A 72089-nucleotide genomic window follows, 5' to 3' on the forward strand; every position below is an offset into this window, starting at 1 on the left:
AGTGTGCTGCTAAAGAAGCTACATTTTCATACCACACTGCTAGACACCAACTCTGTTTCAAAAGACCAGACTGCACATCTAAACTGGTTAAAAAGTTATATGACCCAAAATTTTCATCTGCTAAAATTAAAACTAAGGCACTTATTATTGTTAACGTTATTTCACAATTTATATTTGATAATTTGTTGCATTTCTTTGAAAAGCATTAATTATGTAAAAGTAACGATGGATAAGCATGAGCTTGGCAATGCAAGAAAGACCAACATGTGTATAGAACATTATTTGCTAATGTGAACAGGAGTATCCTCGCTCATGATATAATTGCAAGAGTCGTCGTCGAGAGAGGAGTTGATTTCCTTGCAGCTGCCGAGCCGAATAGATACGGGGCAGCCAAGTCATGCTGGATCGCTGATACTCAGGGGGATGTTGCTATTATGGTCATAAATCATAATATTCACTGGAGACTCAGGTTTAGGGGTAGGGGCGTGGTGGCATTGGAGAATGAGACTGTCATGAGAGTGGGTGTGTATGTGTCACCCAACATAGAGCTTGCGGAATTTACTCGCTTCGTAGATATCCTACAGGGATTAATTACTAATTCACCGAAGAAATTAGTTATGTTGGGTGACTTTAATAGTAAAATGGTGATGGCTGGTAGTCGTTATACGAACAGGAGAGGACAGATCCTGGCGGACCTGCTTGAGACTACTGGCTGTCATTGTATAAACGACGGCACACCCACTTATGTAGCAAGAGGCCACCAGTCGGTGCTGGATTTGACCATCCTGGATAATAGATGAAAAAGTGAATAATATGACTCGATGGTCCTCCTTGACGATATAGCTAGTGATCACCGCGCAACGATACTAGACCTGAGAGATGCGAATTTTGAGTGAGTGGAGTATCCTCCCCTACCAAGATTTCAGTGGAACAAATTGAACTAATAGTCAATAGAACAGCTGATAGACTAAAAGACAGGCAGCAGCAGACTCCTGAAGCTTTATCAAATATAATTAAACAAGAGATAGATAGAGTGGCAAGTAATGCTGCAAGGTGACGTAATGTATATTGGTGGACGACCGAGATCAGGAATATGAGACAAGAGCCATCTGTAGGATTTCAGACTGGGATAATGAAGTAAGAAGAGGCACATGGCGCACAAGTTGCATTCCATTAATGATTTCACTTGATATAAAGAATGCCTTTGGCTCAATCAGTTGGAGTCACATAAACAGGGCAATGGCCACAAAGGGATTGAGCCCTTATATATGTAGGCAAATCGAGGACTATCTTTCCGATAGAAGGTGTTTGATTGAAGCCCAGGAAGGAAGAATTCATTTTGAGATGCACGGTGGGGTACCACAGGGATTGGTCCTGGGGCCGCTGCTAAGGTTGCTAGTTATAGATGATCTCCTGCACAGAATGTTCCCTGCTGGAGTTGAGGTTTTGGTAGGCCACTCATATCATTAATGAGTGGATGATTTCTAGGGGTCTGCAGTTGTCATTGGAAAAATATAGGTGTATCGCCTTCTCTGGAAGAAGAGTACTGGATCCTATTACTATTTTCATCAATGGTAAAGTTATAGAAGAGGTGCATAGTTTGAAATACTTAGGAATTACCTTCCGGAGGAATTGTAGATACACTGACCATATAAGTAACATAAGTAGGAAGGCTGAAGCAATGGTAAAGAGTCTTAACATTATAATGACAACGCAGAATGCCCCTACAGCATCAAAACGCATATTGTTGGTGTCAACGATAGTATCCTTGCTGATGTATGCTGTTCCCGCATGGAGTCACGCTATAGATATTAAGCGTAACAAGGAGAAGTTAGCGAGGGTGCATAGGAGAGGGCTCCTAGGTGTGGTGGCCGCATATAGGACAGTGTCCTATGAAGCCCTTTGTGTTCTCGCCGGAGTACCGCCGATAGATCTCATCGCAAGATATAGAGTCGAAAGATCGAGGGGCAGAGCAGATCAAGAGGCCAAAGATGAAGTCAATACTACCTGGCAGGAGAGGTGGACTAATAGCGGTGTGGGTCGCTGGACAAGACAACCCATCCTGGAGATCAAACCATGGATAAGAAGAGGTTTTGCCGAGATGGATCACTTTTTAACGCAATTTTTCACCGGGCATGGGTTATTTAATAATTACTTAAATAAAGTACGAAGGAGAACAGAGGCAATCTGCATGTATTGCGAAGAGATCGACAATGCAGAACATACTTTCTTCATACGTGAAAGATGGGCCGCCCTCAGATTTGACATGGCGATCGACAGGATGACTCCCGAAGCTATAGTACCTTTTATGACTAGTTGGGAATCTAACTGAAAGAAAATAGCGTGTTACACCAGACAGATCTTATCGCAGAAAAACATTGACGAAAGGAGACAGGGTTTTTGAGTTAGGTTAGGGAAGGGAGGACAGCCTCAGCAGGGAGGGCCGGCATGCCGAGGTGTGTCGGTTCCAATGAGCCGCTGGGGACTCCTGGGGATATAGTTTAGGGAATAATAAAACACAAGATATAGAGAAAAGACCTTGATACCACGTCACGACACTCCAGGTATGGCGTGGTGTCTGAAAGGTGCATATAAAATAAGAGATTACTCTCAAAAAGAGCTACCGGTAGGCCGACCTGCCATGCCAGTATGTAGCTGCCAGGCGGGAAGGCCTATTTGAGTATAAAGAGACTCCCCTGGTTGGCATAATACCAACAAGTTGGTCTGGCCCATGGGAGCTGAGAAAATAAAAATGTTTACTGCAACAGGAATACAAATTTTTGAAATTGTGTAATGACAGAACAATGAACGTGTTTATTGCACACTATGTACTGAAGAATTTTCTGTTGCACATAAAGGAAAGTGTGATGTTGAAAACAGCTAAACATAGGAGGGCTATTGATGCTACTGCTTCAGCAAACACAAGAGATCTTTTTAAAACCAAAGATGGGAATAACAATAACAGTGTGCTGCTAAAGAAGCTACATTTTCATACCACACTGCTAGACACCAACTCTGTTTCAAAAGACCAGACTGCACATCTAAACTGGTTAAAAAGTTATATGACCCAAAATTTTCATCTGCTAAAATTAAAACTAAGGCACTTATTATTGTTAACGTTATTTCACAATTTATATTTGATAATTTGTTGCATTTCTTTGAAAAGCATTAATTATGTAAAAGTAACGATGGATAAGCATGAGCTTGGCAATGCAAGAAAGACCAACATGTGTATAGAACATTATTTGCTAATGTGAACAGGAGTATCCTCGCTCATGATATAATTGCAAGAGTCGTCGTCGAGAGAGGAGTTGATTTCCTTGCAGCTGCCGAGCCGAATAGATACGGGGCAGCCAAGTCATGCTGGATCGCTGATACTCAGGGGGATGTTGCTATTATGGTCATAAATCATAATATTCACTGGAGACTCAGGTTTAGGGGTAGGGGCGTGGTGGCATTGGAGAATGAGACTGTCATGAGAGTGGGTGTGTATGTGTCACCCAACATAGAGCTTGCGGAATTTACTCGCTTCGTAGATATCCTACAGGGATTAATTACTAATTCACCGAAGAAATTAGTTATGTTGGGTGACTTTAATAGTAAAATGGTGATGGCTGGTAGTCGTTATACGAACAGGAGAGGACAGATCCTGGCGGACCTGCTTGAGACTACTGGCTGTCATTGTATAAACGACGGCACACCCACTTATGTAGCAAGAGGCCACCAGTCGGTGCTGGATTTGACCATCCTGGATAATAGATGAAAAAGTGAATAATATGACTCGATGGTCCTCCTTGACGATATAGCTAGTGATCACCGCGCAACGATACTAGACCTGAGAGATGCGAATTTTGAGTGAGTGGAGTATCCTCCCCTACCAAGATTTCAGTGGAACAAATTGAACTAATAGTCAATAGAACAGCTGATAGACTAAAAGACAGGCAGCAGCAGACTCCTGAAGCTTTATCAAATATAATTAAACAAGAGATAGATAGAGTGGCAAGTAATGCTGCAAGGTGACGTAATGTATATTGGTGGACGACCGAGATCGGGAATATGAGACAAGAGCCATCTGTAGGATTTCAGACTGGGCTAATGAAGTAAGAAGAGGCACATGGCGCACAAGTTGCATTCCATTAATGATTTCACTTGATATAAAGAATGCCTTTGGCTCAATCAGTTGGAGTCACATAAACAGGGCAATGGCCACAAAGGGATTGAGCCCTTATATATGTAGGCAAATCGAGGACTATCTTTCCGATAGAAGGTGTTTGATTGAAGCCCAGGAAGGAAGAATTCATTTTGAGATGCACGGTGGGGTACCACAGGGATTGGTCCTGGGGCCGCTGCTATGGTTGCTAGTTATAGATGATCTCCTGCACAGAATGTTCCCTGCTGGAGTTGAGGTTTTGGTAAATGCAGATGATCTCGCGGTACTAGTTGAGGGCAGGACGGTAATTGAGGTCCAACAGAGGGTGAACGCGGCCACTCATATCATTAATGAGTGGATGATTTCTAGGGGTCTGCAGTTGTCATTGGAAAAATATAGGTGTATCGTCTTCTCTGGAAGAAGAGTACTGGATCCTATTACTATTTTCATCAATGGTAAAGTTATAGAAGAGGTGCATAGTTTGAAATACTTAGGAATTACCTTCCAGAGGAATTGTAGATACATTGACCATATAAGTAACATAAGTAGGAAGGCTGAAGCAATGGTAAAGAGTCTTAACATTATAATGACAACGCAGAATGCCCCTACAGCATCAAAACGCATATTGTTGGTGTCAACGATAGTATCCTTGCTGATGTATGCTGTTCCCGCATGGAGTCACGCTATAGATATTAAGCGTAACAAGGAGAAGTTAGCGAGGGTGCATAGGAGAGGGCTCCTAGGTGTGGTGGCCGCATACAGGACAGTGTCCTATGAAGCCCTTTGTGTTCTCGCCGGAGTACCGCCGATAGATCTCATCGCAAGATATAGAGTCGAAAGATCGAGGGGCAGAGCAGATCAAGAGGCCAAAGATGAAGTCAATACTACCTGGCAGGAGAGGTGGACTAATAGCGGTGTGGGTCGCTGGACAAGACAACTCATCCTGGAGATCAAACCATGGATAAGAAGAGGTTTTGGCGAGATGGATCACTTTTTAACGCAATTTTTCACCGGGCATGGGTTATTTAATAATTACTTAAATAAAGTAGGAAGGAGAACAGAGGCAATCTGCATGTATTGCGAAGAGATCGACAATGCAGAACATACTTTCTTCATACGTGAAAGATGGGCCGCCCTCAGATTTGACATGGCGATCGACGGGATGACTCCCGAAGCTATAGTACCTTTTATGACTAGTTGGGAATCTAACTGAAAGAAAATAGCGTGTTACACCAGACAGATCTTATCGCAGAAAAACATTGACGAAAGGAGACAGGGTTTTTGATTTAGGTTAGGGAAGGGAGGACAGCCTCAGCAGGGAGGGCCAGCATGCCGAGGTGTGTCGGTTCCAATGAGCCACTGGGGACTCCTGGGAATATAGTTTAGGGAATAATACAACACAAGATATAGAGAAAAGACCTTGATACCACGTCACGACACTCCAGGTATGGCATGGTGTCTGATAGGTGCATATAAAATAAAAGATTACTCTCAAAAAGAGCTACCGGTAGGCCTACCTGCCATGCCAGTATGTAGCTGGTAGGCGGGAAGGCCTATTTGGGTATAAAGAGACTCCCCTGGGGGGCATAATACCAACAAGTTGGTCTGGCCCATGGGAGCTGAGAAAAAAAAAATGTTTACTGCAACAGGAATACAAATTTTTGAAATTGTGTAATGACAGAACAATGAACGTGTTTATTGCACACTATGTACTGAAGAATTTTCTGTTGCACATAAAGGAAAGTGTGATGTTGAAAACCATGTGAAAACAGCTAAACATAGGAGGGCTACTGATGCTACTGCTTCAGCAAACACAAGAGATCTTTTTAAAACCAAAGATGGGAATAACAATAACAGTGTGCTGCTAAAGAAGCTACCTTTTCATACCACAGACTAGACACCAACTCTGTTTCAAAAGACCAGACTGCACATCTAAACTGGTTAAAAAGTTATATGACCCAAAATTTTCATCTGCTAAAATTAAAACTAAGGCACTTTATTATTGTTAACGTTATTTCACAATTTATATTTGATAATTTGTTGCATTTCTTTGAAAAGCATTAATTATGTAAAAGTAACGATGGATAACTCAAACAGAAGAGAAGTAAAACGTTTTCCAATTGTTGCAAGATATTTCAGTCTGGAGGAGAGAATTCAAGTTAAACTTTTAAATTTTGATTGTCAGGTGAAACTGCCCAAATTTTGACTCTGTTTCTTTTGCAGTGTGTGAAAAAATACAAACTTGAAGAAAAGGTGGTTTGTTATACAGTGCAGTGTGAAGAGAAAGGGGAATGAAAATGTGTTCAGAAAAGTTCAAAGTGGTTTAGATAGGCCTATTTTAGGAACTGGTTGTTCAGCCTACATTGTACACAATTCAATACAAACAGCATGTGATTCTCTACCCCTGTACATAGAAGTTATTGTTATAAAAAATTATAAATATTTTCACATAGCATATAAGAGAAAATATTACTGCATAAGTAAATAAACTCTTACTGCATAAGTAAGAGTAACGAAACTTAGAGTTCTGTGAATTTGTGAAAATAGACACAAAAAAGTATTATCTCATAGCAGCTCAAGATTCTTTAGTTTTTTACCTGCAATAGAACGAATTTTTTCCATTTTTGATGGCCTAAAATCATACTTCTTATCTTGTGACAAATGCCCAAAATTATTATTTGATATTTTTGAAAATCTCTAGAAAGTGAACTGTTTTTGAAATTTTTATATGGTACTCTACAGTTATTTAATAATGTAGTTCTGAAATTGGAAGTTAATTCTATAACAGCAACAGAAACATTTCAGGCATATTATGAATTAATTTGTCAACTTAAAGAAAGAAAAACCCACAAATTTATACCATCTTCTGCCAAAGATTTGCTATGCACTTATTATTTAAGAAAATAATGATGTTCAGGAACAAAAATTCTTCTCAAGTGCAGACAATTTTTATAATTCTAGTATGCAGTACTTAGAATTGTGGAGAACCAGTTTTGATAAAGTTAGTAAGTTTCAGTGGATAAATTTACAAACTGAAATTGCCTGGTCTGATTTAGAAGTGCACATGTTGTTAATGAAATTATAAAAGATTCCATAAATATTGATGAAAATACATTGTTGAATCAGGTAATTCAAAATCAAAGGGTAGGTAGTGGTTCAAGTTCTGAAAAAGTACCAGATACTATTTAAGAGAAGTGGAAAGAAATTTTTAACGTGTTTCAAAAGACTGATATTTCATGTTACAATATTTCTAAAATGGTTGAGTTTTGTGATGTCTTTGCCTGGGACATCTGCTCCAGTTGAGAGTTTTTTCAATTATGAGGAACATTTGGTCTGCAGAAAGGGTAGACTTTCAGTATCTTCTGTTAAACATCTGCTAAATGTTAAAATTACTTCAGAACCTTCTTGTTGTAAATTTTATGATGTGATTAAAACAAACAAACCATTTCTGAAAAAAGTCATGTCCAGTGAAAAATACAACTCGATAAATAAAGTTTAATGTTTCAGTAAACTGTTAAGACTTAAGTAATTTCAAAAATATGTCCTGGGTTGGACCCAAAAAAATATGGTAAGCTTAGATATAATTGGGGACCATTTAAAAGACAGTGGGGACAGTTAAAAGGACCATTTATTTTTCATAATCGCCTTTCTGGTATTGTGCACAAAGATTTTTTACAAAATCAATTGCTAGTTCTGCTAGGAGAACCTTTTGAAAAAGGCAGCATATGTTATTCCAATATGACAGTGTACTACCTCATTATTAACAAGACATTAGACAGCATTTAAACGTAAGTTTTCTGGGCAGATATATTGGTCGAGGTGGGCCAATTAATTGGCCTCCTAGGTCTCCTGATTTAAATCCCTTGACTATTACCTTTGGGGTCATTTAAAGGAACTTATTTACGCAGAAAATGTTAATTCCAAAGAAGAATTATTGAACTGAATTTTAAACGCTTTGAATGACTATAATACTACTAGAAAAGCTTCCTTTGATGTTTTACGTAACACTAGATTTTGTATAAACTATCAAGATCATTTTTTGAACAGTATCTGTAAGGTATTAAAAAAATTTAAAAAAAATAATACAAAATTAAAAACAATATTTTTTTAAGTATTTTGTTTATTTTTTTTTGTTTTTCCTTCAGTAAAATTTGATTTTTTAAACCGTCTATTTGATCCTTATTGGACTTATTTATATCACTATTTTTAGAATTAAATTCTATACAGATCTTGTTAATAAATTTTACACATTTATTAGAAATTTAACAAAGTTATTGTATTGCTAACCTAAAAAAACGGTTTTCAGACATCAAATTTTTCAGTTTTATTTCTCTCTCTTTTTCCTGTTTAGCCTCCGGTAACTACCGTTTAGATAATACTTCAGAGGATGAATGAGGATGATATGTATGAGTGTAAATGAAGTGTAGTCTTGTACATTCTCAGTTCGACTATTCCTGGGATGTGTGGTTAATTGAAACCCAACCACCAAAGAACACCGGTATCCACGATCTAGTATTCAAATCCGTGTAAAAATAACTGGCTTTACTAGGACTTGAACGCTGGAACTCTCAGCTTCCAAATCAGCTGATTTGGGAAGACGCGTTCACCACTAGACCAACCCGGTGGGTTCAGTTTTATTTCTGATATCATGAAAAGTTACAGTTCTGGAACCTATTTTATTCAATTTGTTAGGTCAAAAACGATAGAAAACATTAATTTCACCCCTCAATTAATGTCCTAAAAATTTCAGTATGACCTCATTTCGCTAGGGGAGCTGAATTCTGGGGGAAGTCTTTCACTAGCTGTAACTCTGTAACAAAGCGTTTCCAGACCTATGTTTATTGTACTTTTTTCATTATTTTGATGAGAGGAATGTACCTGTGAAGTATGTTGGTTTGCTTGTGGGGCACTCTAAATATATATATATATATATATTTTTTTCTTTTTACAGTAAAACTCTGATTTGTAGTTAGATCTATTACTACTACAAGTATTCACTTAATTTCTAACTGAAATAAAGCGATTGATTTATTAAAACTGGATAAAAACTACACTACACTACACTTACGAGTAGGTCTTCATTCTTAATTTATAATTATTTGAAATGGATGAAAAAGTGAAATATTTAATAGATTTGTGATTTGAAGACAACATAAGAAATTCATTAAAAAAAAATTAGATTTCTCTGTCTTCATATTTGACAATATTGAATAATAATAATATGGTCATATTTGACAATATTTGAAAATAATATTTTTCAGTTTTAACCAATATAAAATTTTATGTAACTTTCTAAATGATTATGGTTAGATTCATAATGAAATTCTTTTTATGTAAATTATCTATTATACGCTAAATAATCTATTTACTGGCCCAATGAATAATAATAAATTTTGTAGTATTAAAAAAAGGACAAGTCTGTCTTTGATTAAATTCAAAACTTTCTCAACGAAAGGCAATAATAAAGCTCTGCTGCAGCAGTTAGAGTTTTTATGAAAAGGTTAAGAATGTACATAAACAAAAATCTAGATTACTATTTTGTAATGAGTATTCTATATAAAAATGTCTCATTTTACAGTATGTTAAACTGTTTTTTGTCATTTAAAAATATGTTTTCTTTACTTTTTAGTCAGTTTTATGTAATATTATTTCAGCGTGTGATACATAAAAACGATATTCATAACCTCCTTTTATTAAGAAATGCAGTATGATCTGTGCACCACATATTCCAAGTTTTACTGTAATAGGAGTACATATACCATAAATAATTTCTATTTAATTATAATTTATATAAGAAAATATTCTGGTCCCACCCAACTACCACAACGTGGGAAGTTTTCTGGTATTGGAGGTAGATCATTTGTGTTACCAACATGTAATATTACATCAAGTCCTTGAGACCAATGAGCTGCTTTCTGGTCATGTAATAACCAATACCCTATAAATGAAAATCAGAATAGATAATTAATTTTTTTTTAACAAATCACTTCATAGTTGTACTATGCAAGTCTTAAAAATTAATACTAAACAATTTATTTAATAAAATTTAGTGATTGTGAAAAACTCTGATGGTGATAAAGTGAAGTGCTCAAACTATTCATCAAGTGATTGAAATTATAATTGGTATAATTGTAATATCACATTTTTAATGAAGTATAGTATTTTAAAAATTAAAGTAATATTTATTTTAAAAAATTGATTAGTGTAATATTTTTATTAGAAATTAATACAAGGATGTCAAAATAAATGCATTTAAGTGTATTAGTAATTAAAAATTCAGATATAAAAATTTATCAAATTGAAAAAAATGTTAAAAAATTATTTATTTCCATAAATTTCCTTATCAAGTAACATTAAATTTAACTTCTTAAAAAAATAAAAATTTTTTAAATTTAATTTAAAAAAATATGATTAACATGAGTATTTTATTATTATACAGTATGACAATAACCAATATTGTCTTTATGTAAGAACGGACACTCTTCTAAAATTGATTTCTGCTTGGCTAATAAATTGGTTGCTATAGTCACCAGCAATCTGTAATTTTATCACACACCCATATGTTGTGTAGCATGTTCATCGGTGGTAAAGAAGTGGGTGAAGGTACATGAAAAGATTCATTGTTGCTCCTGCCAACTGTGTGTCATGTTGTGCGATTAGTTTTTTGCCTTTGTGGGACAGTGTCGCATAGATTTTTAGAAGACTGTTTTATGCTTGTTGTAATGTTATGAGTGACAGTATTGTGAGAAATTGGTGCCGAACGTTTGTGAGGGGCACATGAATGTGAATGAGGAATCATGAAATAATGGCTATGAAATCATTTAAAAATTTGAACAAATTGTATATGGAATTTTTTTCATTCTCAAATGAATTTTTTTTTTAAAGAAGTAGGCTCTATGACAAGAATCCAGGCCCTTTCCCTAAATTGTGTACCAATACAGGAATGTCATTTGTGGCATCCTGACTGAGGCAGTTAAGAGGACCTCCGTTAGATACAGTGGGAATGGATTGGTTACCGCAACCACCATGTAGGGTTCTTACCCTTTGGGTTCAGGATGTACACATATTTTGATTTAAAAGATATTCTTTAAAAATAAAATTCACACAAAAGACAATAGAGACTAAGTATGGAAAGATAAAAGTCACAGACCACCTTAAATTCTTTTATAAGCAAGACAGAAATAGATAAAAAATCAATAGAAGATAGAACATCAAAACTGGAGAAGCTTAGATTTATTACCAAAGACATCTATAAGAAGAAGAATCTCTCAAAGGCTGCGAAACAGACATTATACAACTGTAGTAAGACCAGTAATCCTGTATGGAACTAAACATTACACCTAACCAATCTCGAAAAATTGCTCAGGATTGAAAGAAACATATTAAGACACATCCATAGAGCAAGAGAAACAAAGGAAGGATACAGACTGAAATCTAACAAGAAGACCTAGAAACAGCGGTAAGGGAGAGGGAAGATTAAATTTCTTGGGACATATGATCAGGATGAATCCAGACAGGCTAAATAAACAAATTTTTGACAAACTGTGGAACATGAAAAGTAAGTTCAACTACCTTTAACAGATGGAAGAGGACCTCCTAAGGACTGGCTTGAAAGAAAAGGACTGTTATGATAGAAATAACTTTCGAAGAATAATTTATAATGCAATGTGTCGTTTGTGTCCCAAGACCCTATACATAAGCCCACAGTGCAGCTTATCTAGTTTTCATTTAACATCACTTTAGCCTTTGTCATCAAATTTTATATTTCTTAGAAAATATAAAAGAAATCTTTTGTAATCGACATAACTATCAACAAAATATTTTTACACTTTTGTATGTTAATCTCTTTCTTTCTCTGTTGATTACACTGAATCTGTTAAAAACAAATGTAAAATAAATAAAAAAAGAAATGAAGAGCATTGAAAAGTACATGCATGTTCAGCATTTTATAGAATATCAGTTCATGGTAGAATATCACAAACTGCATTAAGATTCTTTCTATTCTAATTGCAAGAAACAAATTATCAAATGATTAACACAACACTAAACAACATAAAAGTTTTTGCTAAGAAAAATACTAAAGAGAGTAGAAAGTTTACATGCCAGCATTCACATAATATTTCTAAAATATTTATGTGGTGGGGTATACTATAGACTAACAGGGCTGCTCAAAGGATAATTAATTTCTTACATACTATAAATTCTATTAAGTTAATTTAATAACGCAAACATTACCTGGGTTATCAGCCCTAAATCGTACAACAACAATACCAGAAGGTGGGATAGGTATTGTGTCTTTTATAAGTGGATCTTTAAAATTTTTTTTTATTAATCTATCCTGGGAATTTAATTTTCTAATAGTATCAATGTTATGTACACCTATGCCTGGTTTGGAACCAATAACATAGAAGCTGCCACCATGTAGATGAAATACATGCTGCGTATTAGTATCACCACCTGAAGAAATAAAAAAATTAAATAAGGTAAGGTTAAAGTGGCTATTTAAAATTCATATTAAGTTAAATTATTTTTTGTAGTGAACATAGTTGATCAAAGGTATGAGATTTTTATAACCACTAGCAAATATTTATTAGTTTGTGTAATTTACTTCTAGTAAAATCTGATTTATTTTCTTTCACGAATGTGAAATGAATGAAATGATTAACAATATAATGAAATGATTGTGAAATGAAGATATTAAAGTATTTTATAATCTAAAAAACAAAAATCTAATGAAGAATATTTTGACATTTGATTTATATATATATATATATATCACATTATTCATTAAACCTGCTTGTTGAAATATTTGTGTGGAGAAAGGTCAGCATAAATCGTTATACCATAAAAGTTCAAGAAATTAAAATTATTCATATGTTTTGATTGCAATAACCATAACGATTGCAGGCGACCAGACAGACATGAGAGACCATTTAATTAAAAGAATTGGCTCAGTTTATTCCAAGAAGCATATCATGACAGGATTACTAAGGAATGTGAGCAATGAAGTACTTTCTTTACAGAGCTGTATATACAGCATCATAACAACATGTAACCTACATTTCAGAGGGCTTGCCATTAAGGCCTGCAAGTGGATGCATGCTTAACTCTGTGTCACTTCTTGGCTGTTCAAGAAACATTATTACTGTTAATGAAAGTAACTATGAGTAGTGTTGCTTGTATCTTAAATTCTTTGTGTATCACAATAAAAAAAAAAAAAAAAAAAAAAATGCATATGTAATGTAAAGGAACAATTTAACGAATATAATGCTTTCTATGAGAAATAATGTGTGTATATATATATATATATATATATATATATATATATATATATATATATATATATACAGGATTATCATAAAAGAATGGTGCGGTTTTGAACATGGTTTAAATTAAAACAGAATTACTTACAGTTTATGTTTTTTATTTTTCAATTTTGTTGTCTCAAAATTTTTTTACATAATTAATAAATTTCAATATGTGCGCTCTTAGTCTCGACAAATGTCCAAACGATACTCAACTTTTCTCCAAACATTGGTTAACATTTCTTCGTTAATGGTTGTCATTGCTTCATTAATCCTGTTTTTTAAGTGATTTAGTTCGCGAATTTTTTGTGTATAAACAACGCTTTTGATGTACCCCCACAAGAAAAAGTGGGTGTCAGGTCTGGGCTCCTTGGAGGCGAAAGTATGGGTCCTTGCCGGCCTATCCATCTATCTCCAAATTTTTCGTTCAAAGCGTCCGTGACCAATGCATTGAAGTGCGGGGTAGCACCGTCTTGTTGAAAATAAAGTTGATGAATGTTTTCGAGTTCATCCAGCTGAGGAAAGCAATAATCGGTTAACATGTCAAGATACGCAACTCCATTAATTGTTTATTCAGCGAAGAAGAAAGGCCCTATTACACCATTTTTCATCACACCACACCAAACATTAACTTTAGGCGAATCGCGTTGTTTCTCAATAATTGCGTGTGGATTTTCAGAGCCCCATATTCGTGAATTGTGTCTGTTAACGCATCCATTCACATGGAATGTAGCTTTGTCTGTAAAAATTATATCATCTAAAAATGATTCGTTTTCACTTATTCTGTTCAACATTTCAACAGCGAAATTGTAACGTTTTACACCATCATCGGGTTTCAATTCCTGCAGTATCTGGATTTTATAAGCGTGTAATTTCAGTTTTTTATGTAAAACTTTGTGAACTGTTGATTTTGGAATACCTAATTCGACGCTTCGACGGAAGATGGACTTCCCAGGACTTCTAATTGCCGATTGTCTAATTAGTTCAACCGTTTCGTCTGGTACACTTGGTCTGCCGGTTGATTTCTGTTTCTTAACTGATCCAGTTTCTTCGAATTGTTTGAACCAACGTGTTATATTATTTTTGTGTGGTGGATCTCTTCCGAATTCACGTCGGAACGCACGTTGAACTAAAATTACGGATTTTAATTCAGATATCATTAAAACACACTTTGCTTTGTCTTTATCCGAGAACATAGTAACTCACTAAACTCACCGCAACAACAATACAAGAACTGACGTTGTGGTTACAACTGCTGATAAACAAACTTTTGGGTTGGAGGCTTTCAGGGATACCAATATAACACCTAGAAATTTCCCTACACTCTTCCTATGAATTACTGAAACCGCACCATTATTTTATGATAAACCTGTATAAATATATATACACACTGTCACTGTCAAATGTTTCGCATATTATATATATATATATATATATATATATATATATATATATATATATATACACTGTCACTGCCTAGCAGAAGAGATCGATCATTCAAGTATAACATTTAAAAAAACTTTATAAAAATGTACAATTCAGCATAAAACACACAAAATTCTGCAAGTTAAATATATAAAGTCTTATAATTAAAACTTGATTTGTTACAAACAGTAGAAAAATACAAACAAAATTCATCTTCTAAGAATTCAACTTTTTCATCTTTACATTTATATCTGTCATTAATGACCCAAAATAAAGCTAGAAAAAAATATTATTTCATTGAAACTGTTTAACTCAGCAAATTTTGGAAGCTTTATAAATTTTTTTTCTCCAGACCTAAAATTTACTTAGTATTAACTTATTAAATACAACAAAAATTTGTTAAAAGTTAACATAAGTGAGAAATTTCAAAAGAATTGAACTCTGAATGGTGCCTCATTTACCTACACACAGGTGTCACAAAAAAAGTCTGGAACAGATAGTGTGAAGCAGAAAGTTAATATACCATGTTTAATATGTAAGAATGCATTATATAAATTATTTCAACTACAGCAGGGAGAAAAACTCTTGCCTGTAAATGAATTCAAAATTGCAGAAAAATGATAACATTAAATTAAAACTAACAAAGTAGCTAAATTTGTGTAACAACATACAAAAGTATAAAATAATAACTAATTACAATTATCTAATAAAGTACACCAATAGTTGTGTACTTGGAGTGCAACTGGTGTGCTTTTCTATCACTTAACCAATCTACACACAAATTTAAAAGTTTTTACATAAATTCTCAAACTAAAAAGTTTTTTGTTATGCTGTAGTAATGCTCAAAAAGATTTATTTAACTTGTCTAAAATTAAAAATTTTAATAAGTTTTCAGTTACTTTTTATCTCCACAAGGGTGAAACTAAAACTTTTTTCCAGGCTATTAATATCCACAGTATTACATAACTTTCAAAATTATATGTATGTCTTAAAATGGAAATCTTGTTTGTTATGATGAACTTTTATTTATTATTTTTCATTGTTTTTTCATATGATAAGACAAATCATAAAAGGCTTCTCTATGTATTATCAGATGACTGGATAAATTAAAAAAGAATTCAGTCCCTAGAAATTGAATACAAAACCAGTTAATTTTGAAACCAGAAGAATACTAAAGACTATCTATACTAAACTACCTAGCTAGTGTTAACATGATTAAACAAATGAGAAATACAATTTTTTACCTTTATCAATGAGTAAAAGTTCTACTCTTGAATGTAGAGGAATATCTATTACATGAACACATTCACAGATTGCCTCACTATCTGAACAATAAGATGGACGTTTACCAGCGTTACATAATATATTTGAATGTTCTAAGTCACTATATTGACTTACAAGAGGTGAAGATGGAAACATAAATGTTATATTATTTAAACGTGGTTTTATTGCATCTTCTAAAAAAAAAATATTGAATTTAAAAAAAAAATTATACAATAAAAGTTATACAAATAATTACAGTATTAAAATATGACATACTTTTTAACATATAAAACTAATGAATACAGATACATAATTTAGAGTACATGTTATAAATGTAAAATAAAGATTATAAGAAATTTAGACAACCTATTTACCAGTTTAAACTATTTCAGCACTTCATTTAAGCAATTATTTCTACAGCAAAAATTTTTTTAACAATTTGTATAATAACTCAACCCCAGCGTAAAATCAATATTTAAATTTTTTATGAAAAATTTAAGGACTGCTGAGTCACTAGTTGCAACTTAAGTTGTCTGTATTCAGTAGTTTTCTAAATGTTATGCATTTTATAATTTAATAAACTGTTAACTATAACTAATTTATGAGGTTTGTATCACTCAATTTTGATTTTTGTTTTTACTTTACTGGCTATGTAGCTCTACAGTATACTATATAAAGGAAGAAACTTTTGAGGCAAATTTTTTGAAGTCAGGCTTATTGCAGATCGTGGCATTTCATGATGCCCTCTCAATAAAAAACACAAATTTTAGCATTGAACAATTGTAGAAGGATATTTGTAAGTTTCTTTTTTGCTTAATATATCCAGACAGGATGGACTGATTTGGATGAAATTTGGCACAACGATTTCTGTACATGTGGGACATTTAATTTTTGGATCTCATAACTCAAAATTTTATTCGAAGGTTAGGTCAACTTTTTTCACATAATAGGGATGATAGTTTCTGATGGTGTTGGTCTTATTCAAAGCCCCATAAAGGGATGACAGTTTATTTTTGGATTTGGGCAGTTTCTTTTCCATTAAATTGGTATGTCCATTTGCTTATGATTTTGGGGTAATTTTATTCAGGATGTGGAATAATAAGCCTAATTTTTGCTTTTTTCATCCGTTATCATTTTGCTTAATACTTTCAGACAGGATGAAATGATCTTTATTTAATTTTGTATGATGACAACTGTATATGGGTTACTGATGTTATTTAATTTTGTTTACAAATGGTCAAGAGGTGAAGATATATATATATATATATATATATATATGGTCACTGTGGGTTGCATACCTCAAAATCTTATTCAAAGAGCTGAGTATACTTTTTTCTCTTTGGATTCATTAAGTTATTAAGGCTAGGCTTATTTGTATTAATAAGTTTTAACTTATATATTTTCTGATGCGAGTGTATAAATAATTCAGTTATTTTTTCTTTGTTAATGATTTATAGATCAATAAAGATGATTTTATCCTAAAATTACTGAGCAAAATATTGCTAATTTTGTAATCATATAAAAATAGGTACAAAAAAGAAAAAACATACCTGGAAAATCCTTTGTACCTTGTATATGAACAAAATCAAATGGTAAATACAATGTTAAGTCAAGTTTATCAGCGGCGAGATCAGATGGTAATTTATTTAACGATTTAATTTTTGATACACATAAATAATCATGTGGTTTTAACAAACAATCACTTTCTGGAACAGTTGTTAACACCTGTAAAAAAAGTAATAACATTTATATATTTGAATACTTTAGTTGATTAATACTTAAGAGAAATATTTTTTTTTAATAGCTTCATTATTTAGATAATAGTCTCTATATGAATTCATTCAGAATACAGTGTGTGTAAACTAAAATATAATGGGGTGTACTTAGTGGGCTGTTTTCCATAAAACAGCAGTCTAATTTAGGAAAATTACAGAAAAACTATACTGCAGAAGTAAGATTTTAATTCCAATTTTTATGATAATGTTCTTGGGCATGTGTTAAATATATACTGCATGTATATTTTAATTAAAAAGAAGAGATATGTAAATGATAAGTGAAAAAAATAAATCTGTCTCAGATTATTTATTTTACTGTTATTCTATTATACTGCTTTAGTTTATATTATATAATAAAAAATAGAAAAATATTTATTTAATATACACAATGTACATTAAGTCTTCAGCCACTCTTGAAAACAACATAGTCATGGCAATTATTGTTCTCAAGATAAATTTCCATGCTAAGTTTAGCAGGAAAGATGAGAATTGAAGCTGTTTCCTGTTGCGCATTGTTAACTTTGCTGAATATTATGTGGTATATCAGTATGCCAAGGTCACTGAAATGCAGATTACTGAGCCCTACATGCAATGGATGCCTTTATTTTGTTCATCAGAGGGACTGATTGCATAGTAAACATAATTATTAAGAAGAAACTGTGACTGGTTCTTCTAGTACCTCAGGTAGTTTATATGTATCATTCCCAGTAAAAAGACAGGGATGATTAATGTAAAATAACAAATTAATGTATCTCTTTCAGTTATGAAATAATGAGTTAGTTACATGCATGTTATAACATGCTAAATCACATGTAGAAAAAATGCTTTACATGTAATGCTTTTGCTTTTATTAATTTTTTTTTTATCATAAAAAAAAAATATTAATTTTAATAAGTAAAGAAAATATTTAAGATTATTTATTTAAAAAAATATAAAAATTCTTTTTACTTTATGTTTTTCTGTGTATTCATTATTTGAAACTTTTGTGATTGGTGGAGTTACTGAATGAATAGGTGGAACATAAGTAAACAAAGCATATGCAGTTGCTTGCTTAAGACAACTAGGACGAGTTTTAACTTCCAACCAATAAGATCCCTCTTTCTGATCAGCTTTCAAAACGCAGTCTACTCTTTCACCTGTAAATAATTAATTAATGTTAAATTATACATTACAAAAATATAAAGATAGAGCTATGATAAACAATTACTGAAATAATTGGAAAAATAAGAAAATGCTCAAAAGCAGTTTATAAGAACGTTTAGTTATAATTTAATTCTAGATGCCTTTAATACCTTTTTTGATTTTAATTATTTATTTATTTTCATTTAAGTAATAGAAGCAATTATTTTTATTTATATAAGAATAATTAAATAAATTAAAATACTAATTATTAATAATGTACAATTTTCCATCATTTTACACAATTTGCTTGTAAATGCGATTAAGTATGTCATTATTAGGAAAACAAGCGAGTGTAATAAACAGATGTAAATAGAATGTAAAAAAAATATAAAACGTAATAGAATGTAATATAACAAATGCAATCTCTGTTTATTGTAATAAACAGAGATTTATTTAAATTCAAATAAATAAACATTAAATAGATATAAATATTTGCAATTTCCCATTTTTATTTTAAATTCTAGAGCAGATGTTCACAGTAGCTTCCGTTGGTAGAAATACACCATAGTGTAGCCGATGATTTAATGACTATCTTACTTTTACAAAAGTCCCTGGTGTAGCTCTAATACTCAAATGTCTTCTTCAATTTTCTGCTCCAAATTTTCAAAACTGAGCATTGAGCATTAGTGTACAATAAACCAAACATTTTAGGTGTGACCAAAGGTAGAAATCTATTGGGTTTAAATCCGGTGATCTTGAAAGCCTACGTCCTAAAATTGTAAACGTGAAATATTTGTGAAAAAGGGTAAAATTTTTCTAATTTTTTGCTGAAATTGAGTACTGTTTGGGCTATATTCTTTGCTAAGAAAGGTTTTCTAAACCTTTTTTTTCTAAAATATTTAAGTAGAAAAATTGCAATTTTCCCCTCAGAAGTTTAACATGGTATTAGCTGCATATGTATAGAAAGATACTTACTGCACAAAATCAGTTCATCCTATCAGAAGATATTTAGCAAAAAGCAATGTGAAGTACATTTCTTATAATGAGATTTTTGAGAAAGTAGTCAACAAAGATAAAAATAGAAAGAACAGTAATATTAATTTACTCATTTTAATGATATATATATATATATATATATATATATATATATGGATACTTTAAATGGGTAAGAAGTAAGGAGAAAAAAAATGTTACATTGCAGTTTTCATTTTCACCAACAATTAAATTTGGCACATCAAAAAAAAATTACTAATATAATTTCAGTATATATATATATATATATATATATAAATGTTCGTTTGTGTACGGCTTCAAAAACTCAAAATTTTCTGCACCGATTGAGCTTAAATTTTAGCACGATAATAAACCGCATCAAAGATTGTTTTCATCTATTTTTAATAAATCTATCTATCTATTTTTAATTTGTACAGTTTTTTAATAAATAAGAGGCTAATAAATCAGATGGTAATGCAAACAAAGGAAAACCAATCAGATCAATGCAAGATGGCCGCTGTCAAACACAACGACCAATCACAAAGAGCCCGTATGGCCGTTGCCAATGTAAACAAAATCACAACTAATTAAGTAACAAATTTCTTTGAATTATATTTAACAGCTAAAAAATCTGTATTTTATTAAAAAAAAACACCAAAACAAAAAGAAAAGCCAACAAGAAGGATGACTTACAGTAAATAAATTAAAACACCCAACTTTCTTATAGCCCAGATAGACTTAAGACTATGCAAACAAAAAAAGTCGAAATAACCAAATACACAGAAAATAATATTCCTACATAATTACCAAAAATCCTTTCTTATGTTATTTTTTTACATATATATATGACCAAACCATCGTTTTTGGTCATTTAGCGTTCTTTGCTATGTAAAAGCAAAGAACAAAATTCACAAATAGTAACACTGAAACCACCCAACTAAGTATTCGTTTTTGTTTTGTTTTTTCTAACCTCCGAAACCACCATTATGCATTGCTTCAGATGATGATATGAATGATCTATAGCGTATGAAAATGCCATGCCTTATCGGGATTCCAACTCGGAACCACCGGATTAAAGTCCGAGACGTTACCACTCGCGCCACGGAGGCCGGCAAACATATTCGTTAGGAGCCGAATAAAAACACGACTTACCAATATGGCGTTGTGTGTCAAACCAATTTTATACGGACTATAATTACTTTTAATACGCGAAACCCTTTGCAATGATTGAACATTAACTTAAACCTCTTCAAAAATTATTCCTTTTCAACTAAGCCACATTTTGATATCATTGTTTTTCTATAACACAGCTGGAATTCTTTTCGTTTAATGATAAGAAGCTTTGTCGAAGACAACCGAATTCTCTTCCAAAGGACATAATACACCGCTAAACTATTTCTAAATAATTCAAATTCGTGTAATTTTTTTACGAATCGCATTTTTATCAAAATCTCACCTTTTTCTCAATTGACCTGCGGGGTTTTGTTTTCTTTGGAGACCGTAATTCATTAGTAGATTCATACTCGAGAATCACGTTGTACACGGAAGCAGCACAGCTTCTACTTACGTTAGCAGTTTATTAACATCTTAAATCAACGCCGTTTGATTATTCTGTAATTTGTAAGCATTACTCTGCTTTTGTAAGCATTTAAAATGATGAGTTTTTTCGCACGACTAAGGGCTTTTTTCGCAGCCCACAAATCTTTATATATAAAAATGTTAAGTTCGTTTGTGAACGCTTCAAAAAATCAAAATGTTCTGTTACTGATTGAGCTCAAATTTTAGCACGATATATAACCCGCATCAAAGATTGTTTTTATCTATTTTTCGCATCAGTCACATACCCGCGACCGCGAGAAAACAGTTTTTTTAAACTGTGGTCAGCTGTGTACCAGTGACCGCGCCATCTGCCGGAAGCGAGGGGAACACTCGCCATACTAGCTAACGACAACCGCAGTCACATGTGAAACAATACCTCCTGTTCCCAATTACATTGTTTATTAATAAAAAAAAAAAAAAAAAAAAAAAAAAAAAACGTATCCACTTGCATCTGATTCGGATTATTATACAATCTGAATTAAATATTCAGTTTAATCGAGGTACTTTTGTGTGATCGTGTCGTGATTGAGCTGCGCCTTTCACCAAGCTCTGAATTTATTAGAAAACGACCAACAGTGGGATATATGTATTAATGACGCGTGCAACACTGCATATCCAAACCAAATTCGCGCATTATTCGCAATTATATTGACCGCTTGCTTCCCTTCATCTCCCACAGAGTTATGGGAAAGATATCGATCGCATATGGCTGAGGATATTTTGCATAGAGTACGCCTAGAAAATACCAATATGACCATGGAATTTACAGAAGGCATTTACAACGAAGCATTGATAAATATTGAAGAAAAGTGCTTAGCTATTGCAAATAAAGTTCTTAGTCAATTGGGAATGCCAGCACCCACCCGAGCTGCGATTGCTTCATTTGATGTGGATTTACGCCGTGAACAGAGTTACAACATTGGTGATCTTCAGTCATATGTCCAATCAAACATTCCCAAATTAACGGGTGAACAGAAAGGCATTTATGATCGCATAATGCAAATGATAAATGACGGAGATGGGGGGACCTTCTTCTTGGGTGCGCCAGGAGGAACTGGGAAAACATTCCTCATTAGATTGATTCTAGCAACGGTTCGATCAAAAAATGACAATTATCCTGTTGCGGAATATTAATCAGCCAAAACTCTGCAACGGCACGCGACTTGCAGTTAAGAAATTGATGAATAACGTAGTGGAAGCAACGATTTTAACGGGGCCTTTCAAAGGTGAAGATGTCCTCATTTCTGGAATACCCATAATCCCGACCGACACACCATTTTAATTTAAAAGATTGCAATTCCCAATTCGATTGGCATTTGCAATCACAATCAAGAAAGCTCAACATCAATCTTTAGAATTAGGTAGTTTAGATTTAGATGCGGATTGCTTCTCACATGGGCAACTGTATGTTGAGTGTTCCCGAGTCGGCAAACCAGATAGCCTTTATATCTACCCAGACAGTGGAAAAACAAAAAAATATTGTATATCCACAGGTATTGCAAAATTAAACTTCTATGAAACGTATGCTTTGTTTTGTTTCTCATTTCTCATTCATGCAACCACAATGTGCCACAGCGAAGCGTGGCGGGTAGAGCTAGTATATATATATATATATATATATCCTATTTATATAAAAGAACATATCTTGACTGACTGATTCATCAACACCCAGCAAAAAGTACTGAAGATAAATTGATGAAATATGAATACATTTGTATAAATGTTCTTCTAATGATGTGTAGTGCATACTAAAAAATGATTTTTTGAAATTCTGAGTTAAGGGTTAAAATGGAGTAACATTGAAATTGTATGTTTTTTTTTAATTTCTTGGTAACAAATGAAGATAACTTGATATTTGATATGCGTAAACTTCAAGTAAATATCTAAAAAAATTCTAGATTTTTCAAAATTCACCTTGAAATGGGTGAAGAAAGGTAAAAAAATTTGGACAATGCTTACAAATTTTCCCCATACTGACTGTACTAAATGAGATACACACTAGATTGGGGCTTGCAAATACTCTTTAGATAAGTATTTAAAAGCCATTTCCGGGTTTTTTATAATTTTGATTTTTTAAGGGGTGTGGCGGTGTACGGCTCAACCAACACAGCCACTGTTGTTGTATGTACGTGACTGTCTGCATCTGTCTCTGGTACTCAACTAAAAAACATAAAAACGAGAAACCAAGTACGGTCACCTCCTAGTGGTGTTTGTCAGGTAACGATAAGAATTGGGCAAAATACATTCTTACCCATACGAAGTACAGGTAACCAATTATAACTAATGTTTTTACAATGGAGGCCAACTGTTTTGAAATTCACATTATTAGATCACTCAAAGTTTCTGGTTCTGTGCTGACCAAACTGTTGCTCTGAAGAAGTTACAATACACTGATACTTTTTATAAATTGCACAGGCTTTAATTTTTATTTATCATTATTATTCTCACAAGCATGCGTTTAATGAATATTGCAGGGTCCAAGTGTCAGAGCCCTCTGGCTAGACGGAAAGGGTGTGCGAAGCGAGCCGTAACCGGGTAAATATTTCCTGATCGCGACAGGAAATGAAAGTAACCATATAGAGCAGGTGAAGCCGTGACGGGGATGCTAGTGTATTATATATATATATATATATATATATATATATATATATAATAACTGTAATTGCTGTAATATATAATAATCACTGTATATGTAATAGCTGTAATCGTGTTTGTTATCCTCATGGTTGTAAAAATAATACTGATAAATAACAATTAAACCTGAGAAGCTTTTTTTTTTCCAATGTTTCGCTCATTCTTGACACAGAAGCTCTGATACACTCCTGCTGTAAGCCAACATAACCTTTTTGGTTCGCCTTTCCATTAACCTAGAATACCTTATATCTTGGGAAGGGGTCAGAGCTGAAAATCGGATATGTTATAAAATGCATAGTCTATTATCTTTACGTCAAAAAAAAAATCAAAAATGGTATTAGGTCATTATCCAAGAGGAAAATTCACAACTTCATCCCCAAGGGAGCTAGGGCCTTGATCTATAGTTTAATACCTTCTGTGGGAAAACAAAAATATATCCTGAAAATTTGAAAGCAATCAGTTCTCATGTGATGCTGTTGCAAATGGACAGAACCACCACAAACTTTTGTATTTGTATATTCGATGTGTACTACAATATATGTGTATTTGTATGTATCTAATATGTATTAATACACATACATACATTCATCCAGAAATATTTTGTTTTTTGATCATAATAAACTCCTTAAGGAGTAAATGTCAAGATTTTTCAAAGCAAAGGTTTTCCGACAACCATTCTTTTCTAACTATAATAGTAAAATGTGTTATTGCTGTCTTAAGGTAGTTTTCAGCTAGTTATTGAAGTTCTAAATCCCAGTGTTGAAACGAGGAAATTCCTGCAACCATTACAGTTTGTCACAGTTGTGGTTCCATAACCATTTCAACAGGACTAGAGGATTTATTTTATCCCATCTTTAGAACATAATTGTATTAGTAGCAAGCGAAACTGTTCCCAAATGGGAATTAAACACGTAAAAGGAGATGAAAATTTAATAATAGTTGGAGATTGGAATGCAAGCATTGGAAAGGGCAAGGAAGGAAATATAGTAGGTGAATACGTGCTGGGGAAAAGGAATGAAAGAGGGGACAGACTTATAGAGTTTTGCACAAAGTATAATTTAGTAATTGCCAACACCCAGTTTAAAAATCGTAATAGAAGAATATGCACATGGAAAAAGCCAGGTGATACTGCAAGGTATCAGATAGATTATATCATGGTTAAGCAAAGATTTAGAAATCAACTTATCGACTGCAAAACTTACCCTGGAGCAGACATTGATAGTGATCATAATTTAGTGTTAATGAAATGTAGATTGGGATTTATAAACCTGAAGAAAAAGTGTTAGATGAATCTGTGGAATTTAGAGAAGCTTGAGGAAGAGGAGCTAAGGAAGATTTTTGAAGAGGACATCGCAAGAGTTCTGAGTTAAAAAGATAAGGTAAACAAAAATTTTAAAAGTTTTTTTAGATTTTTGGACACTTTTGGTCCAATCGATTGCAATCAAAAGAGGAGGTGCACAACTAGATATTACAATAGTTCTAAATCCAAAATTTCAACATCCCACGACTAATCGTTTTTGACTTATGCGAGTTACATACGCATACGCATATACGTACGTACTAACAGACGTCACGCCGAAACTAGTCAAAATGGATTCAGGTTTGGATGGTCAAAATGGATATTTCCGTTGAAATCTGAAAACCGAAATTTTTTGCGATCACAATACTTCCTTTACTACGTACAAGGAAGTAATAAATCTATTTTATAGAATATGCAGATTAAAAACACAATTTTGGATTATTTCAATTATGTGCCGAAGGATATTTTCCAAATCAAGATCAATGCTCAAATTTTAAGATCTAATCATTTTCTTGTCACAAAAACAGAAAATATAGAGATAAAAATTTAGATAAATGTTTTTCTTTTTGAGGAGGACATTGCAAGAGGTCTGAGTAAAAAAGATAAGGTAGAAAATGTAGAACACAAATGTAGAAAATGTAGGTATATAAATTAAAATCGAATAATGTGTTAAACAAAGATGGTACACCAATATATAATACGAAAGGTAAAGTTGATAGATGGGTGGAATATATTGAAGAGTTATACGGAGGAAATGAATTAGAAAATGGTGTTATAGAGGAAGAAGAGGATGTTGAGGAGGATGAAATGGGAGAAACAATACTGAGATCTGAATTTAAAAGAGCATTAAAAGATTTAAATGGAAGAAAGGCTCCTGGAATAGACGGCATACATGTAGAATTACTGCGCAGTGCAGGTGAGGAAGCGATTGATAGATTATACAAACTGGTGTGTAATATTTATGAAAAAGGGGAAGTGCCATCAGACTTCAAAAAAAGTGTTATAGTCATGATACCAAAGAAAGCAGGGGCAGATAAATGTGAAGAATACAGAACAATTAGTTTAACTAGTCATGCATCAAAAATCTTAACTAGAATTCTATACAGAAGAATTGAGAGGAGAGTGGAAGAAGTGTTAGGAGAAGACCAATTTGGTTTCAGGAAAAGTATAGGGACAAGGGAAGCAATTTTAGGCCTCAGATTAATAGTAGAAGAAAGATTAAAGAAAAACAAACCAACATACTTGGCATTTATAGACCTAGAAAAGGCATTCGATAACGTAGACTGGAATAAAATGTACAGCATTTTAAAAAGATTAGGGTTCAAATACAGAGATAGAAGAACAATTGCTAACATGTACAGGAACCAAACAGCAACAGTAATAATCGAAGAACATAAGAAAGATGCCGTAATAAGAAAGGGAGTCCGACAAGGATGTTTTCTATTCCTGTTACTTTTTAATCATTACATGGAACTAGCAGTTAATCATGTTAAAGAACAATTTAGATTCAGAGTAACAGTACGAGGTGAAAAGATAAAGATGCTACGATTTGCTGATGATATAGTAATTCTAGCCGAGAGTAAAAAGGATTTAGAAGAAACAATGAATGGCATAGATGAAGTCCTACGCAAGAACTATCGCATGAAAATAAACAAATACAAAACTAAAGTAATGAAATGTATTAGAAATAACAAAGATGGCCCAATGAATGTGAAAATAGGAGGAGAAAAGATTATGGAGGTAGAAGAATTTTGTTATTTGGGAAGTAGAATTACTAAAGATGGACGAAGCAGGAGCGATATAAAATGCCGAATAGCACAAGCGAAACGAGCCTTCAGTCAGAAATATAATTTGTTAACATCAAAAATTAATTTAAACATCAGGAAAATATTTTTGAAAGTATATGCTTGGAACGTAGCTTTATATGGAAGTGAAGCTTGGACAATCGGAGTATCTGAGAAGAAAAATTTAGAAGCTTTTGAAGTGTGTTGCTATAGGAGAATGTTAAAAATCAGATGGGTGGATAAAGTGACAAATGAAGAGGTATTGCGGCAAATAGATGAAGAAAGAAGCATTTGGAAAAATATAGTTAAAAGAAGAGACAGACTTATAGGCCACATACTAAGGCATCCTGGAATAGTCGCTTTAATATTGGAAGGATAGGTAGAAGGAAAAAATTGTGTAGGCAGGCCACGTTTGGAATGTGTAAAACAAATTGTTAGGGATGTAGGATGTAGGGGGTATACTGAAATGAAACGACTAGCACTAAATAGGGAATCTTGGAGAGCTGCATCAAACCAGTCAAATGACTGAAGACAAAAAAAAAACGAAAAAAATAAAATACAGTACATATAATACCTAAAAAATGGCTTCTAAAAAAAATTTATTTAATTAAAAATTTAAAAAAAAACAACAAAATTTTAAGAAATTATTTAAATAAATTTGTAAAAATACGTGTTTCATAATTTGTAGCGTATCAAATTTGTAAAAATGAATGCTGATAATTATTAAAGCATACCTGGTGCAAGTATAACTGATTCAACATCTTTTGGTGTGAGTGGATGTCCATCCATTGCAATAATAAGTAGCCGGTGTTTTTCAATTTGGATAGATACTGGACAACCCAAATGACCACCAGCATATGCGATACGAATTCTATGACGTTCACCAGATGTGATGTTAAATTTTGTGAATGGTAATGTTGGCTTATTTTTTATATCTGTCTGACAAACATATAATTATTAATAAATAAAACATTTTTCTTAAATTAAGTACATTAAACATAATTAAGAGCTGATTGTATATTTGTAACAGATTTTTTGAGATTGATAAGGTAGACTACAGTGAAAAAAACAAGTAATTACTACTATATTTCATAAATAAATGGAAAAATTTGAAAAAAAAATTGTAAATATTATCACTTTGTAAATTTGTGAAATATACTTGTAGACCTTTTGGAAGTTCTGTATGTCTTACATTGGTTGATTTTAGAGTACCATTTGGAAATTAAAAATGTGAAGCAAAGTCTTCAGATGTGAACTAACACCATAAATGTTTAATCAAAGCTGAGTTTAATTTAATTTTTTATTACTGATGGCAACATTCAATAACACTAAAAACTAAAAAAAATCTTTTGAGAGCATATTTTGGAAATGTAGGAAGCAAGTTGTCATCTCAGTGTCCTCATTAGATGTTTAGAGAATCATTTATAAATTATGTATTTACTTATTTATGTGCAGTTGTATTTGAGGAGGTTAGAAAATAAATTTTACAACTTTAATTTTTGATATAAAATCTTTAATGCGCTATATTCTAATATCATTTATAATCTAAGTTCTTCCATTTTTTAATGAGCAGTGGTCACATACTAGTTGTTTATCACTGAACTAAGTAACTGTCAGATTTTAATCAGTGTTAGTCTTTTCATATTAATTTTGATATTTATTTTGGCTGATATTATTATTATTATTATTTTTCAGAATTTTATAACCAAATTAAAAAAAAAATTGGTTTATGCGATAACATGAATTTAATAAAATTTGTATATCTCACTGGTGTCTGGAGTATTACAATTTACATGTATTATAATGACTATGTGTCCAATTTTCATAAAATAGTTGGTAAATATCTATTCTTTTAAATTACTTAAAAATGCCAAATTCTTAAATTATTCTTATAATGGTAATCTTATTAAGTTAATGATAACCTTTGCACTCAACTTAAATCGATAGCTGACTGAATTTTTTGGTATTCTTTTCTTGTTAAGAAGTCTTTAAAATCATCCACATTTCTATATTTTTTCATGTATCAAGTGCCTCCAGTTTTTAGAAAGTCAATTTAAAAAAAAAATTGTAAAATTATTTTAAAACTGATTTAAATTAATTTTGCTTGTTGACTACAAACATAAAAAATAATTTTTTCAATTACAGGTAAGAAATGGGCAATAGAAACACTACTTAAACTTGATAACTCTCCTATCTGATTTCAATCATCATCAATACTAGTGCTTGTGTCATCTGCAGAAATTTAACCATCTTCACTATATATCATCTGAAAATATGTTGCGTAAGATGATGTTCAATCAGTGCTATTGGAAATACAAATTTTTTAAAAAATATTCACCACCAAATTGTTTGTAAGTTCCAAGCAGTCAGAATTCCATGATATAAAAAAGTAAGATCAGATTCTTCAGTGTTCCTGTTGGAGTTATTCGATTTATGAGGCAGTCAGAAGCCAAATTGATTAACTCCAGATCATCCATAACTGAGAAAACGTGAACTAAAGTTAACTAACTCTACATAATTACCGATTGCTTTTATTACTGTAATAAGTTAAACATGTATAATACAAAAATTAAAAGCTGTTTACATTAAATTTAAACAGTTTCATTAGCATTTTGCCGTAATTATAGTAAAATTCCGGTCATTTGTTGGAGTTAATCACTTTATCAAATGAATGCTGTTGTTTGATGCTGTTGTTTATTAACCATAGACTAGCCAATGTTATCTTCATTAAACGCATTAAGATCACAACATCATTTTGATGTTCAGCATTACTGCCTGAACAGTCATCACTATCATTACTATTAACTACACCATGTAAGCCAGATAACTCTGCAAGTGATACTGCAAAGTCTGGGTCTTTTTCAACATCATCACAGAAAGTACTAATTTCAGAGTTCTGTTTTTAAAGTACTGTTTTTCCTTTAAATTTACTAAGCTGTGAAAATGCTAAGTCACTATTAACTTAATAACCAAAATTACTTACTAAATTATCACTTACTATCTTACTAAAACCATTCACTTCACGAAACTTAAAAAGTAATAAATCACTATTGACACAATATTTTATCAGTTACTTTGAGGTTAGTTTGGAGTTAATCAGATTTGCAAGTGAAAACTTCTGTAACTTGTTCAGATCTCAAAGAAAGTGCTGAACTCTGTAACCAAACAACTCAAGTAAGGAGTTAAACAGAATAGCCACTGAATAGAAAGATTTTTCTGCATTAATAAGCATCCACTTTTGGCGGAAATTTTTAAATTGGAGTTAATCACTTTGGCTTCTGAGTGCCTCGTATTGCAATTGCTATTCATTGAGTATAAAAATATTTTAGGTGAGCTGTGAAAGGGATTTAAATAAACATCAAGTAACTGTAGTGAACAACTCATTCCACTAGGAATACAAACTTGCTCTGTTTTAATGCCTAAGCATTTACGAGTATTTTGCCAGCTCAGATACTCACAGAAACTGTTCAGAACCAACAAGCTATCTAATTTTAAAAGGGTTCTAAGTTACTGTTCCATAGAGATTTTATCCAGTGTAATACCAGTGCATTATCGATCCATCCTTTTCATTGCATCATTTGGTAATTTTTGGCAGTTGGAAGAGTTTTTCATTTGAATATAACATAATGTGGAAAATGTTACCACTGGCGAGGACTATTAAAAAGACTGTATATATTGCTGTTTCTCTGAGCCCCATCTGTATGCATGAACAATTTTTTGACAGTTTTTTCCTGGCATTTTGAAAAGTATTGACATCTGACCACCATTTTCTACTTGTTTTATTAATTATTTCTCTTTACTAAAAGTTCAATGAGATGCTTCTGAAATTTTTCCTTATGAACATATGGCAGATGTTGGTATCTCCAGGTATTTTTCTGTACGATTAGTCTATATCTGTTCATGAAATGAGGCAACCATTCTCAGTTTCTTTAAAATCTGAATCTGGTATTTACTGATTGCAATTGGTCCGGCCTTTAAATGAGCCATCTCTACACATACAGCAAACCCTTGCTGCCAGCTATCTTGAATGTAGGATGGTAGCACAGCACATACATAAACATTGTATTCTGCTATGAAATGCCCTCCTATTTCTATTATTCATTAACAGTTACACAAATCATGATAATGTAATGACAAATCATGCCTACTGAATCAGGTTTGACGGTACACTTTCTGGCTAAGTTAACATCTGGTGTTAATCATTCCTACCAAAGATATGAATCATCCACTAAATAATTTCCTACAGAACTACAATATGTTATTTGAGTAACTTTATATGCTGATAATTTCAAATTTTACTATTGCTGCTTGATGAAGTCACATAAAACACACATCGTAATTTTTTATGGTATATTTTGGGGAAAACAGTGTGTTTGTTATGTGAACATAATATTTATTATCCTATTATCAAAGTTTTTTTTAACATACTATTAGCACAATTATATGACATTTTTTTACACCATACAAAAAAAGATCTTTCACTATACTTACAGATAGTTAAAATTATTTTTTATTTTTCTGGAGTATACCTTTGATAAAAAATTCCAGAACAAAAATGGAATCCTCTATCTTGTAATGACTAATAATTACTATATATTCACGAGTATGAACTGAAAAAGATGAATACACTTTTAAATTAATGTATAAATTTCTAATAAATAATTACTTACCTCTACATGTGCTCGTCCATTGATAAGAAGAACTGATGTACCTGGGGTAATATTTCCATTTGCTGACAATGAAGATGGTGGTGTTGATGATGACCATTCATTGATTACAATGTAATGTTTGGTATCATCATTATCATATAATTGGCGATGCACATCTCGTCTATCAGCTTGACGAACAATAAATGGACCAAATAAACCGTCTAAGAGGTCATTACCTGTATGAAAAATATCAAGCAAAATAAAACTGACAGAGCTTGGGTTATCATCCTTAAAGCTAGTTTAAGTTTTAAAAATGTTACTATCTTAATTTTCTTTTAGAAGTTTATAAAGCCAGATAATGATTGCTATTACTAGGGAAAAAAATCATAAAATCAGAATATGTCTCAACTCTTACAATCACTAACCAAAATAAATAATATAATTAAAACTATATTGAACTCCTCCTTATTCTGACTAAATAAATGTTAATGACAGTGGCTTTCATGAATTTTATGATATAGATAATTTTTGCTTATTCTAATGTATTTTTTTATGCCAAATCCAAATATGACCTCCAAATTTGTCCTAAAGACTACATCTTTTTTTTTGTAATTGTCCCATGTAAAAAATTAAAAATTGTAAAAACAATTTATTTTTTCTATGAAGACTTACACTTGTAAAGATTTATTGGGAGGTCAGTATTTATATTAATAGTGAAATATGAATATGTGAAAATATTAATAAATGAGCTATATTCATTAATTGCTCAGAGTGGAATTATCTGGAAGAGTGACCAGAATAACTATTATGGTATTACATCATAGAATTACATTAATACTAATTGTTTATTATGATTCTCTCTTTCTTGGATAAATAGAATTATTACAGTGATAAGATTTAATTAATAGACTTTATCAATGATATAATTGATATAGTCATTTCAATCACTATTTTTACTGTGCCTTGCAAAATAATCACCAGAGAATAACCTTCACCAGAGAATTAGCCATGAGACCTATTCAATAGAGTGAAGAGTTATCTGTTCCAGTTACACCAGAAACATGGAGTTTAGAAGAAAATGTTGATGATGAAGAAGATTACTGTGATTTAGAATGGAAGAAGAAAAGGATCCAAATATCTAAGGTGGAGTACTGAACCTCACAAAGTTACAAGCATAACTTATTTTGTCTAAAATGCAGAGTTACTGGCTTCATGGTTAAAAGGCTGGAACCTCCTTAAGAGTGGCACTAAAACATGTTTTTTTCTGTGTTTGGTAGCAAGAATATGTTCTCCTTGCAGGATAATACAGTATGTTACAATGATCTAAATTCTTCATTGGATTTACTAGACAGCAAAATAATGCTATGGAATGGAAAGTTTTTAATAGATTTCTCTAAAATGAGTTTGAAATCAATCCTCCTTTACCACAGAAATGCCATCAATTCATCTTAATTGGGCAGCACAAATGAAAGAGATGTATGATAGTATGAAATTTTCATTGTCAATGATATATTGTGAAAAAAGTATTCTTGACACATATGTGGAGAGCTAAATAAAGATGGTAGACATTTTATTTAGACTGTATCCTGATCCCCTAGGGAAAGACACCCTCCAATCACCCCACTGTACCTAGTTCTGATGGGCTTTACTGGAGGTAAACCTTGGCGTATGACATCTCCAAACCTTGGCATATGACATCTCCAAACCTTGGCATATGACATCTCCAAACCTTGGCATATTACATCTCCAAACCTTGGCATATCTCTCAGTCGCCTCGGCCCAGGATGCTACCAACACAAATGCCACAAGCAACATTCCCATCGGTGTAACTATTACAAAAAATAACAAAACACATTTCTAGTCTCAAGCAAGACTGAAAACTACAGTCGTCAAAGGAACTGAATTACCTACCTACCTGAAAGGTAAAGTGAGTTCACATGTGACACAATTGCGGAAAAACACTAAAACAAAACACAAAAATAAAACTAATAACAAAACATCCAAAACAATATAACACTAACAAAACAAAAACAATACTAACAAGAAATTGTAACAAAACAAAGTACGCAGGAACAAGAACAAGCAGCACCTTAGATTCCCTCCACAATTTGTTCCCTAGCCAAATAGTGGAGAAATTCTGCAACCACTGGCCGTTCAGCCCGGTCCTTCCAGTTTTGACTGATGTCAAGCGTTGCTCCAATAGTATCCAGTCGACAAATTAGTGTGGTGTGCTCCAGGTTGTATTTGGTGCACTCAAACAACACATGGGAGGCATCATCCTGCACCCTACACTGTAGACACAGACCTGAATCGACCAGGCTGAACCCAGCCAGTCTACCCCTGAAGGCCATTGACCAGTAAGAAATTGAGTTACGTACTTGTTAGGGGAAACCCATTAGGCGCCCTGCAAGCTTCTAATGTCTGGGAAGAGATCGTGCGTATATCCCCCATCAACAGTCTCATCCCATTTAGTCTACCATAAATCACAATCATGTTACTCAATATTCTGAAACTTTTCGGAAGTCAACTCACCCAACTTCCTAAGCAACATACTGCTCCTGTCTCTCAAGAGCTAGAATATCAACCAGTTTCAATCTTGCAATCTCTAAGACCGTGAAACAGTTCGATAACTACCCACTACTGTTAATTGTAATAGTTGTTGGGTCCTCAATAATACATCTCTGTAACTATTGAATCTCATCCTATCCACCCAATCTGGTGCAGCATACAACATAATTGCTTCGCACAAGCTCTTGTACAGGATGCTTAAGGTCCTAAAACTGAGATCCCAATTTGGATTGACCACACGTCAGATCCCAAAAAAGGCACTACAGGCCTGTTCTGCGACATATTGAAGATGCCTCTTGAAGTGAAATTTCTCATTAAGATACACCTGAGATACTTCTGAATCTGAGTGTACTTAATTCAATGGCCTGATATTAATACTCGAACTTGCCGATTCTCTGCCAAACAGCCTTTGAAGACCATCATTGTGGTCTTCTCTGAGCTGAAAGTCACTTTGTATTGATGAGCCCACAGCTCAAGCACCCTGCATGCACAAGTGGCCTTGAACTTGACCTACCTTTGTGAGGATCCTTCGACCAGTAGGATCCCGTTGTCCGTATAGACCACAACAAGACACCCACTGGACAACCTCAGCCTCAAAAGAGTCAAACTCTAACACCCACAAGAGAAGACCCAACACAATCAATGCATTCAGGACAACCCTTAGACAGTGTCTTCCGTACTTCATAGCTGCCCTTGTGGAGCAACACATCCTGGTGATTGAAATAACTTTTCAACACTTGCTGTTCCTTGTCAGTGCATCCTCACCTGTGTAATTGGAAAATGGTAGAGGGCCACCACAGATTGTTAAATGTGCTGGAAACGTCTAGGAAGATCCCCAAGACATATTCTGCTTCACTGGCCAATACCACACTCATAAGTACTGTTGTCACTTCTTATGAGAGTGGAATAGTAAAGACAGGGAAAAAACCATTATATTAAAAAAGACTGGCTGAAGAAAGAAGTACTCATAACCATGTAGAAAAATGTTATTTGTCAAGCTTTTGTGAATCTTTCAACATTACATATAAAACTTGGTTTGATGAAACATTTTTCAAAGCAATGCATCGTAATGGCCAATGTTTCTTTTTAGAATTTTCTTACACTTGAGCAAGTTTCCCATGAACAGCAAACAAAAAACAAAGCAGGAATAATTATTGTACCACAGATATGTAACAATGAAAGATTTGGATTTTGAATGAATCTAAGAAATCAGCATGGGTATTATCTAAAAATTTTGTTAAATCATTCTTGGGCAAAAAAAGACTGAAAATTATGTAATTGGATGAGTGAACTTCTGTAAAACTATAAAAAACTGAGAAGCAATATGTAGGCTTACCATATTCTTTTGGGTCCACCCAGGACACATTTTTGAAATGACTAAAAAGTCTTAACATTTTCTTTTTTTTATTGTCTTCAGTCACTTGAATGGTTTGATGCAGTTCTCCAAGATACCCTGTCTAGTGTCAGTTGTTTCATTTCAATATTCCCCCTACATCCTACATCCCTAACAATTTGTTTTATTACTGCAAACGTTGCCTTCCTGCACAATTTTTTTCTTTCTACCTGTCCCTCAATATTAAAGCGACTATTCTAGGAGATAAGTCTGTCCCTTCTTTTAACTATATTTTTCCAACTGCTTCTCTCTTCTTCAATTTATCACTTTATCCACACATCTGATTTTTAACATTCTCCTATAGTACCACATTTCAAAAGCTTCTAATCTTTTCTTCTCAGATACTCCAATTGTCCAAGTTTCACTTCCATATAAAACTACACTTCAAACATATACTTTCAAAAATATTTTCCTGATGTTTAAATTAATTTTTGATGTAAGCTAATTATATTTTTGACTGAAAGCTCGTTTTGCCTGTGCAACGCGGCATTTTATATCACTCCTGCTTTATCCATCTTTAGTAATTCTACTTCCCAAATAACAAAATTCTTCTACCTCCATAATCTTTTCTCTTCCTATTTTTATATTCAGTGGTCCATCTATATTATTTCTACTACACTTCATTACTTTAGTTTTGTTCTTGTTCATTTTTATGCTGTAGTTCTTGCGTAAGACTTCATTCAAGCCGTTCATTATTTCTTCTAAATCTTTTTTACTCTCAGCTAAAATTACTACATTATCAGCAAACTGTAGCATCTTTATCTTTTCACCTTGCACTGTTACTCTGAATCTAAATTGTTCTTTAACATCATTAACTGCTAGTTCTATGCAAAGATTAAAAACATAGGGAACATTAAAAACATGTTCCCTATGAACATGTATAGGGAATAGGTATAGGGAACATCCTTGTTGGACTCCCTTTTTTATTACTGTTTCTTTCTTAAGTTCTTCAATTAATACTGTGGCAGTATGGTTCCTATAAATGTTAGCAATTGTTCGTCTTTCAGTATACTTGAACCCTAATTTTTTTTAAATGCTGAACATTTTATTCCAGTCTATGTTATCAAATGCCTATTCTAAGTCTATAAATGTATGTTGGTTTGTTTTTCTTTAATCTTCATTCTACTATTAATCTGAATGCTAAGATCTCTTCCCTTGTCTCTATACTTTTCCTGAAACTAAATTGGACTTCTCCTAACACTTCTTCCACTCTCCTCTCAATTCTTCTGTACAGAATTCTAGTTAAGATTTTTGATGCACGAGTACTTAAGCTAATTATTCTGTATGCTTCACATTTATCTGCTCCTGATTTCTTTGGTATCATGACAATAACACTCTTTTTGAAGTCTCCCCTTTTTTGTAAATATCACAGCAGTTTGTATAATCTATCTATTGCTTCCTCACCTGCATTATGCAGTAATTCTGCAGGTATCCTGTCTATCCCAGGAGCCTTTCTACAATTCAAATCTTTTAATGCTCTCTTAAATTCAGATCTCAGTGTTGTAACTCCCTTTTCATCCTCTTTGACCTCCTCTTTTTCCTCTGTAACACCAGTTTCTAACTCATTTCCTTCATATAACTCCTCAATATATTCCACCCACCTATGCCTTTTCTTTTGTATTATAGATTGGTTTACCATCTTTGTTTAATAAATTATTAGATTTTAATTTATGTACCACAAAATTCTCCTTAACTTTCCTGTACATTCCGTCTATTTTACCAATGGTCATTTCTCTTTCCACTTCTGAACACTTTTTTTAATCCACTCTTCTTCTGCTAATTTTCACTTCCTGTTTATAGAATCCTTAAGTTCCTTTTACCTTCTTAATCGCTAGCATTCTTATACTTTCTCTGTTCATCCATCAGCTCCAATATATCTTTTGATATCCAAGGTTTTCTACCAGTTTTCTTTGTTCCACCTGAGTTTGCTACTGCTGATTTAATAATTTCCTTTTTAACATTCTCTCATTCTTCTTCTATATTTTCCACCTTACCTTTTCTACTCAGACCTCTTGCAATGTCCTCCTCAGAAATCTTCTTTACCTTCTCTTCCTTAAGCTTCTCTAAATTCCACCAATTCATCTACCATATACAAATCTAATATACAAATACTAGAGTACCATATACAAATTTTGAAAACAGTTCACTTTCTAGATTTTCAAAAAAATCAAATAATTTTGGGCATTTGTTACAAGATAAGAAGTTTGTTTTTAGGTCATCAAAAATGTAAAGAATTCTTTCTATTGCAGGTAACAAACTAAGGAACCTTGTGCTGCTATGTGATAATACTTTTTTGTAATCTGTTTCCACAAATTCACAAACTCTTTAAGTTTCGTTACTCTTACTGTATATAAGTGAAAATATTTATAAATTTTTAAAACAATAACTTCTATGTGCAGGGGTAGAGAATCACATGCTGTTTGTACTGAATTGTGTACAATGTGGGCTGAACACCAGTTCCTAAAATAAATCTATCTAAACCACTTTGAACTTTTCTGAAAACATTTTCATTCCCCTTTCTCTTCACACCACACTGTTACTGTTATCAGCAGTATAACAAACCAACTTTTCTTCAAGTGTGCATTTTTTTACACACTGAAAAAAATACAGAGTAAAAATTTGTGGAGTTTCAGCTAACACTTCATCGAAATTTAAAAGTTTAACTTGAATTCCCTCCTCCAGACTGAAATATCTTGCAACAATTGGAACAAGTTTTACTTCACCTCTGTTTGAGCTATCCATTGTTACTGTTACATAATTAATGTTTTTCAAAGAACGCAACACATTATCAAATATAAATGGTGAAATAACATTAACAATAGTAATTGCCTTAGTTTTAATTTTAGCAGATGAAAATTTTGGGTCATATAACTTTTTAACCAGTTTAGATGTGCAGTCTGGTCAGAGTTGGTGTCTAGCTGTGTGGTATGAAAATGTAGCTTCTTTAGCAGCACACGGTTATTGTTATTCCTATCTTTGGTTTTAAAAAGATCTCTTGTGTTTGCTGAAGCAGTAGCATCAGTAGCACTCCTATGTTTAGCTGTTTTCACATGGTCTTCAATCACACTTTCCTTTATGTGCAACAGAAAATTCTTTAGTACATAGTGTTCAATAAACACGTTCATTGTTACTGTCATTACACAATTTCAAAAATTTGTATTCCTGTTGCAGGTTAACATTAAATCCACATTTTTTTTTGCATTTCTAAACGATGAAACAAAAAACGAATAGAGATAAAAATAATCAAAAACGTAAGATGATTTACTTCACACACGAAAACAACATAAACACACTGCCCCTGTTGTGCCAAATGACTACGCAAAAAGTTATGGCGACACCGGTTTCCACGCCTCCGTCAAAATTGACATCAGCGGTTGCTCCAAGGTCGGCTGAGAGATGCATGGTTGTAAGAGAATGTTTAAAAACGCGATGTCGAACATAGGTCTAAAAATAAAAGAAATCCTCGCCAGTCATAAAATTCTCAAACCCCGGACATTTTTACAACCACGGACAGCACTAAAAAACCAGAACTTTCCGGGCTAATCCTGGACATATGGTAAGCCTAGCGATATGTCTAAAAAAAAAACACAACTTCATTTACATTTGGACTTTTTGCCACCTAATCTTGGTTACATAAATAATGAGCATGGTGAATACTTTCACATTCATCAGCATATATCAATGATGGAAACATGCTGTAAGTGAAAATGGAGCCCAAACATGCTTGCCAATTACTGCTGGAGACTGAAAAGGAACATACCAGAGGTAAATACAGAAAAAACTCAGACATTATATCACATAATATACTATATAATTCCCTAAAAATACAAAAATGTCTTAGTAAAAATGTTTTAGTAACGTGGATTTAACGTACGCCCACATGACTTCCTTGTATGCCTATTAAATTACATATAAACATCTGTTTTAAATGAAAAGTATATAAAATTTTATTTTATTAATAACTTCTGATATTTTTACATATTTTCTTTTTTTTATTATTTTCAAATCTTACATTTATTATTTATCTTAATTTTTTTACAATCAGAGGATAATAATTATTAATAATTCAATATATTTAAATTTAAAAAAAAAGTTAAAAAAGAGGAGATGAAGTCTGATTCGAACCGATGTGCCCTTCTAAGATCCAAATATTTCATTGATTAAAATTTTATTTGGCTATAACTCTGGAAGCAATGAAAATAAATACAATGATATAACACTTATGATATATCGTTGAAAAGCTCTCAATGAGGGCTTATTAATGCAGTTATGAAAAAGTCCAAAATCCAAATTTCTTGGGGATTTTGGGCTTTTAGGACACTTTTGGTTCAGTCGATTGCAATCAAAAATGGAGGTGCACAACTGGATGTTACAACAGTCCTAAATCCAAAATTTAAACATCCTACGACTAATTATTTTTTAGTTACGCGAGAAACATACGTACGTATGTGCGTACGTACAGACGTCACACCGAAACTAGTCAAAATGGATTCAGGAATGGTCAAAATGCATATTTCCGTTGAAATCTGATAACGGAATTTTTTTGAGATCACAAAACTTCCTTTACTTCGCGCAAGGAGGTAAAATGCACATGTGTGATTTTAAATGGAGAATATATTAAGCGGATATATGAAATAAAAAGTAATTTGAATTTTGATGTCCATGAAGAACTGTTAAAAAAAATTATTAAATTTTTTTTTAATTTATCATTAGCAATCTGTTAAGATGAAGTAAAACTATCTGATGTATGTAAAGTTTTTATAACACACCCTAAAATGTGCTGGATCGTAAGTCTGGATGCTATGTTATTATAATGATTTTACAAAACATTGGAAAATTGAAAAGATCTACTATTGTTAATGAAAAGGGAGTATGCTTCATAAATCACAGAGGGAAAAAATAAACTGTGCTGTCATAAGCAAAAGGGGAAATTTTTATAAAAACATAAACTTTAGAAGTAATCTTTTCTGATGATCAGCTTCCCCTGTTTGTCAAGAATTAGGAGAATTTTAATAATTAATGAAAATAGATATTATCAAAATAAGAATGTTGGATTTATATAAATTCAGAAGAGTGCATAAAAACAATTCTAATTAAGGATTTATTAAAAGAAGTATTTTTTTAATATTTAATCCAATGCTTGTGGATTTATTAATGAAACATTGAAATATGGTTTGTAGCTAGATTTTTTTTTTTGCTGAAATCAGTTTTGAGTTCTGTAATATTGTTTTAAGTTAATTGTCCATAATATCTGTTTTTATGATGATTGTTTTTGGTATGAAACTTTATTGGTGGATTTAAGATAACTATGACTGTTATGCCTACCATATAGAAATAGTCACTGGATGGCAAAATTTTAAAAATAAATTTATCTTGTGTAGACTAGATGAGTAAACCTGCAATAGATTCGAAGTATTTCTATTTCTCCTTTATCTCATCACATTCTACTAATAAAAGAAGTATATGGAATCTTGAAATAAACACATAAAAAATTTTAGAAATGTGGGAATAACGCAGTTGGATATTTGGAAGCAAAATAAGTTATTGGTAATAAATTAGAAGAGAATTTTGCATTTTTAAAATTGTGAAGTATATTTGGAGCTACAAAACTTCTCTACTGTTCTATATGAGTACTTTGGTGCATGTATAGATTTTATTAAATTATTTTCATGGGCAAGTAACATATTAATTAAGTAATTTTTTCTTTTAATAATGTAAAAAACTTATTTTACCTGTATGGACATGCCATAAATGTGTTCCAGCTTGTGATGCTCTAAATTTATATTGAAATGTTGTATGAGCAGGTATTGGACACTGAGTAATCATGGACACACCATCCATATATGGAGACTCTTTTTGAGGCTGACCTCTCCAATGAACTGCAATTCCTTGACCAGGAATTTTATTTGTAACATCAACTACTAATATATCGTTCTCACATACCTGTAAATACAAAGAACCAGAATTAAAAAAGAGCCATTAATTAAGGTATAATGATGAGGTATGATGATTAAGGTAATATGATGACTGATCTCAATGTATATGAAAATTTTTCAAATTGTTACTATTAATATTATTCAAAAATATATTTATATTGAAAGGTGTTTTTTCTCATTCTAGAACATTTATATTTGCCTCCATCAACAACTGCTATAAGACTAAGTGAAAAAGCTGATGAAATATTTTTATCTTTGTTTATAAAATCAATCAGTCTCATTATATGTAATTAAATAATTACTTTTGAAAGCTACTTCACAACTCTGCTTGAAGAAAAATTCATTTAATATTTATTGTTACCTAAGGTACATGAATTGGAAAAGTAGGAAATTGTAGTTAGGCATTTGTAGGGAGAAGTCTGGATGATCCAATGGTTGGTCTAGTGGTGAACTTGTCATCGCAAATCAGCTGATTTTGAAGTCAAGAGTTCTAAGGTTCAAATCCTAGTAAAGGCAAGTTACTTTTATATGGATTTGAATACTAGATCGTGGATACCAGTGTTTTTTGGTGGTTGAGTTTCAATTAACTACACATTTCAAGAATGGTAGATCTGAGACTGTACAAGATTACAGTTCATTTACATTCATACATATCATCCTCATTTATCTTCTTAAGTAATACCTTATGGTGATTCTGGAGGCTAAATAGAAAAAAAAAGTCTGGATGCTAACACGTTATTTTTATTTACCTGTAAGGTAACATTTACTCTTCAAGTATTTTATTTTATTTTTTTAACGTACTGTAAATCTAAGGAAATACCCCTTAGGTCACATTTTGGTTCAAAATATACAAACACTATTTACAGAAACATACAAATTATAAAAAAATACAATAAATTTAAAATAAAATATATTGAATGATAAATAAATGATACCATGATTATAAATTATATACAACAATATAAATATGTCAATAATTTACAAAAGGATTCAGTCAGTCAAGGAATTCTCCACTGAATAATAGTTGCCTTTAAGAGATTCTCCTTTAATAAGTTTCTAAAACTTTATTTTTAGTTTAATTTCTTGTATTATCCTGAATGTGAATAAGAATGGATACTAGTGCAAAGTTGGGATTTTCTCAGTTATGAAATTATGTTTTGAATAATTAATACTACATTTTTGTCATGTATTGTGTTAGTACTGGGGGAACTAACAAAATTTTATATTTAAAAAATGAAAATGATTGATTTCCTTTGATTTTCTTCTGGATACAAAAGATGCAATATGTATCAGAATATAATACAACTTTTAATGCAAAATATAATACAAAGCAGAGTAAGAGCAACTATAATAGATAATTTGTAATTTTTTTAAATTAAATAGGTTCATTAAATTATCTAAGATAAGATAGATTTTATTGAAATCTTTCATCATCATAAAAATGTGCTGATATTATGTTAATGTATGATCAATCATTATACCCTGAAATATGGCAGATTCATAAATAACAATCCCTCTGTTAAATTATGAGCGATTTTTCCTAGTCTGTAATAAAAAACTTATCTGATTGCTCTTTTTTCTACTTAGATTTAGCCTGTAATTTTACTTTGAAATTATACATCGATTTAAGAACATTTATGAAAGAGTTTTATAAAAAATAACTAAAAACAAGCAAAATAAATTTGTGGTATTATAAATGAAGTTAAAAAAATTTCAAAAATTTCCTTTACATTGGCCTCTTAGTTGATATTGTCAAATGCCACTTTAACATCCACAAAGAAACAATATAACTTGTTATCCAACTTTTCCTAAACAGTTGAATCATGTTTGTAAATTAAAAATCTATACTAGAGTATCCTTTTCAAAAGTTGGTTTGGTATTCATTTAACACATTATTTCTCTTTACCCAATTTTGTAATCATTCCAAGATTCTAATCATTCCTGTAAAAAGCTTTGAAAGAGAGTTCTTAAATTACATTCCCTAAAATTGCCCACAACACTTCTGTCACTTTATTTTGGGCAAAGGAAAAATAATGGCTTCTGTAAATGAACTCAGACACTTTACCACATTTCCATATAGTATTAACAAATGTAGTACTAAATTTAGAAAACTTTCTGGTGCTTGTTTAAAAAATTTATTATTTCCTCATTAAGACCAGGCACCTTATTATTTTTTTTGCTTTTCTAAGAGCCAATAATAGCTCATTACTTGTTGCAGCTTTATTCATACCCAAGTTTTCAGTCTACAACATAGGATATAATGTATGATTAAATTAACTCCTCTTTTTAAGCAGCCTACCACCAAGATCATGTTTGAAAGTGTTTTATAAAAAAGAATAAGCGATTAATTAAAATGGAGTTATCAAAAGTGAAGTTTACTAGTTTTTCCATTACACATTGAGGGATGTCATATACATATAAAAAGTCCTAGGATGAGCAAAAAACCACCACATTTTATACACCACAGTTAAATCTTCTCTTTTACTCATCATACTACTAGTTTCATATTTATCTTTTTAATTTTTTTTTGGAATTGTACACCATAATTTATTCCTTTATACATACTTATCAGCCACAGCACTTTGATGCTGATGTTTGTTTAATTTATATTTTACAAAATTAAAATTATGTTACCTCTTTTGTATGATAATTATAAACAAATTATAATTATCTGGGTTCAAATCCCAGTCAAGTATGGGATTTTTCAAATGCTACAAAATTTCATTTCCATATTCCCATGTATCAGCTTCTTTGTGAGCTTCTGCGTTGAATTAATTCATCAAGAAAAAAATGTTTTCCAGGAGTAATATGTTAGTATAAAAAAATGTATCACCAATAATACAATGCATTAAGGGAAAGTTATTTCAACTAAAAAAAATCATGTTGTAACAAGGATTACAGCAGATGCAATTTAACAGTGTTTGGCCTATGTAGACAGATATCAATGAATAACATTTGAAGGTGAAGAATTTGTACGTTCATGTTATTTAATTTTATTAAATGGGATTGTATTGAAGATTAATTATCTATTTCTTTTAGAGGACTTTCATTTTACCATTGAGTAAGTTTCTCTACAAAGTTAAAAAATATCTAATCCTTTCTACCTTAAATTAATGTAATTTATTATTTTTTCTATTTTTAATTAAAAAAAAAAAAAAAAAAAAAAAAAAATAGGTTGGTGTTAAGCTATAAGTGATGCCTAATTAGCAGTAAGTTATAATTGATATCATCTTCACCTAATAATTATTACTAATTATATTAAAACTGGATTACTGAGCGATTTAAGGAGAGCATTTGATTATTTTAGTATAAATATATATTTATTTCAAAATTAAAGTTTTATATATTAATATATGGGTACTGTAATTAGATATTAAAATAAACTCTGGTCAAAAGAGCTTTTTCATTAAAATCTGAGGTGAAAGTGTCAGTAATAAGTGACACTTTACATTCCAAAAGATAAATATCAATAATTAATTATGGCTCATTATTCTTGCTTCAAAAAATGATTTTTGATTATTGCAATATTATTCTTGTTAATTATACTTATGGATGACAAAAATTTTCTTATGAAAGGTTTTAACAAATAATTATTATATAAGCTAATAATGAATTCCGTAAAAGAATATTGTTAAGTGATTCACTGTAAACAGCATTACTACAAATGTTTCTAAATTAAACTACATATATTTCTAAATTAGATATTTAACCATGTTATCTATCTTTGAAATTAAGGAATTTTAATCTGAAAAACAGATTATCCAAATTATTTTTCACAATTGTTTTTGTAGGCAATTATTTTCAAATTCAAAAAAATATCCTGTCAGTTTATATTTCAAATTAAAAGGTTTTCTTTCAAATTAATGAAATGTTTTTCTTTCAAAAGCCTTTCGGAGTTAATTATTTTCCCCTTTTTCGGATAGCATTATAGATCTTTTACTATCTAAAATATTATGAAACACCTTAAATATGTAATCATGTTTTGTTTTTTTACTTGTAAAAATAAGGAAAAAACAAAGTTTTCTTCCTGGATATGTACTATAAATGTGTACCTAGGTGTGAAACTTTAAATTTAATATGACCTTGGTATATTTGTGGTTTGTAGGAATGGCTTTATCCACGGACTTGACCTAGGGAATATCTTTGTCTCCATTACAAGAACAAACAATAAAAACAATTATAAAAATTAAAAAATTGCCAAAAAATAAAAAATAAATAAATAAATTGAACTAGACAATAAATCAAAGTAAAAAAAAAAGAAAACAAAGTTTGGAAGTAAAGGAATAAACATCGTTATCCAGTATTTAATTAAATAAAATAATGGGTGACCAATCAACTTTCAGACAGTTTTAATTTGTTTAAATATATTTTTCATGCTGTAGAGCAGGTATTTAAGATTGTCTAATGATTTAAGTTCTCACCAGGTCTTACATCAATTAGAAAATTTTGTCCTTCAACGAAAATATTTAAATGCAGTTGGGAGGCTCTTTAATACGGAATTATTACTGTTCACAGCTCTTTAATGTAGGCCAGCTACTATTCAGAGCCTCCTGGATCTTATTTAAACAAATTAAAACTGTCTGAAAGTTGATTGATCACTCATTGTTTTATTTAATTAAATGCATAATGATGTTTAATCCTATATTTTCATATCTTGTTTTCTTTTTTTTAGTTTGATTTGTTGTTATTTTTTAGTTCAATTTATTTATTTTTTTAAATTTTTATAATTTAATACTTTTTAGTGATCATCGAGAAAAATTCACAATTCAAAAAAATTTGGATATAATGTATTTAATGTACTGAGCCAAATGGAGAAACTAAACATCTCGATTTATTTATTTAATTGGGTTACACCAATCTAAACTTACATTTTTCTCAAGTGATTGAGTTCCTCAAGAGACTTTTGATGCTGATTATACAGCAATTTTCTGGGATCCAAACAACTAATGACTAAACTCTCCGATTGTCTCATGCAACTCAATGCTACATAGGCCTGGCCCTTGGCAAAGATGTGACTGCTCAGATCTACAACAGCTCTATCTAGGGTAGCCCTTGTAGTTTATGTACCATCACATCATAGCACAACATTAGTGGCAGCATACACAGCTCCACTTTGCTCTGTCCACCTAAAGCATCAAATTTGATAATAGTGGGCTTGATCCTCAATCTGATGCTGATGGTATTACCTCTAATCGTACTGTCATCAAACTCTACAAAGACTATTTGTGGGAGCTTGCCGGGCTCAAGCTGGTCTGGGCATAGGCCACTCGATTTTTCTGAGTATATCAGTTAATCTTTGTTCTGGTTTGGTTCCATCGTGATTTTGTATTATACTAGCAAATATCACGTTTGAATTTTGAAAATTGGATGATTGTTTGCAGAGACATAATAAGAGTATACTATTGCACCTCCCAAAATAGTCCCCCAGGGCATCCCATTTGTTACCAGTTGGCAATGATTGGTCTAGTCTCGCACAAATTTCTTGCATCACTTCACCACTCTAACCTCACATGCAGTCCCCACAGGAAGCCTATTATTATTGAACGGGTTTTTTATTTAAGAAATAAAAACATGGAGGTTATAGTAACTCCATAATATTTATATTATGAATATGGCAACTACCTGAATCGCAGGTCCTGGTAACTGTCGGTTAGCTGATAACACATGACGTGATGAACCATCAGCTGTAAGGCAAGCATGTCTATCACAGTCAGTTAAATTGTTTGGACAATCTCCACACCAACTATAACACAATAAAAAGACTAAATTTAACATCGTATAATGTTAAAATATTATTTTTAAGTAGCTGTTTAAAAAAAAACTTTAAAAAATATAAGTCTGAAAAAAGATAGAGAAAATAGACTGATAATTGAGTGAGCAAAAAATTGTAGGAGTCACTGGAAGAAGTTAAAAAAAAATAATAAGTATAAAAGAGGCATTTGTATAAATTTCAAAGAAGCTAAGTAACAGAATTCTCTACTGAAATATATGGAAAGGAAAAAAGTAAAATACAGGAAAAATGTATAGATTACATAAAAATTGAGGATGTGGTTGAAGAACTAAAAGGATGAAAGGTTAGTACCCTTTGGCAGTCACTTATACCTGTTAAAAAAGTCATTTAAATTTTGTGAACAGTAAAATATATTTGTTAAAACACTGCACAGTTGATATCTTACCATTAACATTAGTTCTACTATGTATTACAATGTTAAGGTTTGCATTTTACTCAAATAAAATATTTTATATCTTTGAAGGTTCTACTTACAATCATAAAGAATTTATACAGTATTATGTTACCTCTTTTACAATTTTTGAAGAGAAGTGGATTAGTTCTGATCTAATAACCAATGAGAAAATATTTCCATCACATAAAATTACTTAAAGCAGCATAACAGGAAGAAGGTATATGGTATTTGATATTAGGTAGAATAGGTATATTACCAAAAATAAAGTCTAAATTATTTATCAATATTCACTAAACTTTCTGAACTATTAAGCTAAAAAATAAAAATGAACAATTATTTTATTATCAATTAATTAACAGTGTTTAGCCCTGAAAATTTGTTAGATATATTATGTATATATGTGTGTGTATAGTCATTAGCCTGAATTCTTGTTAAACAGAGCCTACACGAGGAATAAGTTACAATTATTAAAAAGCATTATTTTAACCTACAACTATTGCATTAAAGTAGCACTAAAACCATGAAGCATTACAGTAATAAATATTTAATTTGTGCTAAAAATTTATATTCTTTCATTTTTTGGCAGTTGCTTAGGCTAGGTTACAATTTTATTTACAGTTAAAGATTTTAATTTTACTGATAAGCACCTTAGTCACTCGTTTGGCTTTTTGTATAATGCTTAGATAGGAAACAAACTTCCTGAATAGTTAATGGAAAAAGTAACCACCTCATTGAGACTTAATAAAATAGCAACTACTTTACTACATGATATAAGCATGATGCTGCAGATGGAACCAGGATGGAGGCTGACATAATTTCATGGCTATCCAAGGTAGTCAGGGTGAAAGATAAGGATACTATGAGAGTAAAGGAAGGGGAGACAATTCATTTGTAGAAGCAATCCGCCTGATTTGAATAGGATTAGGGTAGTAGACCGTCTTGTGCAGGATAATCGAAGACAGGAAATCATTAATCACTTACTTATATTCATAGCTAGAAAAGGCAGTATTAATTAATAATAAAGTCTAAGTTAATAATAGTTTATAATCTTAGTAACTAAATTATTAATGAGTTTATAGCCTGATTTAACTGATACGAATCAAATAATTATTGCAATAAAAGCACAATTGTTTATTATAGAAATTTGAATGAAATTACAATGTAAAGATAATTTAATTAATAACAAAACTTAGTATTATAACACTTAACTATTCTCACATTCTGTTCAAACAAACCAATCTTTCTCTACCCTTCCATCATAACTATTTGTAATTGATTTATATTGCAACAAGACCGGTATAGCTGGCCTAAGTAACGGATTCCTAGCAATTATTATGAAAGTATAATAATTGGAGAATCCGGAAAGGGACAAAAAGGAGAACCGTTTTTTTGAAGAATACGTCCGTTTAACAATCGTCCTTTGTTATACTGCTAGCTGACAAACAATAAACACTTGTTGTATGGTGAGAAGAGACCAAGTTTGGAATTTATGGAAACAAAAGCCTCGGTCAACTGTTATAACGCTTCGACTTGGGTACGGTCGAACAGGTAAAGAGGCTAGCAGTGTAAATAGCCCAGTAAGACCAGCTAAGAGAAAGAGTTCTACTAGAATCAGTCTGCAAGACGTTACGGCGTCATTCCCGCAAGGGCAGTTCTGCGAGGAGTTGAGTGAGAAGAGTTGTGTGGGTTCGGCGGAATTCTGCGAACCAGTCCAGCGAGACGTTACAACGACAGTCCAATGAGGAGAGCCACACAGGTGTGAGTTTGCGAGACGTCAGTCCAGCCAGGAGAGTCTTGAATCCAGTTCGATACGAGTAAGATGACACCACGAGTAATTCCAGTAAACAAGAAATACTAACGGTGAGTTACAGTAAAACTATAAGTGCATAAGCGAAAGAAATAATGCAATAAATTTCATTCATAAACTGTTAGGGTAGACAGCAAAGGTATTTGCAAGTGAACACTATACGATTGTTTGTTAATTAGAGATTAGTGGTTAAAAAGGGTTAAGACTAGCGGTGTCTTTTGTTACTGGGTCAGAATTCTAGTTTTCTATTTATCTAGCTGGAATAAATTCCGAACGATTATTTATTTTGAACTCTGTCCTGTGTGTAATCTGTATTTATTATTTACTATTGACGTGTAATATCTTAATTGTTATTCATTGTTGTTTACGTTACGTATTATGCTCTGTTTTTACACCTAGTTTACTGTTTTGATTATGTTATGTATTATGCCATGTAGTACGTTATGTATTAATTGTTTGATTTGTTATTATTGACATTTAATAGTAGTAGTGTTATCCTGATTATTATTGTGGTTGTAATTATTATATTAATATTTGTGTATTTACTATTTTTTATTAACTGTTTTATTATTGTCACTTATTATTATTGTATTTATCACTATTGTTATTATTATTAATTTGTCTGGTTGTAATTACAAACATTTTAAACCAATAAACTGTAATTATATAAATATTCTAAATTGTCAACCTCTCAATATCCCGATCGAGCCACGAAACACACGCGACAATAAAATAGGCAACTGAGTGTGCACAATAGCATAGTGAAATATGTCTGTTTATCAACAAATTGTTACTACTGCAAAATTAAATATATTTTATGAAATAAATATTTTATAAAATAAATAAATCTAAACCTAAAGTTCCAACATGGAAGTGAACTTACCGAAATAAATAAATGAATAGGAATAGTTTTCATAATCTTAAATGTGTCATTTATGCTAACTGTTGCGGGTAACATGTAAGCAGAAACAACAATTTTCCAGATGTATGAAAAATACAGTTTAATCCACACGGATTTAAATTCAGGAAAATCCTTTATTATTGAACTAAATTTTTAGAAATGTTCAAATTCATGCAGTTATATGTATATCAACTGTTATAAAATAAAGAAAAATAGGATATATAATGCTTAGATTTAATTACTTACCTTCCCAAAATTTGATGAGCCTCTAAAGAAAGTTTAACTCTACATATCATCGGCCAATCTAATTCGTGACACGGGCGTTCACAGTTTGCATGATAAAGTTCTGCAAAAAATAGTTAAGGATTTATTTAATACATCTATTATAATTCTTCTTTTATTAGTTCAAAGCCTTTTGTTTACATATCTAACCTAATGTACAAGAACTATAATTGACAAATATTTCTGTAGCAACACGCTGGCAGCTAAACAATTCCTAAATTTATTTTTATTTAAAAAAAATTCTCCTACACCATGTTTACATAATTCATAAGCCTGAAGTTTTACTTCTAAATGCTAGAGCCGGTTGTTATAGAACTCATAAGAGGTGGCAAAAAGGTTGTACAAGGCTAAAATTTATGGCTTTGGATAAGAGCAAATTCAGCAGTGCTAGAATATTTTTGTTTTGAATATCTGAGAGAAATAATAGTTAATTTGGAGTTAAAACATAAAGAATGTTAACAGAGGGGTGAATGTAAGATTATTTAACTATTTGAAAAAAAATTGTTTATAAGACATTTCTTTATAAATACAAGTATGAGACAATTTTCTTCCAGATCTTTTTGCATTTTTTATTTAGTTTATTTAATGGAGGTATTTTTTTGTGATATATCAAAAATAATATATCATATTTGTGTTTCATTTTGTTCTTTTAATATTTTGTTTTGTCAATTTTAGTCATAATCAAACATCTTTTTTTTGTTATGAAAGAGCAGGCATCAACAACTGTGGTAACTGTTGATAGCCTGGTGAATATCGGTAGCGTATATTTCTTCTGTCCGTGTGTATGTGACTGAACTCTTCCTAAACGGCTGGACTGATTTTTATGAAATTTTGTGTGTGTGATAAGTTGATTCGAGAATGGTTTAGATTCACAATCTGATCCGATAGAAAATGTTTTTTTAATTTATTTATGTGTTGTTGTTGATCTTGAGATGGTTAATGTTCACAATTGGATCCGGTAGGCAGCGCTGGGATCGCGTTTTAGACATTTTTAAAAAAATTTTTGGCATATCAGTCAGACCCGGTAGTTGGTGCTGCGATCGGATTCTAGGAAATTTTTTTATTTTGTTGCTTTTTCGCATATCAGTTACTTGCGTCTTTAAAATAACGGTTTTAAGTGTAACTAAAAAATATACATTGTGTAAATTTGTAAGGTGCAGTATTGAAGTGAATATTTTACATGAATTTTAATGATGTATACACGTGCATTCAATTACAATCAACTTAACCTACAAATTTAAATTGCCAGTTTTCATTTGATTCTATGCAGCTTATGAAGTATTGAATGAAGCTTTTTGAAAATAAAAATGCAAGTTTGTAAAACAAATTATAATATTTATATAATTAAAGTATAAGGTACTTATAATAATTATAGTTTAAAAAGTATTTTTTAAAAAAACTAAGTTATAATTTTTGTAGCTGGTTAATTTTATAAAAATTTTTTTTAAATTTACAATTATCTAAAATTTGGTATAATAGATGTTAAAATAAATAATGAGAAAAATGATAAATATTTCTACAAAAATTTAATCTATGTTGTTTTTTTACAGTGCTTTAATTTTTTTTTATTAATTCATTAATTAACATATCATATGGTTATGAAACTTCAAAATTATTAAATAAAAAAAATGTAGGAGGTACATTTTTAGAATGATCTTAAGTGAAAATTAGCACTAATGTGGATGAAAATCTGTTAATTACACTAATTATTAATTTTACGACGTTTCGATTTTTTAGTTCAATTTTCATCATATTTAGTGAAAATAAATATTAACCGTACTGCACATAATTAATCAATAAACCCATTACAATATTACAACAATCAAAACTGTAATAGTCATATTAATGAAATTTCGTCCACATTCCTGCTAATTTTAACTTAAATAAGTTATTTATATTTATGTGTTGTATATTTATTACAGAATGATGCCACGTCAGGACAACGTCTGTCGGGTCCGCTAGTATATATATATATATATATATATATATATATTTAGCGAGTCTATAACCATTTTTTTTATTAATAAATTATTTTGTTAAATATTTCCTCCAGACAAATTTCTATACTGTGCTTTTCTTATAACTTATATATTTACAACATGCGTGTAACTACTTGAATCTGGGAAAGTTTGTCTGATTATTATTGTTATCCTGTCTAATTTTTATTAAAACAAAAGAATATATAACAAACAAAATTGAAATGACTTATTTTGAGGCTATAATTAAAATTAAATAAATACAAGTATAATCTTGGGTTATTACTGTACATTATTTTATATGTATTTAATAAATATAATTAATGGTTATATTAAAATGTTATTATTATATTTATTTATTTCCTTTTAATTGTAATTCTTTAAACTATTTACTTGCTACCATTAATTTTAATAAATATATACCTTTTTGATAATAGTACATTATTATATTATTTATAAATGATTGTAAACAACAATCCTACCTGCGATTAAAATGTAATAAACTCACCGATAAGAATAAATGAAAGAAATATACAAGTTCAAGAGATAAAATTCTTTTAACACCAACTGATACGTTGTGGCAGGTCATAGCCAAAAGGTGTTTATTAGTAATATCCTTTTTTAAAAGTAGGTCATTGTGATCTTGTATTAAAAGAAAGTAATGAGAAAACATTACCATAAAAATAAATCAGTTAGTTTTTAATAACTAAAATTCACTTAATTAGCTAATAAATATGTCGTATACTTTACCTCTACATAGATATTATTAATCAACTCTAGACATCAGTAAATAGGTTAAAAAATCTCAAAAGAAAAGGGTTCATAAATGTTTTCAAAAAAATAATCTGAAACGAGATATGCATTTTGATAACTAAAAAAAAATCATCATTATTGATTCTGGGTACTTGTAATTAGTAAATAAAAAGATAAAATTTTAAATAAATGTTCACAATAAAACAAATAATAAATAAATAAAACAGAAGGGATCCACTGTTCATGAACATTGAACATTCAAACGTGGCAGAGGGTGCACGTAAACACCCTCGTTTAGAAACCTCCGATTCGCCGCAAGCGAAGAGGAAAAAAAGTAAAGAATCTGATAGGATAATGAAAGATGCTGATAGGATCAGTAAAGAATTAAAGAAAAGTCTATTTGGTTATAGCGCACCAAAGCCAAGATTTTTAATTATTACAAGGGAGAATGGAAACTTTCAAAAAGTTAGTCCATTCCTTATCGCAAGAGAAGTTACAAATTGTGCTGGTGGTCCTGTCAAGGATATTCGTAAAACTTTTAATGGATTGCATGTCGAAACCATCAACGACATGCAAAGCCAGAAAGTTTTGGCGTTGAAGAAGATCGGTGAATTTGCGGTCTCTGTCCAACCGCATAGCACACTGAACTCATCCAGAGGAGTTGTTGTCTGTCGCGATCTTCTTAATTGTACAGAAGAAGAAATTGTACAAGAAATGTCAAGTCAGGGAGTAACTCAATGTCGCAGACTGACTATGAGAAGAAATGGTGAGATTCTTCCTTCGGCCTCGCATGTTTTGACATTTAATAGGCCGAATCTTCCTGAAAAGGTACGAGCTGGCATCCATCGGCTTGATGTACGAGCTTTCATCCCGCAGCCGATGAGATGTTTTAAGTGTCAACGATTCGGACACACAGCAGCAAGATGTGAAGCGCAGGAAATATGTATATGTGGAGAGAAAACACATGAGGGTTACCCATGTAAAGACCCTCCAACCTGCGTTAACTGTAAAGGGCATCACAATTGTCGTTCAAGAAACTGCCCTACATATAAATTAGAAACAGCAATTCAGGAAGTTAAAACGCTTCAGAAGGTAAGCTATCCTGAAGCAAAGAAGATTGTTAATAAGCGTACACCACGACCATCGACTTCTTATGCAGAAGCAGCGGCTGCCCCTTCCACATCTAAAATTAATGTGGAGCAGTTGCTTAACACGATGGCACCAAGTCTTGCGACGATGATTGAAAGAATCATTGATTCAAAGATTGAGTCGACTCATCAGAGAAAACAAAGTAAAGATGAGAAGGCTCATCCCCGGACTGACGCCGTTGACATGAGAGACACACCAGCGCCGTTTAAAAAACCAGCTAAATCTGCGATTGTAAAATCACCAACTTGTGTAAGAATTAAAAATCTTGAATTATCTGACAAAGAGAAACAGATCGCTCCGTCGTGTAGTCACAAATCCCAAGAAATTGTGACAAGAAAACCTGAATCTGCGGAAACAGAGGTGCAAGTTATTATAGAAAAAGCACCAGGCGCAGATGAAATAAAACCTGTACCAATAGAGCCTCCCAAAGCGCAAAGACCAGCTTCGGTGAGAGCATCTATTTCAGCCGAACCCAGTACTGCAGTAGACATAGAGTCCGGCTCATCCGCCGCGGAGACATCATCGCACATTAATTTAGATTCTTTAGCAAAGATGCTAACAGTGCCGGCGAAAGTCTCATCAACTGACGTCAGCCGAAGAACGTCACTGGCATCCGAAATAGAGGAAGACGATGCCATGTCTGAGGCCTCAGATACGCTGTCATCAGAGGTTGAGGCCGTCAGAAGAATGGAGAAACGTAAAAAAGGTTGGCCGAAAGGAAAGCCTAGAAAGTAATTTTATTGGATCAGAAGTTATAAGAAAAGTAAAATTTTGATCATTTTTTGACACATGAAATTGTGAAATTTTGAACCCTTTTTTAATTTTTTTTTGAAGTGGGATGGGGCTAATGACCAAAGTAGTCGATGCCCCTAAAAACCTCAAAAAAAAAAAAAATAAATAAATAAATAAATAAAAAAATGAACACGCACAAAATATTACAAAAAAAATTATTTCTAACCACATTTATGGAAGAATAAAAATAATGAAGAAAGAGATATTAACTTCTTAATCTTAAAGGTAATGATAATAAGAGTTATTTTTTTTCTAGTGAATTAATTTGCCATTGAAGCTTGTACATGGGAATATGAAAATGGACATTTTGAACTAATTATTATCTATTTATATAATAATAATTGGAAATAAAGAGTAAATAAAAAAAAAAAAAAAAACATTATAAATAAAACAAATTAAAATAGATATGGTTATATTAAGTTGACTAATTTCTACTAATGATGTTTGATGACAAACAAAATGGAATTCCAGTTTCAGTTTTTAATTTTTTCGTAAAAAATTCTTGATTATTTCTTTATACTACTTAATTTTAATATCCAGTTAACGATAAAATTCTATTTTATAAAAAAGCTAGAATACAAACCTCCATATTGGATTCTTTATTAAATTATACCAACTCGTCTATTGAAAAAATTATAAGGATATTATCTTTCAGGATAAACAAAGGAAAGTGTATTCTTTAGACAGGAAGCGGCCAAAGGGAGTCGCTTATATTAAACTAGCATCTCTCCGTCGCGGCTTCGCCCGCGCTATATGGTTACTTGCGTTTCACGTCGCGATCAATTTTTGTTTTTATTTTATGCTTTTTCAGTCAAGTAAACCGGAGACTGGAGTCAGTCGCATCGCACAGTCAGTAACAGTGGCGCAGTGGCTGTGTTGGTTGAGCCGCCACGCCATGCCGTACACCGTCATACCCCTTACAAGATTGAAATTAAAAAACTCGAAAATGGTTTTTAGATATTTATCTGAATAGTATTTCCAAGTCTCAATCTAGTAAATATATCGTTTAATATAGTCGGAAATGGGGAAATTCTGCAATCTTGTTCAATTTTTTTTTCTTCGCTCTTTTCAAGGTCGAATTTCGAAAAGTTTAGAAGTTGGTTTTTTGGTAATCATGTGAAGATTATACATACAAAAAATCAAGTTGATATCGTCATTCCTTACCGAAAAATTAAAAAAAAATAATCAGGCTTCAAAAAAAAATTCAAAATCCATTTTAACTCTTAACTCGGAATTTCAAAAAATCTACAAATTGATTTTTTGGTTTTCACATGAAAATTATACACACCAAAAATCAAGTTGGTATCTTCATTTGTTATCGAGAAATTAAAAAAAAAAAAAAAAAAATAGTAAATTTCAATATTACTCCATTTTAACCCTTTAAACTCGGAATTTAAAAAAAATCCTTTATGTGCACCATAAGATAAATATTTACACAAATTTTCATCCATTTAAATTCAGTAGCTTTTGCTGGGCGTTGATGAGTCAGTCAGGACATATTTTTATATACGTATATAGATAAAAGAAAATTTTTATTTCAGAATTTGTTGTTTATTTTTATTAGGATATTCCAGGAGGAGGTTTGATGGTATGTTTTTTACCATTGTTCCTGTAGAAAGCGTGCTCCAATAATGGAATTTACTTGTATTTTACTTGAAAAGATAGATCTTATTAATAACAATAATTTAGTCAATTTGTAGTGAAACGATTAAGACATTGTCTGTAAACATTCAGTAAAAGTGTCTATACTGTTTTTTATAGAGTAGCACAGTAATATTTATATAATGGTACAATAAAGTTAAAAATGTTAACTTTTCCTTCTGTTTATAATTGTAAGTGTGCAACCCTGTTAAAGGTAGCAGTAACCTAATTTAAAAAAATTATGTCTACCTCTATCGAACTAGAAAACAGAATGTTTTCGTCTAATTGCAACACAATACTTCACCTTAAAAAAGGCCTTATTATGCTTGTATTACCATTTTTTAAAATAAAATACCGAACCGTTTAAAAAAAAAATCTCCCAAAAATCTATTAAATTTAAAACTTTTTTGTGTCTGTTTTCATGCCCTCCACTTTACATTCAATTCGATTAAATATTAATTGTTTTTATTTATTATTAATTCTAGTATTGTAAATTAGTATCAAATTAAGTAATAATTTTCTCACAATAATAGACCTAATAATTATGATACAAAATTACAACATCAATTTTCTGCCATAACTCGGCTATTTGTTAACCGATTTAAAAAAATAAAATGTCATTTTGTTAAAAATAAAAGGCTTAATATTTTAGAAAACATAAGTTTTGATAAAACTAATATTTACAGAGATATAACGGATTGAAAAATAAACATAGTCGCCATTTTGTAATTTACGAAGGTATTTAAGTCCTGATTTTTTGCTAATTTTAAAACTTTATTACCAAGACCCTTACCAAATATTAATATGTTCGTCTATCAGAACTTGAGATATACATTTTTATATAAAAATAACAAAATGGTGGACAGTAGGAGAACGAAGGAGAAACTGCTATTTTTCCTAAGGATATATTTTGTTTCGTTTTACAGGTAGAGTCCGAAAAAGCATAGTCAGCCCATTATTATAGAAACACTCTGTATTTTAAATAATTAATATGGACTTTAATCACGCCTGCTTTTTTATTTTATAACTAACTGATTGTGTATTCTATGATGCTGCTTTGATCAAGGTTTTATCATAGTTTCTTGTTCCATTCAGGCAAATACTTGAGCAGTTTCTTTTATGTAGATTTCATAAGAAAGCTACCTATTGTAATGGGTCTATGATTCGACTTCCGGAAAATTTCGACATATCTTCGCGTTTCACATCCCCCAGACCCCAAAATCACTGTCAGCTCAAATGTTTATATATATATATATATATTTATATATATATATATTTCATTTTCTTGTGGATACGATAACTGCCGTAATTTTGCGCCAATCTCTTTCAAATTGTTTCTTAAAAATAATTCGTCCCAAAATCTCGGTCGAGTTCGTTAACAGCCAAAATCGGATCATGGGGGGGGGGGGCCCTTTTGTAAAAAGCAAAATATCGTTATAACTTTCTTATCCACTCCTGACGTGAACTACAGAATATAATAATTTATTATGTATCGATCAGAATAAAAAAAAATATTTATTGAATCATATAAACAGAAGCAATGCTGATCTCTCATCAAGATAAACGGTTGGGTTTGTCAAATAATATACAAATAAAAAATGTTCAAATACATCATTCTAGTTTCAAAACCGTGTGAAAAAATAAATACTGTTTGATAGAAAATATAATAAAAAAACATCCTATAACAAACTTAATAATTATAACGAAAAGATAACTTTGAATAAAACAAAATTAATATTGTATAATAATATTTTTATGAATGTTAAAGATAATCTAAAATAATACAAAATAATATACCTATCTATTTTGGTTACGAGTATAATAACATAATTATATACTTATATATTAGTCTAAACTAATAAAATGTTATATTACGTAAATATGTTTTGAGTTAACACAAAAATTAATACGTAACTCGTCGACTCGTTGAAAAATAAACAGAAATTATTACCATATCAATATTAAAAAAAAAATGTTACCCAAGAAAGTTTCGTAATATTAACATAACACAACATAACGTTCAATACTATTACCGCAATTGCGTTATGAAAGCTTTCGTTTTAACTGGGAATTTATACAATACTATAATTTTTATCTGCATCATTTAGAGTACTGGTAATGAAAAAAAAGAAATTAAAAATCAAATGCAAAATAATGATTCCTTCTGGAACGCACAACATACGTTCGATTAACTAGTATACCCCACACACAAGCATCAGTTTGAAGTTACTCACCACTGTGACTTACTGCATAAGTGCGTATAAAAAATTCACCACTATTTAATCCACATCTAATAGTCTTGGTGATTTTCGAGGTAAAAACTTTTATACATAAGCCTCTCTTTTTCTGTTAAGCCTCCGGAACCACCATAATGTATTACTTCAGAGGATGAATGAGAATGATATGTATGAATGTAAATGAAGTGTAGTCTTGTACAGACTCAGGTCGACTATTCCTGAGATGTGTGGTTAATTGAAACCAAACCACCAAAGAACACCGGTATCCATGATTTAATATTCAAAATCCGTATAAAAATATCGAAAAAAACATACTATTACTTATATAAATATATATAGTAGTGGAGATTTGTTGGTTGAAGTACAAACTTTAATGAACTGTGAACTGTTAGTCTCTATCAATGTGTGAGCTGAGCTGGAACTGAATGATTCGAATCAATCGAATGAATAATATTACAAAAATAGTAGAATTAAATATACGTTAAGTATAATCTATATATTATATAAAGAAGAAGAGGGTTTTTGTTTGTTCGGGATAAACAAAAAAACTACTCGATCAATTGCAACCAAATTTTTACCCGTTTCTTGGTATAAATGACATTGTTTTTAGATATATTTCATCTTGAAAAAACTCGAAGAACCAACCGATTGATTACTTTTAAATTTTCAGGATACATTCTTATTATACCCTGGAAGGTTTTAAGCCACAGACCGAGGTCCTAGATCTCTTAAAGGTTAAAATATTTAAAATATTCATTATTCCTCACCACCAAGAAGGGTGAAGTTGTAAATTAAAGATATTCATTAATGAAAAAAAAGATTAATCCTCTTACTTCATTATTATATTTCTGACTCCATGGCAAAGAAATAAGTTATTAATTTTTCGTCGCCAAAGGTGTATGTACTTTAGTTACCATAGCTATTCTCACATTTATGAGGATAACGAACAATGCGGGGATCCAGGGGGTGGAGCCCTCTGAGTTGTTGCGAGAATAGCGAGTGAAGCGAGCTCTGGGGCAGACCCAGTGGCCCCGGGAGGCCCCTAGGAGCCCTGAGTTGGCTCCGGGGTTCACCTGGGTCCTGAGAGCCCAGGTTCTGGCTAGATAAGCCGGCTAGTTTATTTAGTGAATGATAATTCATTATTTGCGGCCCCATTTAAAGTGAATTGAATTTTCGTACTCGTCATACCTCAAAACAAAAAGATAGTTCTCATTTTTACTATCTCTCCCACTATGCGACCGAAAGAAATATCGTACTTTTCGAAAAGTCTGTAAAAAATACTCAGATGCAAAATTATGCCATTGAATGTTTTCATCATTTACATTTGTCTTATTCTACTAACATTAATAATAAAATACATTTGCATGTTTTGTATTTCAAGCTCTAAGAATTTAGAAAATAGACTAGGAGTGCAATTTCTTTTAATTTGTTTTTTCCCTCTAAAAAGTCTGAAATTATTGCTTAATTAATTTGATATCTTACATGATTTTTAGAAAATTAGAACTGCTTAAAGTTAAATGTCTTCTTTTGTTCTAAACTTTACAATTAATAGTTAAAAAAATTGGATTATACTTTAAATTTTGAATAACTGAAGACGTAAAATTAAAATCTAATGACGACCAACAATTTAAAACCAGTAATTTGGCGCAGATCTCAACAAATTTGAAATTTAAAGAACTACTGAAAAATTTTAATTAGCAAAATCTTTAATTGGCTTTTTGAAGTCAGTATTTTTTTAAGTTTATTTTTTCTAAAATGTTATAAATATTTTTTATTTTAAATATCAGTAGATGTAAATAACTCGCACACATATCATATGAAAAAAGTTGTTGCAAGTAACTTGAAAAGGAGAAACTTGCGTGTTGTTGAAAATAAAAGAATTCACGAAAAAACCGATCGTGAACTAAGAATATTTGGAGTATGTCAGAATTCAATTAACCTAAATTTTGTATATATCTTTTATTAAAATATTACGTGAAATTACTTTAAATATCATAATTGTTTCAAGTTGATTATTATTATTTGATCATTCTTTATCATTATACTACAATCCAATACTTTGTAATGATAAAACCAAAAAAAAATCTTTAAATCGCCTAAGCGTCCATGTGATTTTTAATTTACGAGATTGTCCATTAATGTTATCTGGAAAAATCTTACTACAGAACACCTAGAGGTCTTTCCTCCCCTCCAAAAAAAATTAAAAAACTATATCAACTTCAAAATATTGCCCTTAAAAAAAATTATTCTTTAAATTTCCACTTTCAGTAGTTGGCACCAAATTGAAAACGGTTATAATAACCTACTAACCTTTAATTTAGCGCCAACGTTAAAAAGTAAAAATCGAAAAAATTAAGTATTATTTTATAAATTTTAATGCGATTTTTATTTTAATGATTTTATTAACAAAAGAGAAACAATTTATTTTATTTTAAACTTTTTAGAATAAGCTTTATTAAAATATAGATAGATCTATAAAAATATAAATAAATAAAAAAATGCGGCCTATGAGTAAAAAGCAGCCATTCATAATAAATATAAAAAATATATAAGAGACCTACTTTTTGATAATAATAAGAAAATAGTAACAGATAAATAGAGTAAAGAGATTGCTACTGACTAAAGTAAAACTCATAAGAATGAGGGAGTATGTGTCTTTTTTGACAAAGTTTTTCAAATAATTATCTAGAATTTTCCACGAAAATACTCGCAGTATTTGAATATATCATGCTATATATTATTCAATAAGAATCCAATACTAAGCAACGATGTAGATAAAAAAATGAGAAATTTCTTCACACATCATCTTCATAGATGAAGTGTGAAGCCTTATTGATTTTTTGTTTAAAAAGTTTTTTATCTTGAGTTATAAGGAAGAAACTTACCTGATAAAAAGGAAGATAGTGGAGAATTAAATATTAAGGTAGGTGATTATAATATACAAAGAATTACAGAATTTCTCTATTTAGAGAGTAAAGTCACAAAGGATGGATGAAATAAGGTAGAGATTAAAAGTAGATTGTCATAACAAAGGATAATTTTTATACATAAAAAAAAATCAGCTATTATCTAATGTTGATGTAAGATTTCTTAAAAATATCTATGTGTAAAGCATCATGTTATGATAGAGAAAACAAAAAGGAAAAAAAATAGAAGCCTTTGAATCGTGGTACAGGATATTGAAAAATAGGAGGGTCGATAAAGAACGAAACGAAGAAATCTTAAGAAAAATAGGATAGGAGAGGAATTTGAAGCAAAATTTTGAAAAAAGGCGAATTAAATCAGTCGGTCTTATTTTAAGACATTTAACTTTAGTTCATTTTGTGGTAGAGAGACGTTAGGGTAGAGAGACTATCACAAAACAGAAAGAAATATAAAACAACATAAAACTAATTAATTGACTGATAATTGCAAAAATATCTAAAACGGGAACCACCAAATGAATTTCCACTACAAAATAAAATAAGATCATCGAAATCGGTCTATTTGTAGAAGTATAAGTTCAGAAAACACATAAAAAAAGAAATATCTACGGATCGAATTGAGAAACTCCACCTTCTCTATTTAAAAATTATAATTAAAATTTAAATGAACTTAATAAAACTCATAAATAAATTGAAAATTGGATGTACTTTTTTTGATATAATATTATAAATAATTTTGAATAAAATTTCAAAATAAACCTATATTAACTTAACATTATAATTTTATACTTTAAACTAAGTTTTTTTGATGAAAAAAATAAATAAAATAAAAATCATAGAATTTTTACCAGGCATTGGTGTAAAATATAAAACAATTCCAGCTAATGATGCGACTGAAAACACAACAAATGTACGATGTACTATTTTACCTATTGTGCGAATTCCCATATCAAGTATATTAAAATTAAAAAAAATCACAAAAAAATTAAGATTAAAAATGAATAGTTATCAACTTAAACGACACAACACATAAAATTTAATAATAAATATAGAATAACAGAGAAGAACTTCGACCGGCATCGGACACTATTATTATAAAAGTGAGAGTGTCTGAAACTTGTGTGTGGTATAGATAGTGCACAAAATGAGTTATGAAGGAGAAATAAACGAATGCTACGTTATAGAGAGAGAGAGAGAGAGAGAGAGAGAGAGGGAGGGTGAGGGAGAGAGAATGATAAACGGTGAGTAACAAAGATGGGGATATTTCAAGCGAGATCAGTACTGTTATCTCTGTTTCTCATTCACTTGATGAAACAGTTACCGTAGGTTGCTGGCTACTACTAGTCAAGTGAAAGTTGTGATCATGCATTGTGCTCGGTTGAGAGTATATATATATATATATATATATATATATATACAAAATTTATCTTCATTCATTCTGGTTGTTACATGTTAATTGAAGTAAGTGTTGTGGAATATAACAACCAATAATATTATCAACTATTGGTAAATAACTCCATAGGACAACAATAATAAACTAAAATATTCATAACAAATTTTTATTCGTCATGGTTTTTTTAAAGTTATTTTTAACAATGCAGAGTAAAATTATATAAAATATTACACGTATAAGCTATTATTTATTTTTAAATACAAATATCTATATTTTGGAATTAAATATATAAAAAAATTTAGCATAAAATGTGACACGATATTAAAAAAAACCCTACGAAATATTTGTATAAGAGATATTTTTACCACTAGTAAAACGTAAAAGCTATCGCTACTGTATTTCATTATCTATTGCAGGTATAACTATTTAATATAATTCCACAGCTGAATTTGCTTTGTGTAAGGGGGAAAATCAACATTTTTCTATAATTTCGTTTAAAATTATCTGCTACAATTTTAATCTATCAGCCTATAGTTTAATTGATTCATCCATTCACTACATGATTGCGAGGATTGGTGACATAATTTCTTAAGGAAATCTATACCTCTCTGATTTTTGGAGGAAAGTAAATTTAGCTGCAGCATTTATTCATGTTAACGTAAAAATTTTTTTTACAGCGATGTGTTGTCTGTTTAAAGTTTCCGATCTCTCCATGGGTTTTTAACGAAAGTTATCATCTAGCAGTATAGATTAATTTTTTCACTATCCTTGTTCACTTTATCTATAATTTGAGGATGACAGTATCTATTACAGCCGATGCAACCTTGGTGTAATCTAATGGATCCCGGTGATTCTCCCCACCAGACAGATCATACTAAAGTTATTACGATGCTAGTGTTTATTTGGTACGAGGTAAGTAACTTGATCCGACCATTTTTTTTTCCTATTCGGTATTTACATAATTATCCTAACAATTAAAACACTTAGCGGATAAAGACGGACCTCCTAATCTATCCTAAAATACAATACAATACAATATCAAAATTTAATTTTATTAACATTAATAATAATAAAAACAATTACAAAAATTTTAAAAAACTGCCAAAAAATAAAAATTGAAATAAAAAAAAAGAAAAGGTATGGAAATAAAGGACTAAACATCGTTATGCAGTATTCAATGAAATAAAATAATGGGTGATCAATCAACTTTCACAAAGTTTTAATTTCTTTAAATATTTTTTTCATGTCGTTGAAATAGCAGGCATTTAAGGTTGTCTAATGATTAAATTCTCACCAGGTCTTACATCGATAAGAAAATTTTGTCCTTCAACGAAAATTTTTAAATGCAGTCAGGGGGGGCTCTGAATAGTAATTGTCCTATGTTAAAAGAGCTCTGAATAGTAATTATTCTATATTAAAGAGCCCCCCGACTGCATTTAAATATTTTCGTGGAAGGAATAAATTTTGTTATCGATGTAAAAACTGGTGAGAACTTAATCATTACACAACCTTCTATTTCTACAACATGAACAAGAGATAAATAATAAAAATAAAAAAACACGACTGCCAAAAAAAAAAAAACATTGCTCTTTAATATAATTTCTAACATAGGACAATTAAAGGGCGTGTGGGTGATAATTTTGTATATAGTAAAATTTTTTAAATTGATTGAAACCTATATATATGTTTCAATCAATTATATATATAATGTATGACACTGGCGGTAACGTAAGAATTCCAACGCAGGGTCACACATCTAAGTCGGTTCAACCGTTGAGCTGCTATGGTGGAATTAACATACATACATACATACACCTTTTTTCGCTCTGGTTAGGGGAGTAATCCCATTTACGGACAAAGTGTCGAGCTCGCTAACAGATTCCGCAGATGTTACAGCGTATGTAACCTGCGCCCTACCGACTAAACCTCCACCTAACCAGCCCCTCTCCCGAAGCCGGAAACCGCATTTAAGCATTAGTCAGCCCCAGGAGGTGCCTTCGAGCTCAGTGTGTTCAGAGTCCCCGTGCATCATCACTGTCGCCCATCTATGCAAGCACGAATGAACGCCAGCTCTTCAGAGGGCTGTCTGTCCTCCCTTCGCTCTCCAGTCCGGTATCCTACACCTCACTTCCTGTGGTTTTCGCTGGTCTTCTGTGTTCTGCTGGACGGTCCGCATGTTATTACCGGGGAGCTTCGACTCCTCATTTGAGTTGAGTCAGCCAACATATATACACCCTAAATACATTAAACTCCTTTTTGGACAGTCATGTAAAACTATTAATTTTTTAAATTAATGCGAATTTTTTAATTAAAAATTTTTATTTCGATTAAAAAAAATTGAAACTAAAGAAATAGTAAATCATAATAATGTAACCCGTCAGCAAATGTACGAGTATCTATGAATGTTAGGCGCCATAGTTGTAACGCTTGTAGGCGACCTGATATGAGTTATAAGTCACTCACAGAAATCGTATAGTTATTCTCTAGAATAATAAATATTCAATGTCAGGCTTCATACGAAATTGAGGAATGAAGTAGTTTTACTTTAATTTTTTTACTGAGCCGACTATTATGTTTCATAATAAAAAGATATTGAAATATAAATAATATTCACCCTTATTAATAAACCGTATTGTAAACATCATTACTTTCAAAGAAAAACATTTTTGTTAAGCTAATGCTACTTTTACGTAAAGAGCTTTTCATATGTTACAGTCATAAAAAAATCAGTGACGTATAATGTATAACTACAAAATTAACGTAACCCTTTCTGTAGGAAAAAATACATTAAACACATTTTTTTCCATTCCTTAGGGAAATATTCTCAAATACGTTAATATAAAAATTTATAAAAAATATTTTAAAAAAGCTTTTAATATTCCTTTAACCGATGTATTCCATTCCGAGACTAATTTGGGGTTCCTGCCAGAACTTACAAAAACTTAAAAAATACAGATGATATCGTTATTATTCAGGAGACAGAAGAAAAGCTGCAAACGGGAATTTTCACGTTGCAGAATGTGTACAATGAGTAAAAAATTAAGAAAAAACGAAAAGAAAAAGAGTATAAAAGCTGAAGTTTTGACCTTTTTAGGGGAGGATCCGACAACATTGAAAATTGAACGCAACGATACAATTCTTGAACAAGAATCCAGCTTTAAATATTTAGTTTCCGATGTATCTTTCTTCGAAAACAATGACATGACGAATAAGATTAATAGATTTAGATATATTTGTGGAACAATACAAAAAAATCTTAAAAATAAGATTCGGAAAGAAACAAGGCTTAAATTTTATAAAATTATGGCTGTACCAGTAGTATTGTGTGGTAGCAAAATGTGGGTGCTTTCTAGAAGAGAAAAGGAGCGACTGCGTGCAGCGGAAATGAGGTTTCTCTGAGCACTGAAGAGTGCTCAGAGAAACCTCATTTGCTTATGTGGCGACATCATCAAGAAAAAAAAGAAGAAGAAGAAACTGGTGTAATCGTTTAGAACGTATGAACAAAAAAGATTTTCCATTGCAGGGGAGAAATACAAATCCGAAGGACATCGGAGTGTTGGTTGACCGATGAGGAGATGGTTCCTGAAACAGGCATTGTTGCTTAGTCCATGAAGTGAAGAAGAAAAATATTCTTTTATAAGTTATTCGTAGATCATAGAACTTATAGTTTAAAATTAAATGCTAACCTGATGCAGATAGATGGAAAAGTACTTCAGATTTCAATCAATTAAAAATACACAAATTTAACTTGATGTTACGAATCAAAATTCGGGAAAAGTGTTTGTTTAACATATTGCATTTTTGTTATTATTTATTTGCCATAAATCGTTTTTGTAAGTAAATTTAAAAATACAATTAATCTGGAAATATTTATGTGCAATTATATTTTGAGGATATGTTTATTTACGATATGCTCCTATCACCGATACAGTTTCAGGCTATTTTTCATGGAATAAGCATAAAAAAATTCATATCAGTGATACGGTTGGTATTAGATAAATGTTGATTATAAAAATAAATTAAATAGTCGATGGTAGGAAATAGATTGTAGGAGAGAAAGAGAGGGAATGGGAGAGAAACTCATATATTTCATATCAAATGAAAATGCCTGAAAAGTGGGTTTCAAAATAATATTATGTAGTATACTGAAGAAATATTATGAATGAAACACTTTTATACAGTTAAAAATAAAGGCTATATAATGATAATTATTATTATTAGAAATAATCATTAAAAAAATCATTAACAAAAATAACTTTAAAAAAATTTGAAAATTATTCATACAATAAATCAAATATATACAGTAAATGCGAAAGTTTGTGGCGGTTCTGTCTGTTTACAACAGCACCACGTGAGAACCAACCGACAACTTGCTTTCAAATTTTCAGGATATGTTCGTGTACCGTAGCTTCCTTGTTGGGGTGACCTTTCCTCTTGGACGCAACCTAAACAGTTTTTATTTCCTTTATCGTAAAAATAATAGACTATTCGTTTTATAACATCATATTTTCAGCTCTCTACCTTGACTCCTTCCCGAGGTATAGAATATTCTACGGTAATGGAAAGGGGAACCAAAAGGGATATATTCGTCTACAGCAGGAGCGTGTCAGAGTTTCTATGTCAAGAACAAGGGAAACTTTGGAGGAAAAAGAGCTTTTCAGGCTTTAATTGGTATTTATCAGTATTATTCTCCCAACCATAAGGATAACGAACACAGCGGGAGCCCAGGGGGCGGAGCCCCATAACTAGACGGAGTAGCGAACGAAGCTAGCCATGAACGGCTAGTGAGTTCATACAATAAATCAGCAATCACAAATATATAATTTAAAATACATTTAAATTGAATCAATTGAGAATAATTTAAAGAAATAACTCTTAACTGGTGCTGTAAAAAACAAAATAAGATGGTCTCTATTAATAAATTAATTATAAGGTAATTATGGCTTCAATTTTTACTTCCTTGTACGAAGTTAAGAAAGTACTGTGATCGCGAAAAATTTCGGTTTTCAGATGTGAACGAAAATATCCATTTTGACCATCTTTGAATTCATTTTGACTAGTTTCGGCATGACGTCTGTACGTACGTATGTACGCGTGCCTCGCATAACTCAAAAACGATTAGCCGTAGAATGTTGAAATTTTGGATTTAGGACTGCTGTAACAATTAGTTGTGCACCTCCCCTTTTGATTGCAATTGACTGGACCAAAAGTGTCCAAAAAAGCCCAAAATCCAAAAAATTGGATTTTTGACTTTTTCTTAACTGAAGTAATAAGCCCTCATTGAGACCTTTTCAAGATATATCACAAGTGGTACTTATTTTCATTGGTTCCAGAGTTATAGCCAAATAAAATTTTAATTAATGAAATATTTGGATCTTGCAAGGGAAAGGCACATCGATTCAAATCCAACTTCATCTCCTCTCCTTTTTTTAACTTTTTTTTTAATTTAAATATATTGATTTATTAATAAATGAATTTCTGAATTCCTAAAAAAAGTTTTACAGTAAATAATATTCAATAATAACAATAAAACGTTATTAATGAAATAAAATTTTATGCACTTTTCATTTAAAAAAAAAAAAATGTGTATATGTAATTTAATAGGTGTACAAGAACGTCATGTGTTGTACACATCAGATTTTTATTTTATAAATTTAAAACATTTTGAATTTTCATAAAATAAGGTATAAGAACGGTTGTTACTTCAACTATTTTCCCATGTCTATTTCAATGTAAATATTTCATTCAGAACATAACAATCTTGGCATTAAATTCCATAATAAAATGTTAAATAATAGAATGAGGTAACTTAATTAAGGCAGTTGTTTAGCCTTGAATATAAGTTATGTGATAAAAATACTTGTCAAATCAAATAAAAAATTTATTATACGTAGTTAAAAAATCTTTTGCAAGGCTAAAAATAAACCTTATACGATCAATCACGATCAAAACTAAGAGAGAAAAAAATACAATACACGTAATAAAAACGTTATATATTCATAGTAATATATTAACAAGTCCATGTAAAGTGACCTAATAATAAATACGGAAGCACTTTAACAAAGGATAGGCTATTCCCACAAACATAAAGACCACCTGAGAATATGCAGTAAAAAAAACCATTTAATAATAATAATAATTTATACACTTGCATTGATGTATTGAAATTAAAGTAGGTATATTACACATTGTTAACCTTAATTATAACTAAATAATTAAGTAAAAGCGATGGATAAAACACTAGTAAATTTTTAATTATTTTATAAATAAGAGATAATTGCATATTAAGATATTTAAAACAGTTTTAATTAGAATTTTAGAAATTAATAGCGAAATATTTTTACTTAAATATAAAAACAGTGTGTGTATATGTTACATGGAATATTTCTTAAGAAAAAAAAATTATTTTGTAAAGATTATTATTAATGTCAATAATGTAACATTCATATATGTATGTATATATATAACTCACACACACACACACACACACACACACACACACACACACACACACACACACACACACACACACACGCACACACACACACACACACACACACACACACACACACACACACACACACACACACACACACACATATATATATATATATATATATTCAATTTTTGAAAACATTTTTTTTTTTGTCAAAAGACTTTTGACAAAAAATATAAGTATTATTACTTATAATTATAAATTAACAAAACTTAACCTAGGCCGCTAACCTCGACTAATTAATAACAATATTTTGATTATTTAAATAATAAATTATTGCAATAATTACTGAATTTATTATTTAAATACTCAAAACATTACTGTGTTAATTAGTCAAGGATAGCGAGCGAAGCGAGCATAGTTTAAGGTTGGTTAAATTATATATGTATAAAATAAGTAAATATAAATGGTTATATTCAATGAGTTCTTAACATGTTCACAACTTGATTTGGGGGGGAAAATGATTTTTTCAATTTAAAAAAAATATTTATTTTCAATTTTTTGATTTTAAAATTATTTTTATTTCCAAAATCAAGGAAATATGATTTTTCAGGGGGGCTTGGAGTGGCGGAACTACCATCCCGCCCCCATGGTTACAATATATGGTTCATAAATGCAAAAATTATAATTTTACATTCCTGTAATTTTACACTCAAAACTGGAAGTGAGTTTCTAACATGTTTACAACTTCATTTGGTGATGAAAACTCATGTGTTTCACCTAGTCATATTCTTAGAATCTCAGGTACGTAGAATAATAACAGTGAATTCCATATGATGTAAGTAAATACGTTCAGTAGTTAATCGACCATGGCACCGTACAAGTTATTTTCAATCGCTTGAGAAATTAGTAGCAAAGAAAGTGCTGTAAAATTCTTACAAGATAAAAATATATTACATAGGAAACACAAACATCTAATAATATCGTACTTAAATGGACGTGGTAGGTGGCTATGCATATAAACGAACTTGTCGATCAGAAATTGATTTACGCAGTTATAAACATGGTTACAAGATACGTAATTATGATTTGATACTATTACTATTTTTATTTACTGCTGGTCAAAGGAATATACAACTATAAAACTTTGTAAACATGATTTGGGAATGGCATCAGAGGGAGTCACAGATTGGAAAAACTATTTACGTGAAGTATGTGATGATATATTGAGGAATCCCCAAAAAATTGGTAGACCAGAAATGACAGTAGAAATAGACGATCTAGTTTTTCAAAACGAAAATATAATAGAGGTCGTGTGCTGTGAAATCATTGGTTTTTTGGAGGAATCTGTCGTGAAACGCGTGAGTGTTTTATGTATGCGGTGCCAGATAGGAAAAAAGAATGTTGGTTAGCATCATAACATATTGCATCGTGAAAGGTTCAACAAGAATGTCTGATAAGTGGAAAGCCTATGATTGTATTCCTTTATTAGAAGGTTACGATTTCCAACATTATACAGTGAACCATAGTGAAAAGTTTGAGCATCACAACCAGAGAGTGGTGCTCACACACAAAATATTGAAAATTTATGGACATGTGCTAAGCGACGTAAAAAGAAAGTAAATGGTACCGATAGAACTATGATTGATTCTTATTTATGTGAATTTTTGTGGCGTAATCGGCACAGGGAAGATCTATTTGAAGTAATGCTAGAAAA

The 72089-nt window shown here is 31.3% G+C and overlaps 1 protein-coding gene across 1 annotated transcript; it reads right to left on the minus strand.

Moving 5' to 3' along the window:
* Positions 1-9936: 9936 nt before the first annotated feature.
* LOC142322692 (uncharacterized) lies at positions 9937-56330 on the minus strand. Its single transcript, XM_075361772.1, is given in 14 exon segments — positions 9937-10088; positions 12386-12607; positions 16125-16337; positions 17694-17868; positions 18867-19054; positions 28085-28261; positions 29235-29272; positions 30753-30757; positions 32027-32235; positions 41693-41903; positions 47519-47639; positions 51036-51135; positions 54065-54143; positions 56325-56330. Coding segments are annotated over 14 exon segments (1896 nt in total).
* Between the last annotated feature and the right edge of the window lie 15759 nt (positions 56331-72089).

This window comes from Lycorma delicatula, chromosome 4 (assembly GCF_047948215.1).
Source record: "Lycorma delicatula isolate Av1 chromosome 4, ASM4794821v1, whole genome shotgun sequence".
NCBI lineage: Eukaryota > Metazoa > Arthropoda > Insecta > Hemiptera > Fulgoridae > Lycorma > Lycorma delicatula.